At 38.7% G+C, this 54,094-nt stretch overlaps 1 protein-coding gene across 1 annotated transcript; it reads right to left on the reverse strand.

The window, feature by feature from the left end:
• Positions 1-2,364: 2,364 nt before the first annotated feature.
• Positions 2,365-34,943, reverse strand: KLHL15 (kelch like family member 15). The gene is made up of 3 exons (XM_027533236.1): positions 34,856-34,943; positions 21,991-22,702; positions 2,365-7,124 (listed from the first exon to the last, which is right to left on the reverse strand). Exons 2-3 carry the CDS (start codon positions 22,693-22,695, stop codon positions 6,015-6,017), a joined length of 1,815 nt encoding a protein of 604 aa, XP_027389037.1. The 5' UTR covers positions 22,696-22,702; positions 34,856-34,943; the 3' UTR covers positions 2,365-6,014.
• Between the last annotated feature and the right edge of the window lie 19,151 nt (positions 34,944-54,094).

Consider the following 54,094-nt stretch of genomic DNA (forward strand, 5'->3'; position numbering starts at 1 on the left):
ATGCTCGGGCTGGTTCTTGAAGGTCAAGAAAAGGGTTAGCCAGGAAAGGAAGATGGAAAGAGCATGTGTGAAGGAAGACTGGAGAAAACATGACATATTCAGGGAACTCCCAGCATCATGCATAGCTGGAGAACTGGGCACAAGAGAGACTGAACAGGTCCAATGGGCATGCTAAGGAGTCTGGATCTTATGGTGAAGAGGGATTATTAAATGCTGCTGAATCTCAGGACCAGATTAACCTTTTAAAAGCTCCCTCTGGCAGCAGAGTGGAAAATGGATTGTGGAGGTAGAAGATCGGAGAGAAAGCTCCAAGACGTTGGGGAGAAGTGGGAGAGGCAAGGGTAGACAATTCCAGATTTCTGACTTGTAACGATCTCAGGCAGTGATAGAGCCACATAATAATACAGGGAATACAGGACAAGGGGCAAGTTTGGGGGGAAGATAATGCATTCAAGTTTGTACTTGTTCAGTTTGAGATTCCTATAAAACATGTAAGACATGTTCATGAGATAGTTGGAGATATTTCTCGGTTGAGAAATACAGATTTACAAGATATTAGAATAGAAGTGGTAGGTGAAGCCATAGCTGTGGGTGAAACTGGACAGGCAGTAGACTTGAGAAAAAAGCAGAGACAAAAACCTTGGGGAACTATATTATCTCCCTCTTCTGAATGTCTACAGCATCTTTCTATAGCTCAGGTAGAATTAGTCACATGCTACGATAAACATGTAGCTCAGTGCCTATTATGTACAAAAAGTATCACACTAGGTATGAGGGTACAAAAAGGAATAAAAGATGGTCCCTTCATCCAAGGAGATTATGATCTAATTGTGGAAGGAATTATACCCAACTAGTATGCAAAATGAAATAAGAGCTATAAATGTGTTGAGTACAGAAGAGGCAATTAATTCAATGGAAGTAACACAGGTTTCAGGAGGAGAGAAGAGTATTTGAGTTGGGCTTTGCAAAATAAATGGATTTTGCAAGCAGGGAAGGGGAAAGAAGGCAAGTGATTTGAAGCTGGAAATTAACATACAAAGATCACAACAGAAAGGAGTGCAGGAAGTGATAACAAAATAGGCTAGAAAGGTGGCTTGAGGCCAAGATCCATGGAGGCACACACGTGCCTAAAAATACCCAAGTGCTTGTGTTGTAGCAGATTCATTTCTGCTGGGTTCCCTAATTTCAGAAATGCCTTTAAGAACAATGAGGCAAAAATGCTAAAGAAAATAAAAAATCACCAAACTAAAGCTTGAGGGCTTATAAATGCTATTTATTAGTTCTCTATTTCCATTCTGCAAAATTCTGCTAGTGGAACTTTAATTACTTGGCTTCATTGTAAAATTTCCATTGCATGTAAGTGTAAATAATTTCACTCAAATGCTCTCATTTCAATCTGTGGCTGAAAGCATCAGTAGAAATTACATTTTTGTGGCACTTCCTTGGCAGGTTGAAGGAATATAAAATGTATACTGTTAATCAAGTCATGAGTGACTTTGAAAGTGATAGATTATATCAAGATAGTAAATAATAAGAGATGGAAGTATATTTTAAAGATTGAAAATATTTTATTTAAACTTTTCTTCATAAACACTTTTAACATTTTTTTCAATTTAAAAACAGAATGGATAGCATAAACATGTTTTGAATAGATTATATTCACGGCATGGGAAAAATTACCTGACAGAAATGTAAAGGCTTTCAAAATAGGTATAAAAGGCAAACCTTAAATTAGTCTAAGATTTTTAAATCAGTCCTAGGATTACTTGACTACTGGCCCAAAATGTACCTAAAGGTCAAAATATTTCTTCTATAGACAAAGTATGCCCAAGAGGTACAGGGCATAAACAAGTTAGATAGAAAATAACCTCTCTGATCACCTCACTGGAACATTCTTTCGGAAAGCAAACACCTAATCCTTACTGATATACTGATTAATAAGGTTCTTAATGTAGTTGTTCCCAAAGATGTAAAACGAAAATCCAATATTAAGGGGGAACAAATCTAATGGCATTCTCTCAGTGTTACTCATGTAATATTGAAGTTATACTGGTATACTGAAAGGATACGACTTTCATGAGTTTACCTATTCCAGTCTATGTCTATGGAATATTTGACTTTATAAACTCTTGATAAACTAATTTTTCAGGACTTTCATTTTTAAGATAAATCTCTTTTTAGAAGATACTTATTCCCAAACCAACTCTAATCTGATAGATGATCCCTAAAAATGTTCAGAGTACAAAAAAAAATAAAATAAAAAATGTGTAATAGGCAAAGAGGAAAAATGGCACTAGCAGTTTTACTGCCATATAGCCCTCATTTATATCTAATTTTACTATTATCTATGTTGTGTTTTACTTCACTCTAAAACTTTAAATTATGTATTCTCAAAAGAGCTAGTCTTTTCTGAGAGATAGCTTATAAACTGAAATAACAATTTATATTATAAACTGAAATGTTATGACCTACAACCACATATACATATATAAAAATAGTCCCACTGAACGTTTGACATGTTTAGATTATGCAGCTCAAATAATTTGTTATAAAATATTTTAAAGCTTAGTTTCATGTAATTAAGACACAACTCTCCATTTTTTACCACTTCTCCCCACACAAATGTGTGTGTCCTTTACTATAACTCGAGCAGGCTTCCCAGAATGAGGTGTCCAAAGGTGCTGCTTCAGAAAAGATAAGTGAAGGGCTCAGTCAGTATTTCACAAATTATAGTAACACTCACACAGAGTAGTGAGGACACAGAAAGCTGTCTCAAGAAATGCTAATAATTCTATTAATTAAGCCTTGCTTTTTAAAAACCAGTAGTATTTCTTCCAATACAAAACCTTCAATGTGAGAATCTTGAATTTTATGAAAAGGTTGTAGTGCAAGGATTTTCTTTAAGCAGACTAAAATAAAAACTTAGAAGGTCAAAGACATGGAAGAGAACAAACGTTTCTAATTAAGATGCAATTAATAAAGATCAGCTATTTTTGTAAAGTCTGGCATTTAAAATGTAAAGTGAAAATACACAAAGATCACAACGTGTTACACTGTAGTTTTAAATCTTACTGAATTAAAAAAAAACTATTTTGAGCACATACAATGTATATAAACAAAAATGGTTCCAAATGAAGCACACAAAAAATAAACTTGAAAAAAATTCTATGAAAAAATTTTCCATAGTCTAGTATAACAAAAATAAATCTCTTTCAGCAATTAAACCATAATTTTAAAAGGGAATGTATGTTAATCATGGATTTAAAATAACCTAAGTCAGAACTACAAATAAACAGAAGAGTTTTCTCATACATTCAGAACCCAAGCAATAACAACTATTCTTAAAGCTCAAAACTGATTACAGCTAACATCAGGTCAGACATGACTCACGTGTGAAGCTGAACCCAAAATTAGTTCAAGTTAAGATTTCACAAATTTTCCAAAACATGAACTTTCATCTTGGCCTTGTGCTTTTACAATGAAGACCAAGAATATTCAATTGTTTGTTCCATCTTACTTTAACTAGGGCTGCTGCTACTGCTAAGTCGCTTCAGTCGTGTCCGACTCTGTGCGACCCCATAGACGGCAGCCCACCAGGCTCCCCCGTCCCTGGCATTTTCCAGGCAAGAACACTGGAGTGGGTTTTAACTAGGGCTACGAAGTCATATCTAAGCAATTAAAGAGAACCACCACGGGAGTGTAAAAGCCTGATAGGGGTACCCTGTCTCAGTCTTTTTCAGCAAAAGACAACAATGAGGAAAATAAGACATTGTTATTTTCTTTAAAGTAAGATAGCACACATATAAAACACTACACCAACTAATACATTAGAAAAAGAACCAAATGGCTCACCTAATTCCTAGTTTTCCATTATTAAAAATGATTTTTCAGATGTATAAAAAGACTTTTACCTATATAACCATGGGAAACAAGATATCAAATTTAATTTTTAGAAACTAAAATGACAGGTGAGGTGAAATTGCTTACTCGTGTCCGACTCTTTGCGACCCCATGGACTGTAGCCCACCAGTTTCCTCCATCCATGGAATTTTCCAGGCAAGAGTACTGGGGTGGGGTGCCATTGCCTTCTCCATAACAGGAGTCATATCTAAGCAATTAAAGAGAACCACCACGGGAGTGTAAAAGCCTGATAGGGGTACCCTGTCTCAGTGTTTTTCAGCAAAAGACAAGAATGAGGACCACTTATTTCTAAAGCCAATCCCAATGTTTTGCTTTAAAAAAAACAAAACTACTTCTGTACCTGACTGTTTCTTAAACTCAAATGCCTCAAGCCGTGGAGTTTTAAAATCAGGTCTTTTTCAGTTGTCTATTTTAATCGCAAAAATGAAACAAGTCTTCACATTTCCATGATTTCGCATTTCCATTTTATGTTCAGTGGTGGCAGCAGCAAAAAAAAAAAAAAAAAAAGGAAAGAAAAAAAAAAGGTGAAACTCGAAACTTTTTACAACAGCCGTATAGAAGGCATTGCAATATTGCACCAACATCTAAGATCTGGCAAGTTTTGCCAGTGTAGATCTAGTATCAGATATAGACTCTACTCAGGATAAAATGGCATCAATTTGAATGATCCACTCCCTGGTTATTCTTGCTTAATTTTGACAACTATATGTTTTTCCTTTGAGTTGAAAGAGTTGAAAGGTGCGGCTAATCCTAAAACACTTAAGAATGATTTTGAACAGTTATTCTTGATCCACTCTGAACTTGGAGGTTACTATCCTTCATGCTAGTAGCTCTCAGTAAATAAAACAAAAGCTGAGGGCTTACATCCCCAGCGCCACTAAATATTTTGTACTAAATAAACAAGAAGATATGACCAGTTAATATTATAGTTCTATTCCTTACCTCGAAGTCAAAACTGAGCTCAAATTTTCCACAAGTTGCTACTTTCCATTCAATAACAGATGCAGCAGCCTTATTGAATGCAAAGAATGGGAGTTGCACTTACTTTGAAGGGGCCTTTATTTAGGAGTCTGGTATTACCTAAGTTCTCTTTAAAAGTGCTTGCACGCTGCAGGACCAGGCCTTGTCACATACCACTCCAATTTTCACTAAAAACAGGGTAACATTAAACAGACTGCAAAGAAAAACATTTTCAAAAAGAAGACATACATCGATAAGGAACACTAATGTTTACTTTTGAAAGTAAAACATAAAATGTTAGCTTTCATAAAACCATACGTTTCAGGAATATAAGGAGTTTGAATATTACTGAATCAGTATGGACTGAAGATAGGCTACTCTGATACGAAACGAGGACTCCAGTTATTATCTTTCTAAAAATGTTAATACATGAAAAGACGTTACATCTAAAATACAACACGTATGGCAAACTGTGTGTGCAAGTGCACTAGCTTAAAAATATAGAATCCTAACCACGCATAAAAGGGGATGTGCCTTATATATTCATAAGATGTAAGCAAGTATGGATATGCTTTCACTAACACAATGCAGGTAAGAGAAGGCAGCTTAGAAATAGTGTTCTGAATATAAAAAAGTTAATCTTGTAGAAAATTTATACTTTTGCGTTTTCAGCAAAAAGCCATGCAAAAAGGTCAAGAGTTTTAAACTTAAATAATAAAATCAAAAAGTCTAACAGACTGAAATAAATGTTCAAAAAGATTTCAGCTAGAGATAGGAACTGAAATTACATCCAGTGACACTTATCAGGTCTTCTCTTAGAAGATGCATGACTCCTACACTGACATTTGAAAGAAATGTTTAAAGCATAACATCAACTTCCCAGATAAGTGAATTGTTCTATTAAACTGCTTCTGGAAGTAGTTTCAAGAGCTAGCACTTACAACTGACTTATTGCATGAGTTTGAGGCCACTAAAAAGAAAAAAAAGGATGCTAGCACAGAATGAAAACATTTTTACGATATTAGACCAATGGCTTTGATAGTAAAACTGGTGAGGTTTTTCTTATGTTTTTTAATTAACTACTTTGTCACAAATGGATTTTGTTTGGCTTTTTTGAAGGGAGAAAGATGTCATCAGTTGCAACGTCTGACCTCATCCAGAATATATTCTGGAAAATGCAGGTTGCATACTTGTAAACCATCCAGCTTGCAGGGCATCCGCGGGTACTCATCTTCCTTCCACTTGTTTTCATCCGGATCAAAGGTGAGAATAGAATCGCTGTAATGACCATTGTAGCAAAGGCCTCCAAGAACCATTATTTGTCTGTCCAGCACAGTCACACCATGGCCACTTCTACCAATTGGCATGGATGCCAAGATGGTCCACTGATCAGTCTCTGGGTTGTACACTTCTGTGGAAGGGCATCCCTGAGACTCAAAAGAGGCTCTCAAGATCACACAGACACCACCAAAGACATAAAGCTTGCCGTTGTATGAAATCATCTTGTGAAAGCATCTGGCATAATTCATTTTGCTCTTATTCTCCCAACAGTTGGTAACTACTTGCGTTCTCCTGGTCCGCTGTTCTATGGTCCCTTCTTTACTGGGGTCAAACACGCATACTTGCTTGGAAGTGGAAGATGAGGTGATTCCACCAGTGATAAACAACTTGTTATTGAGCACTGTCCCCTCATGTCCATATTTGTTAACTGGATAAGGATCCACAAATTCCCATTTATCATTGGTGATGTCATATCTCTCAGTTGAATAGAAAGTCTCATCTCTGGTTCTGCCTGCTACAGCATAAATAAACTTCCCAATAACACCAACTGCGAATTCTGAACGTGGCACAGACATGTCTGCCATTCGGAGCCAGGAGTTTTGTCTTGGGTCATATCTAAACACTTTGGAAGAAGCATGGAATTCGCCATCTGGACCCAGCTCTTCCCCACCCAACAAGAATACGAAGTTATTGACGATAGCAAGGCAGTCTGGACGCAGAGGTACTTGTGGGCCCTCTAGTTCCCACCAGACTCTTGGTTTCTTTAAGAGAAGTATTTTACTGTTAACCATGCTATGTCCAATCATGCCTCGGAATACTGTAGTTTGGGGTTTGGCAGAGCGGATGCGGCTTGATTTCATATCCAACAGAGGCTGCTGGTGAATGTTCTGAAAGTAATTCAATGCTTGGTCAACTTCATAGCGCAGCTGTCGAGAGTATCTGTAAAATTCTGATGTCTTAACCTAAGAATACAAGTAAAAGAATTTAACAAAAAAAAAAAAAAAAGAAAGAAAGAAAAGAAAAAAGAACATCAATGGCAAAATATCAAAGCCCACTAAGATTAGCTTACCATTCTAAGCTACTTTCCTAAAACTGATTTCCTGTTAAGATCATATAGTTTCTATTTTTAACAAATCTCTTATATTTGTTTTTATAATTTGTATTTGTAGTAATTAATGCACATTCCCAATCTTTTTCAAGTAAACAAGTTATTCTCTAGGCACAAGCTAAATTCCTCTAACAAAATGTTATTAGTCACCTATGTCAGGCCCTGGGCTACAAGTGGTGGCTATAGAAGGACAAGTAGAGGTTTCACAGCAGAGGAAACCTTGGCCATGGTTTTGTTAACCATAAGGAACACTGTAAGAACAATCATGACTGAATAATCTCAGGAATTAAGTTAGTTGAGTTGGTAAAAATTTAAAGACACAAAAAAATTCTCAGTTGGTTTTAGACATAAAATCTTGGTTTAGTATCATCAACTCCTACAGTAATAGTTCAGTTGACAACAAAAGGTCAAACTTTTTCCTTTGTTTTTAGAGTTGGAACTACCTAATTATGATTGCTAAGATCTTATGAAACTTTTAAATATTATGCTAACTACTGTGGGGAGATTTTTTTAAAAAGCAGAAGATGTGGTCCATTCACTCAAAGAACTTAGAATATACTTGGGGAAATAAAAAATATATACATCTACCAATTTTAAGTAAATGAGGCAATTGACAGCTAAGTATGAAGCTGTATAGCACATCTGAGTGCTATAGAACTTTAGATAAAGAAAATATCAAACTGGTCCAAAACATTCAGGGGATATTTTGTGAAAGAAGTAGGAAGTTGGAAACCAAGCAGAAAGAGTCTGTATCGTAATGACAAGGATGAGGTAAGAGGGTTAGGATTTGGATGGTTACCATTTGGATGGTAGAATTAGACACTGTGGAGATAAAATTGACAGAAGTGTGTGGCTGATTTGAAGTAGCGATAAGATGAAGAAATGAGGACTCAAATGTGATTTGAGGATTTAGAACTAGGTGATAGGGAGAGTGGTACTGATAAGGGAAACAAGGATGCTGAGGTGGAAATGTCTAGGAGCCTGTTGGAAATCTGGGATGACAGCTTGGGAGGGAGTCAAAACCAGGCATATGTATTTATGAACTTGCTTTCCTTCTTTGCATCTCTCCTTTCTCTTCCCTTCTATCTTTCTCATTCACTTCCCACTGTAGTCCAAAAAAACGTATCTGAAACAGAAAGCACTACAGATGTTTACTTGAAGTATTTTGATAACTGTATTTCAGTACAGTTGGTTTCCTCTGTAATCCTAAGCATTTTATGTACTTAAAATCACTATTCTGGGTGGGTGGGGAGGGTCCTTCCATGGATCTTGCCAGACTAGCCAAGGGGTAAATGGCACAAAAAAGATTGAGAACTCCATGTCTTTGTAAAACAGAGAAAACTGACATTACTGCTGCAACGGGTGCTTTATGTGTGCATCTCATGTTAAATTATTCCTCCTCTGAGAGAGTGATAACTAGTCTCCTAGTGAGAGAACTGAGGCTTGGAATGTTAAGTGACTTGCCCAAATTATTTACATGACTAAAACTAGTAGAGCTGCGAGCTGAACCTTCAACCAGGACAGTCTTATTCCAAGGCTCAATTTCTAGTATGTTGTAACACTGCTTCCATCACTCTTTAGAAAACTCTTTAAATGACACGCTTATTAACAACAACAAAAAAACACTTAACATGTTTCAATGAATTAGTCTAATGATTCCTCTAAGAGAAAAGAGTAAATAATAACGGTAAACAATTTCAGTAAAGAGAAAAGTGATTAAGCTCTGAGGTCTTATCCTCTACTACTTTTACTTCACATACAAACAGTTAAAACAGACTATTTGTTACCATGGAACGATCACAATATATTTTCTAAAAGGCAATAGTACTCTGGTATCCCAATTAAATAAAATTTTGTGTATGTTTGCTTGTGTTAATAGTGATTATTTCTGGTATTCCAGATTTTTGCATTCTTTTTCATGTGTCACATTTACAGAGTCTTGTCATTCAAACAGTGGGGCTCCTAACCATCATAAATGTCTGATTAGTTAAAAAAAGACATCTTTTCCAATCTTCATTTTCCATTTGTTTCTTCTATGAACTAATAGTGTGCCTCACCCATTTTTCTCATCTTTTTCTTATTGATTTCTAAGAGCTAAAAGGCAATATCCTGGAAATCAACAAGAAACATAAACCTCAAATTAAATATTTAAGTGCCTACTGTGCACAGCCAGTAGACTGACAGTTACACAGGTTTTAAAGTAATAGAATCAGCATAGTAATTCAGAACTGCATCAAACAGCCCAGTACAGTGATTAAGAATTTGATTTAGGAAATATCTGACTTTCCCGCTCACAAGCTGTGTGATTTTGGGCAAGTGACTAAACATTCTTAAGCCTATTTTCTCATCTGTATTATTGGGACAACAGTATCACCTAAACCTCATAACCCTAAGGTAGGAGATGGGCAAGATGATCCTATATGGAAAGTACTTAGTATGGTGCCTGTCATGTGGCTGTGTAGAAAACATTACAGCTGCTATTAGCTATTATTACTGACCAGGGGACATCTGTTTGAGTATCACTCAGTTTACATTAGTGCATCTGATGATGTGCTTTTGGTTTGTGTACAAATTCAGTCTTCCAGAAACTGGAGGAGAAATTAGAAAAACTGGTACTTTGTACCTAATCTTCACCAGGAAAGCATGACTGGTGACATGCAAGTAGGAGGAAGCTTTAAAGGAAGCAGCCATATTGTCTGGAGATCAAAAAAGAAAAGGAAGGGGAATGCTGCCCATATTGGATAGTCAGATTTCAAGATTTTCAAAGGAAAATTAGGATCAATTCCAAGATCAGGAACTGTAAAGAAGCTTGAAAAAGCTTGGAAGCTCTCAAAAGTATAATGCTGACTGCATAACTGCAAAACACACTGATGAGGGGAAGAAAAGGGGAAAGCATCTAAAAAATCTGATGTGCTGCACAGAGAGCTTTCTGGAATTCAGATGTTAAAAAAACATTTACAACAGATGGTAAAAAAAAAAAAAACAGGCATATAAACCAAGTATTATGAAGAATGAAATGGAGCTTTAAGAATATTGTGAACAAAGCTAAAGCCTAAGGATGAATTGTGACTTTACAAAGTGCCAGATAGTGAATAAATGGCATTTTAGAGGCTAAAGTTAAAAAAAAAAGTAGAGGAAAAAGTGAATTCCCCCCTGGGTGACATGGTTAATGTAATATTTACAAAGATAAAGAGAAACACCCTCCTATCTTATTTCCATTCTCAGCTAAGAATATTATATTCTTTCCAATCTGAAGATCAAACATAATGACTAAGAAGAAACTTAAATCCAAGATGGCTGAGAAAAAAAGAAAAACCAGCTAGATATTCTCACCAAGTTCAAGTCATTTGATCTCGCAAATCACGTCCTGAGATCCTAGGAGGCTTCACAGATAAGGCTGCTTAATTGCTTTCTGTAATCTGTGTGGAATCATGAAAATGGGAGAGGACTAGAAACCAGACAGATTTCTGAACTACAAACCAGTTAGCTAGAGACTGATCCTGAACTGTGAAAAACTGTTAGCACTTGCATGTAAGAAAGCACTACAAACCAGGAGGCAACAGACTCACCAAGTAATGCCAAGACTGACCATTTCTGGTTTAATTTTTGATGCTGTAACAACACTGATAGAGAATGAGAGAACTTATGACTTTGGCAAAGTAATCAACAAAGCCTAATCATAAACAAAACAGAAACACTAGGGACCCATGAAACACGTGAAGTTCCAAGTTCCAACAATGACTGTGTTAATTCATTTGGGGTGGGAGGTGGGAAGTCCACAGCTTTTATCAAATGCTCCAGGGATCCACAAACTTCAAATGTAAAGCTTTTAACTGACTACCCTCACTACGAACCAAAAATGTGATATGACAGTCTTCAGAACTAATAAAACTGTGGACCAAGTTAAAAGAACAGACAACCCCACCCTCTCTGTTCAGGTGAAACCACAACTAAGACAGTGCTCAATTCCACCACTGTACTTTAGATGAAAAAGTGGATCATGTCCAGAAGACAGCAAAGGGATCCAAATCATAGGAAGAGTGGTCAGACTACGGATGTTTCAATTCAACAGAAGACGCAGGAGAAAGATGGCACCTGTTTTCAAGACCAGTAAGTAGAAGCTAAAAGAAAGATTTTAGGCCAATATAAGGAAAAGCTTTGTAATCAGGACTGACAACTTAATGGATATTCACTGCCTTATTATTTGTAAGAGCACAAAAACTGAGCATAACTCACATATCAATATGAAACTGGTTGAACAAACTCTCTTATATAACATATGCAATCAAAAAGAATGAGATTAATCCATATGCAGTAACACAGACATTTAAAATGTCAAATGACAAAACCTGCAGAGCTGTATACATAATATTCTCAAAAAATAAAAATGGACTCACAGTCGGTAGTCTATGCAGGGGGAAAATGCACTTAATATGTGTACAACATATAGTTACTAATGAGCTCGTGAGGGACTTGGCTTTTCACAAATACTCTAGTAAAAAGGGTACAGGTCCATGTTCCCAAAGTCAAGAGCAGTATACCGCTAAGCATACTGCCACTGAAGGAACTTCAGGTATGACCACCTATCCAGTGTCTCACGAGGACTAGGCACCATGGCCTGTAATGGCATTCCACCTTCCAACCCCAGGTTCTTGCAGATCACATCGAACGGGACCAGCTTAATGGCTTCCTACAGTCTATTTCCTAGTCTTTCTTTGTGTATACCCAATCTTCTGGCCCCTCTGTCCTCTCCCTATTCATTCTACATTGCTCCTTTGATATCTGGGTTCCAATGGGTTCACAAACGTCACTTCAGCACTATGTTGAAGTCCCAAAGTTACACCTTTACCCAGTTTGTTCTACCTCTAAGTCCACCATAATGGAAGTTGTGCCTTTTGAGATAGCTGTTATACCATAAGAGATCTTCTAACCAAAGAAGTTTAGCTCATACTTCTCTCTGCCAAGGATAGAAGTTCTAGATCTACCTTGCCCTTTTCTCCGGGCTACTTATTGCTGCAATTTTACTCTAAAACCACACAAAATTCATAAGCATAACTAGCTTCTCCTTTCATGGCAGAAACAGGAAATTAATGTCTCTCTGAAAATCCTAGACAAAGTAATTACAGACACTCTGCTTTAGAACAGAAAGCATAGGGCCGAAACCTTAAAACCTTCTCCGTGAATGCAATCACTTAAAACGCATTAATGAAGGGGACTATCCAAAAAGAAATGTGTGGCTCACCTTTTAACAGAGAAAGCATTTCTCTCATCATTGGCTCCTCATATAACAGTTTACCTATCTGTATATCAGGTGCTCTCAAAAGAAATAATATGGGAAGGACAACACTTCTTTCATGTTCTGAACTACTTTCCTTATCCTTTCTAGGATTTAAAAAGCTGTCTTATTTTGAAACTTGGAAAGAATATATTATCACTTTTCATGCTTTGATACTTTAAAAATTGTATTATGAAAAGCATTTTGAAGTGAAAGTATTTTCAATTCAGTTCAGTCGCTCAGTTGTGTCTGACTCTTTGAGACCCCATGAATCGCAGCATGCCAGGCCTCCCTGTCCATCACCAACTCCTGGAGTTCACTCAAACTCATGTCCATTGAGTCAGTGATGCCATCCAGCCATCCCATCCTCTGTCGTCCCCTTCTCCTCCTGCCCCCAATCCCTCCCAGCATCTGGGTCTTTTCCAATGAGTCAACTCCTCGCATGAGGTGGCCAAAGTACTGGAGTTTCACCTCAGCATCAGTCCTTCCAATGAACATCCAGGACTGATCTCCTTTAGGATGGACTGGTTGGATCTCCTTGCAGTCCAAGGGCCTCTCAAGAGTCTTTTCCAACACCACAGTTCAAAAGCATCAATTCTTCGGCTCTCAGCTTTCTTCACAGTCCAACTCTCACATCCATACATAACTACTAGAAAAACCATAGCCTTGACCAGACGGACCTTTGTTGGCAAAGTAATGTCTCTGCTTTTTAATATGCGATCTAGGTTGGTCATAACTTTCCTTCCAAGGAGTAAGCGTCTTTTAATTTCATGGCTGCAATCACCATCTACAGTGATTTTTGGATTGGCCATTTCCTCCTCTAATAATCTTTTAGTTTAATGTAATTGTGTGCATGCACATAGAGAAAATGTGAGAAATTAATAATTTTAAATGTGGTTCCTAGAAATATATTTATTAAGTCAAAGAATTATTAGCTAGCCATTACCACTGGGTAAAAATTCCATGATTCTCCCCTCACTGTCAAAATGTTGTATAATCCACTTATTAAATTTTTAACTTTTAAAGGTAATTTGTTTACACTATTCTTAATTTTGAAAGAATTAAAATATAACAGGCAATACAATTAAAACAGGCATTTCCATAGAGCTTACTACTTTTTTTGATTAAAAATCTACAATTTAAAAATATCTACTAAAAAGGGGTACAGTCTAAAAAATTATTTTACGTTTTCAGCCAACTAATTTAAGGTATTATCAGCTGTTTCACCTTCTGAAAGGATTTTTAAAATGCCCAATACACTTATACTAAACCAAAACAAAATGTCTTTTATTAGTTTATCCAGTTGTGGGGAGGTAGAAGGGGTGGGGACTGAGGGTTAGAATAATCTCTGAACTCAAGATCCCAGGTCTAAGACTTGATACTGTGCACAGGCCACTGTGTGACCATGGATAAGCCTCCAGTTTAGGTATTTTCCCATTATAAAAAGGAATATGCTGCATGAATAGACATGTCTCTGGCCTTCCCACATTCACAACTACTAACCTAATATTTGGAATGATGAGTATAAGGTGTCCTGTGGAAGGAAGATTGAGTCCTGGTTGTCAGTTTTATCATCCTTTCTACATGATCCAATATTCTCAAATACCCAGAAATAAAGCAGTGACTGTCATGGAACTTTAGTGGGAAAACAAATTATGTCTTTGGGGACCACAGCTACATTTGATACTGATTTTTATATTCAGTAAAATGTGGAAATCTTTATATGTTATACTGCAAAAGCATCTATCCTGGTATCAGAAGTCTATTTATAAAATCATGCTCAGAAATGAAGTTGATCCCGATTTATGTGAAACAAAATCATCACAAAAAAGCTAGCTGCAAAAGGCCTTTAATTAATCCCTTTGTCCTGAAAAACTGAATAATGACCAGGGATAAGGCTATTTTAAAAATATCAGTTCCTGCTAAGCACAAATCCTCTTAGTAATACTGTAATTGCAGTCAAATGCCAAACGGTAAAGGCAAACTTTAAAAAGGATTTACCCATCCTGTCTTCTCCAAGCAGGCAAGTCTAAAATATTGACAGAGCTTCAGAAGGCAAGCGACCAGGGCAAATGGGAGCAAGGGAGAGGACTCCCTGAGGACAATATTCTAATAAGAGTTTCAGCACACTCTGGTGAGCCCTCTTATCTGCTCAACTTTTCTATACAGTGAAAAATGTTTAACTCAAAAATAAATGTTTCAGACGTATAAAACAAATTATGGTTACCAAGAGGGTAGATGGGCAATAAACTGGGACATTGGGATTGACATATACATACTATAGCACAGGAACTCTACTCAATACTCTATAATGACCTATATGGGAAAAGAATCTAAAAAGGAGTGGATACATGAATATATATAACTGATTCATTTTGCTGTACAGCAGAAACTAATACAACACTGTAAATCAACTATACTCCAAAAAATTAATTATAAATAAATGTGCTTACGGAACTCCCTGGTGGTCCAGTTGTGAGGACTTGGAGCTTTTGCTGCCAAGGGCCTAGGATCAATCCCTATTCAGGGAACTAAGATCCCACAAGCCCCGCTGTGCAGCCAAATAAATAAATGTGCTTAGAAAGCTTAATTTCCTTCCAATTTTGATGCAATAGTAATAGAGCACCACTAGAAATTAGAGTACACAAGCCTAAAGGTAGAAAATTCTGAAAGACTTAAGACCATCTTATCATTTACTTATACTACTATTTAGAGAATACAACTAAGTTCTAGAATTCACAACATTTTTTTACACACTTTTTTCCTATTTATGGAAATACTCTCAACTATGTAAATATCTTATTTATAAATATGGAAGAGTAGAAAAAAGTCAAAAGTTTAATCCTAAAACTAACTTCTGAATGAGCAAGGCTTATCTATGACACAGAACATTTTCTGGGCAAATATTACATTTGAGAATTAAAACTTTAAAGCCTAAAATCTTAATATGTCCCTGTGTTTCCTTTCCTGCTCCTAACTTTTTCTCCAGTCACTTTCTGACTTCTCTGATCCTTTTCGATTTCTGTTTATCATGGTTTTTTTTCCCCTTAATTTTTCCCGATTCATTAAAAAATTTTTTCTCCTTTTACAGGTAAACATGCTATCCCCATTCCATGTCTTCCTTTCCTTTTACTACAGTTAATTTCCAATTCTGTGCTTTTGTTTTCATCTCCCTTTTATTTAAAAGGAAAATTAGCACATAAGGTTGAATTTTTTTAACTCCAATTTTAGTAGGTTCCTGTCAGCTTAAGATAGTCTCTTTCAGGGGATGAACACCAGTCAACACCTAGACTACCAGCACTCTCCAGGAACCTGAACCTGGAGTGAATGCAAATCAAAGGTGGAAAATAAGAACATTCCTATCTATACACAAAGGGCAGAAGACTTGAGAAAAATACCCTGGGTAATTTTTAAAAACTGTACGCGTATTAATTACAATCATCCAAGTCCAAGGGGCTGGAAGGGAGAGGTCGGCAAAAAGGAAACACGTAGAAAAAGATTTTAAATTAACTAAGAAAGTATGCTTAACCCATTGACCTCGTTTCAAACAAAAACCTGCTAATCTCTTGCTTTCACTCCAAGGGGCAAGTGAGATGATAGTTGACTTAAGTAATTTCAAGTTTATAGCTATATAAGTCCTGTTAATATACAAAGGGGATTTTAAACTTTTTCAAAAACAACTCAAGCTTATTAGAAATTCTAATCAAAGTTCACATTTGAAATCCAGGTTATTATCTTTTTAAAATATTTTTACTGTCAAATACAGCACTGCTTGTTTCTTTTAAAACTGTGAGGGTTAGAAGGAAATTTATTTTTCCTCCAGATTTGTCTGATTGTAGCTTAACTCATTAGAAGTAATTACTTTTTTTGAATTTTGGGGCAAACTGTGGTAACACTAGAGTTATTGGTTTGGTTTCTGGACAGAAATTTTGGATTGGTCAAGTGCGAGAGTAGTCAAAACATGTTACAGTGCCTAAATGAAAGAATTCTGAAGGGTGCATACCACCTACACTTTTTATAGATGTGTCCTTGCTAAAAGCAAATGGAATAAAGTAGAATTAATCTGTATCATCTATCAAGCGTGTTGTGCCTCAATTAACCAGAATATCATACCACCCAAGCATGACACATTAATAAGTTTCCTTATGTGTCACAGTCCATTGTTAATGCTATATAAACCAACTACACTGATAGGGAAATATTTGGAAGATTATCAGTGCTTTGTGAAGACCAGTTCTGAGAGCTACCATGTTCTTAGGAAGGTATTATAAGGGTCTTAGTAAGGTAAACTTGTAATACTTAAATTCTTTCTATCAGTTTCAAGGTGAGTCCAGGACACCTACCTTATCCCCATTTTACAGTGTAGCTTTTAAAGTCACACATTCTGCTCCTTAAGTAAAAGACATTTTTAAAAAAGTGTTAGCCTTTCTAAGCCAGAGAAGGCAATGGCACCCCACTCCAGTACTCTTGCCTGGAAAATCCCATGGGCGGAGGAGCCTGGTAGGCTGCAGTCCTACCAGTTCAGTCCGTGTCTCGAAGAGTCGGACACGACTGAACGACTTCACTTTCATGCATTGGAGAAGGAAATGGCAACCCACTCCAATGTCCTTACCTGGAGAATCCCAGGGACAGCAGAGCCTGGTGGGCTGCCGTCTATGGGGTCGCCCAGAGTCGGACACGACTGAAGTGACTTAGCAGCAGCAGCAGCAGCCTTTCTAAGCATAAAATTTCACTCTGATCCTAGGATTAATATTCACTAGTAATGAATTTATCTTTTAATGGACTATCAAAATTATCTCAAGGCTGTAAATATCCTTATAACAACAAATTTTATCAAACGTAGATATGATTTGTTAAATCCAAATATAGTCTCAGTGAAGAATTAACATCTTTTCTCATTAAAACATTAGTTTTGCTCTTCAAAAGTTTATATAAACTCAGTTTGGGGGGATATGGTGAATTACATTTAACAGATCAGAGGGAAAAAGCACATTAGGTATCTGAATATCATAAACTAATTTATAAAATGAAATATTTGAAATAAAGCAGAATTCATCTATATAACCTAATTCCTTCAAAAATATTTTCTTCTGATAAATTTTAAGATTTTATGATTATGATTAATACAATTTCTAGGGACATCATTGGTATGCTAAATCTTTATGCATATTTATGATATGGAAGATAAACCAATATATGAGTATTTTAATGACTAACGTAACAAATTTGCTAAAAAGATCTCTTCTGTACAAAAAAGTACATGTGCCTTTTGCCAAATATATGTTCATGTTTTTGATAAACCAATAATTGTTTCTTAAAAACTAAAAGACCAAAGAGAACAAAGTTTAAAACTATTTAAATCTTCACATCAGTGAAATTCAGAATGACAAATGTCAGGCCTAATCTCTGTCAACAGATGCACAGACCATTAGAGTTGCAAAAATATATGCCACAGACACTTACATTATGTAAAAACTGAAATTGATGTCTAGTATTAAAACTCGGAATCCACTATAGATAAAACGAATCATAAGAACTCCTTAACAACTATATCAAAAGGACAAGATCCTTAAATTTATTTTCAGCTTTCCTTGATTACGCAGTAAGAACTCCAGAATTGTGCTTTCATATCTTATTTCCATATCTTATACCTTTTTCAGTGCCATTAAAATTTTTAGGCTATGTTTCATTCATGCAAACATGTTAGGATTTTCACATCTCTGTACCAACTTTTAAGCCACCCAGGCAGGGCCACAGGGTTAATTACATGCTTCCTGCACCACAGAATCTTTTCCTCTCCCTACTCCAGTAGCTCGAACTGAGAAGCAAGCAGACCTGGGTTCCAGTCTGGACAGTGCCACCTACTCTGGGATAAGAGTCCCAGACCATTCTGAGCCTGTTTCCCTAGCTACAAAACAGAGAGAACCTATTGACTTTGCCTATGTGTAGAGCATGGCCTGGCATGTTATGTGTAAGGTGTTCAGATTAGGAGAATCACTGCCTCGAAGGAACTTGGTGTGGAAATCTGGGAGTCTTGGTCTCTTGGGTGAAGATCCTATCCCAGAGTATACAGTACAGAAGTTTAAGACAGTCTGTTTTCAGCTGGGGGGAAATTCTAGTAGAGGACTAGGGGAAAAGAATAAACCCAAAGACTCTGGCAGATCTAGAGGGCATGATCCAGGTCCCTGGAATCAGTGGGGGCTCTTCCTTGGGGAGAGGCAGAATGACCCCTTACAAAGCCACTGCTCAGATCTGATTGAGCGTTAACTACCCAAGAAGAATTAAAATCTCTCAAGATTCCTTCACCAAGTTCTGTTCAATCACTTTTGAATTGTCCTGGGCCAGGGGAAGGATTCAGACAAAGAAATGCTATTCTCAAGTTATCTGCATCAGCCACTCCATAGAATAATTAGATAAAGTATCTGTTAATTGAACACTAAACCTAACAGAACATTTCTAAAGGCTAAAACTCCAGGAGAGGGGTTAAATATGTGAAAAAGGCTGTTTAACGTATGCACCTTTAGAGTTTCTAAAGCACAACTTAACTCCTTGAACTTCTAGAGCAGCTTGGTGCAACAGAAAGATGATCTGAGCCACAAATGTGAGCCAGAGATATAATTTTTATACTTTCTATCAGCCATATTTTAAGAAGTAAAAAGGTAAAATTGACCTTAATAATGTATTTTGTTTAATCCAATATATCCAAAATATCATTTCAACATATAATCAATATAAAAGTTAGTAATGAGGTAATTTATATCCTTTTTGTCATCTTTTAATCTTTGAAATCTCAAATCAGATGTGTCACATTTCAAGTATTCAAAAGCCACAAGCGGTGACTGTACTGAACAGAGCAGTTCTAGAGTTATAAATATACAATTTTTTTTAAGTAAGAAAGAATAATCTTTTAATTTTGACACTTTAGCTAGTTTCAGTTTCTATAAATTGAATGGAAGAGTTCCAAATTTTTTAAAGGGAGGGGAACTTTATGAATGTAAAAGAAACCTAACACAGAATAGTGTGAATGAAGTCCTTGATGATTTGGGGCTACTTAGCCTCCTAATACAAAAAAGAATGGTAAATTCTAAGTTTGATCAGAGCTGCTAAGCGGTTTTCCAAGACTTTCTCTGGCATTACAACAATATTTTCCTGTAACTGTTCCTGAAAATACAGGATGCTAGATGTTAGATGTGTTAATAGGAAATATAAGGAAGAGAGCAACTAAGTTAACATCAACACAAGGAAATCTGATAAATCCAGAATGTGGGGACACACTAAGATAATTGCTAATTTGATTTTTCTCAAAAAAAAAAAAAAAGTGGTGGACTGTTTTATATTAAGAAAGATTAAAAAGACATGATAACTAAAAGCAATGCATAAACCATGACTGGATTGTAGGGCATTTGGGGGACAACTTTGAATATTAACTAGCTATTAGTTGATACTAGGGTCTTACTGTTAATTTTCCTGGGTGAAATGTATTGAACTTGAGTAGGAAAACATCGTTATTCTTAGAAGAGTTATGTTAATAAGTATTAAGAGACAAGATGTTGTATTTTCAACTTATTCTCTAAGATTCAGCAAAGGAAAATCTATATAGAGAAAATATGGTAAAATGTTAACAGTTCTTGAATCTAGGTGATAGTTACATAGCTATTCATTATACTATTCTTTCAACTTTTTATATGTTTGAGTATCCTCAGCATAAACAAGAAAAAGAAAGGACCATTCCAGATTAAAAGAGAGACATCATAACTAATGTGCTATATGAACCTTGATTAAATCTTCAAAAAACAGCTTAAAAAAGACATCTTGGAGATAACTGAGAATATCAGAAAATAAACTGGGATATTACATGATATTAAGGAAAGACTGTTAATTTCAATAATGGTATTATGGTTGTGTAGAATTACCTCTCTCTTGCAACTCAGCACTAAAAAATCACTTACTGCTATCAATTACCCATCATAATGTCTTACAAGAGGGAAAATTTTATTTTATTTTCTATTTCATGAGCACCTCCATCTAAACTGAAGTTGGGGAGGGCAAGGTTGTTTGCTTTAGTAGTGGGAAAGCATCTGCATCTAACATGTAAAGACAAAACAGGGTTCCCCAGGAAAAGAAGGCAATAAAAACAATAAGAAAAAAATCAAAACAGCAGAGAAAAATGATTTGCACTGCTGACATGGGGCTGATTATCACTGAACAAAAAGTAATTAAGAAGTGTATTCTTTAGTTTCAATTATGTCTGCCGTATCAGTACATTCTGAGAATAAAGATAAAATCCCACAAAATTGAGTTATCTATTTAAAGTATAATTTAATGATATTTCACACCATTTCAGAGGGGGAAAAAACACATCCCAGGCTGCCGAGTGTTATTTAAGGCACAAATTTGCTTATTTTTCAAATGGTATAAACAACCCTTCTTTGCAAATATTGTATTTTTATCACCAGGTCTGGTAACTAAAACTGAGGAACTACCCAACATGAAGGGTGTCAACCAAAGATTTAAGTATGCTTTCTAGAAAGAAGAAAAGATGCAAGAGGTAAACAGAGCCTCAGAGGTAACCATGTGATTAGAAACCAATTAAGTTAAGCAATTACCGAAAATGCTTTCTCTCCTTTGGGCAAGAAAGGATCACAACTGAGACTGGTAAAAAACGAAAAATGCTTACATGCAAAAAGGCCAAGGCTGTTTTGGAGAAAGACAATTTTAAGATAGCAGAACTATTACATGGGAAAAGGTACACAGGAATGTTTGATCAATGTGGATAGAAGATTTATTTATAGTCTTATTTGCTTTGAAATGCCAAAAACAACGGTTTTGGACAAATATATGTTTTCATGGTTAAATGTAGTTAGTATTCACAGTGCGGGGCAGCGGGGTGAGGCGGGGAATGGACAAAGAGGGGGATGCAGAACTAGGTAAAAGGGAAGAAAATCACCACCAAGGCCTACTGCTTTTCAACATCTATTTTATGTTCCTCCTTACTACATTGTAGAGGAATAAAAGGTTGTGTTAATGTTTAACATTCAGAACTATAAAACTCCTCTCGACTCTAATTTCAGTATGGATCACTTAAATTAATTTTTAAAAACAGAGCTAGACTGACCCAGTTCAGATTTAATTACTCTGTGAAAAGAATGAGAAGCTAAAGCAAACTTACAATCTTTTAGATTAAATAATTATACTTCAACTTTAAAAGTACCTTCTAAGTGAAACTACTTTACCACCTACCTGGTCCATCTTTTAACCACAAAATGTGTTTTTAAAAAACCTAAATACACAAGCTACAACAAATTAGACTTCTTATATGTAACTATTCTTAAAAACTATTCATTCCCTTTTTGGCTCAAACCAAGCCTGGGAATCTTATCTCTAAAGACATGCTGCCTTATTAACTAAATGATGAGTCTTGTCTATTTCTTTCAAATGCACCAACCTTTTCAAAAACACTGGATGGGGTCATCAGACAAAATCTGATGTTCTGAATGATGGTATCGGTATGTCTCCAGCGTCTTCTATCATGCCGCAGCCAAGACTGCACAGCCTCGTACAGCTCTATCTCTGGGAATCTGCTCAGATGATCATTATCCAAGTAAGACATGAGCTTCTCAAAGCTCAGGTAAGACAGGAAGTCAGGCCTGGACATGAGTGGTACAAAGTTGTCTAGCAGAAAAGTATCCAACTTCTCCCTGACTCCTTCGATGTTTACACCGAAATCATCTAAGAGTCTCATAATTTCTGCACAATTTTCTAAGCAGATTTTCGCTAACAGGAAAGAGCAGCAGAACTTCACCACCTCTATAAGTTGAACATACATGGCAGCCTGAAGAATCTCGTGAACTGTACTCATACTCAGTTCTATAGTTCCATAGTACATAAACTGAAGGACGTGGCTGAAGCCTGTAGCAGTTAGACCTTTTAAGTGAATTTTGTTCTGATCCCGCTCCCTCATGTCTGCAGTAAACATAATTCTGAAGTAATCACTCTGGGTAGCCAAGAGTGCTTTATGGGCCTGGAACTGATGGTCTTCAATAACCAGAGTGACATCAAGAAGCAATCCCTCCTCATACAGTGCTCTGAACCCAGCAGAGACACTGGTGTCATGGATGGAGGAACAGAATCCTTCCATGTCCCCTGCCATGGATCACCTGGAAAAAAAGTAATCAAAGAAAACTGTGTTAATCATTTCCATGCATTCTAAAGACATTATTAACTTAGAACTTAAACAATTTTTAAAATTATCTCAATTCTACTGTGTTAAGTCTCACATATACAAACCCTTTGGAAGAAGACAACTTAAAGATTTGCAGGTTAATATTTTTGGCTCCCCTACCTGGTGAAAAAAATCTATTAAATATCTATTCAACAACAGTAAATTATTAACTTACAAATATATGCCTATCACAGTGACTTTACACTGTTTACCAAATATATTTAAACATGTCCCCAAATCATCAACCAAAAAGAATTTCTTAGCCAAATGCTAAATCGTGAGAAAGAGAGACAAAAAAGAAATTAAACCAAAAAGTATACTGTTGACCTTGAAACTTACCCAAACTTAAACTGACCTTGAAACTTACCCAAAGAAAATAATCAGATAGATATGCCAACTTGTACACACAAAGGTTTTTCTTTCTAGCCTCATTTATGATTTAAAAAACTGGAAAGTATTCAAAAGCCCAACAACAGAAACAAGTATGGTACAGTCCTATAATGGATTACTGTAGTAACTAAAAATGATGGCAGCAATATACCTAATTCTGACAAATAACATTTACTATGCATTGTTATGTGAAAAAAAGGCAGGTAACTACAGTATGCTCAGTATATTTTCAAATATTAAATACACACACACATATATATATGTTTAGATGAGAAAAAGTCTGGAGGAATATATACCAAAATTATGTCCCTGGGGTAGTGGGATTTCAGGAAATTTTGAGTATACTTACTTACCTCATTAACCTTGTTTTAAAACAGTGAGCTTATATTGCTTATATATTTAAAACATAAATATACAATTTTAAAGGAAATTAAACTGCATTTTTGCATATCAGAGAAATGAAGCCAAAATAGTGGAATTATAATTAGATCTCTTAAGCAGAATAATTCAGTCTATCAGACGTCTTATGAAGCTAAGTAATTTTCTTCTTTTCACACAACCCCCCCCAGGCCAACTATCTGTCCTCTCCTCAACTCTCACCCTCACATAACCTCTGAGCTTCCTCCCCTATGACACATCCTCATCCACGAATTCCCTCCCAACCCTTTCCACTGTGCCCTGTAGAACCTTGCTTCAGTGTAAACAAACTCCCCTACAGCGTCATGGTGGTCACACAAAGTTTTCTCTGCAGTCTGATTTAAAAACAAAACAAAACAAAATGAAACGAAACACCCTCTTCTATGTTCTTAGAACAAAATGCTCTTCTATAGCTTACAATCTACCTCCTGAGCCTTCTCTTGGCTTTCTACTGTCCTTTTTCTAAAATATGGCTTTTCTCTTAGTTAAAATCCACCTTCTATTGCTCCCTGTTATTTATCACATACACATATCCTGATCTCTCTTCCCTCCACATTTGCTGATGACTGTGTTACTTGGCTAAGAGTCATTTTCTCCACCTCTTCAATGTTCACCTAAGATCGCTCACCCAAAAACTGAGAGGTGAAGTTCTCTGATCACCTAAACTCGTGTCACCTCCCTTCTTACTCCATTTTAAAATCTTATGCTCAAATCTGCTGGGCCTCACCAGAGTCAGGAACTGATCCACACCTGAAATCTTGTCAACTGCCCACTCTCTGGCTTAATATTCTCCTCCCCTTTCATTTGGTCTGTCACCTCCAAACTTTACCTGGCCTTCTCCAGCTTAGATCTTCTGGTATCAGACCCCCAACTCCCAACCTCTTTCCTTACCCTGGTTGGGTGTTTGGGTGGGCCACGAGCCCTCCAGCGAAGCAGCTGGAACCAGTCACTGCTGGCACCTGCTCCATCCTCTTCTTCATGTAGACCATCGCTGCCAGCCTCACCACTCTTATCACAGATGCCTTCCCCTTTGTTAACTAAAAGAGCACCTCTGTGTGCCAGGCACTATTAGACATAAAGGTGTGTACCATTCAGGAATCCCCTCTGCACCCTGGGTTTGGCAGAGCCTTCAGCTGCCGAGAGTAAAAACGGCGCTTTCACAGACTAGTGTACTAACAGGCACTGTCTCTCCAATCTTTGGGCAAGCTATCACTCGATTTGACTACTTTGTTTGACACTCTATTTTAACTCCCTGACATATTAACCCATTTATTCAGTAGTTATCCCAGTCTGGGGTTATCTCCAAGAAAATAAAAACCCTTTGTTAATAAATAAGAAAAAAGTCTGAAAGGATAATAAACTAAAATGCTAAAAAAAAAAAAAAAAAGTTATTTTGGACGGGAGACTATCTGGCAAGTCTTTTTTTTTCTTTTGGCTGATCTGTGTTTGCTAATCTATCTTCAATAAAAGCATATTACTGCTTTCAAAAAGCTCATTTTTAAAGATCTACAAAATCCTCTGTCAAATCCAATGGTTACATCATAGTCCCTTGTTTCTCAGGATCTTTCTGCAGCATGACTTACTCCCTTGGCTCATCACTCTCTCAGCCTCAGGCCTCTATTTTCCTAGTTCTCTTCCTATTTTGGGGCTGCTTATTTCTCAGTCTCCTTCCTGGACTTACTTTTCTTGAGCTATCCCTTAAACATGGGTGTTCCCCAGGATTCTATTCTTGCACCTTTTATCTTTTCATCTAAACACTGTATTTCCCTCAAAGAGCTCATCTAAACCCATGGTTTCTACTAACATTTACCTTTACCAATGCCTTGACCATCACTGTCCCAATCACTATCCTTACACTAGTACTACATAGCACATCTCCTGTTAGATATCTCTGGGTACACCACAGGGATCTCAAAATCATGTCTAGGCAGAATCCTAATTCTCTCCTCTCCCCAATCAGTTCTTTCTTTTGTATTCCCTTCTTATCAAGAGGATTCTAGGTACCTCTTTCTCCCCATTTGTCCCTAACTTACCTGTAAGTCTTATTAATTATACTACATGCTCACTTACGTTAACCTACTTAAGACAGTAAAGTATGCACAAGATACTTTACATCAAAATTTTTATTAGTAATCCATTAATCCAAAAGCTTTATACTTTCATTTTGGAAAGGGAGAACACAAGAGAGCTGTCTATAATTCGGAAAATCGATACAAAATATTTTAGACACTGTAATCAATGCTTGGCAGAACTACTTTACTAACACATTCAAGATTAAAGCAAGCTATCAGATTTTATTTCTTGAACTACTTTTAAAGGCAGGATGGGGAACACGTGTATACCTGCGGCGGATTCATGTTGATGTATGGCAAAACCAATACAATATTGTAAAGTAATTAGCCTCCAATTAAAATAAATTAATTTATATTTTAGAAAAAGGCAAATTTAATAAACTTAGAATTTTCCAACTGATATAAAGTACATATACACAAATGCATACTGTGAACAAAAGGAACATCACCCACCATGGTATCCGAATAATTAAACATTCCGGTTAGTAGAGTGCTATGAACATCACACGAATTAGCAGTTTTCAAAATAATTTGAATAAAAAATATAACAAATTAAACTGGATGAAAATTTCAGTATTTCACTATCTTTCTCAGGATCATTAAGGACACCAACTATCACTCTGACTCATCAAGATTTATTGGTCATTTTTAATGCAGATTTAATAATGGAAGGCTGAACACCAGCATTCACATACTTGAGATGAAACTGCTTTGTGTCATTATCTGTTATTTGACAGTGCCTAAAATACCATGTATTTCACTTCTTGTCAAAGTAACCCTCTCTATTCAACAGGTATCACTATGTGATAAAGTCTCAAACAGCTAATATTCACCTTTCTGACAAAGATTCCATCTAAAGGAAAGTTTTTCAAGGAGACACTATGCTTTCTCAAAAAAAAAGTAACCTAGCTTCCAGATACTTAATATGGTGTAAACATCATAGCACAAAGGAGGTGGGAGGGAATTGGTAAGCTGTGAGGCAAAAGATCCTTTCGGTCTTTAGATGTAAGGGCAGCACCTGCTGTCCTCTAGGCACCCAGCCCACAGAGCGGGGGTTCCTAGCAGACAGGCTTCCATGGACACACTAACAGTATGTCAGATTCGGTCAGATGGGCTGGGAAATATGAATTAAGATGAGTGTTCCTGTGTCGAGAATCTAGAAAGAAGAGAGAAAGAAAAAGAAATAGACGTGCACTGTGTATGACTGGAACTAGAACATGTCAAAGAGTAGCTTCTGCTCAGTTGTGGGCACCAACTTTTGCCTGTCATGTGGGCTGAGTATCAGAGAATGCCAGTCAACTGAGAAAAAAGAGGAAAGCCAAGACAGAAGAAAGAGAGTGCTCCTTAACGCCTTCATTTTCCCAGTTCCTAGGCCCAGCTCCATTCCTGCCAGTGGGTGCTGAGAGAAATCCTTACATGCTCAGGATAAATCCCACCCCCCACCCCCCCGCACTGGCCTTTACTACCTCAGGTGGGTTTTTCCTACCTATAACCAAGGTTCCTAATTAAGAGAGTTTTAAAATAGAAATACTTTGAGTAAGTTACTCAAACTTTCTTGGCCTTATCTCCATATCTACAAAGGCATTAAACATGATGATTTCTAAATATTTTTAGTCATAAAACTTTCATTTATTTTACTTTTATATGATTTTACAGATGTGTAAAGCACTTTAGCTTGGAAATTTGCAGTCACTCTTTCTACATGAAAAAGCTTTGTGCATCTATCAGTGTGACAGCTTTAGGGAAGTAGCAATATCTTACACTTTTATGGGAAGCATGTATATCGATAGTATCAATGTTAACTGCCCAACATGATACAGTCTCTAAACAGTAGTGAGTACAGGTCTGGAGTCAGATGCCCCTGTTTGAATCCTGGTTGTATCTCTTATTAGCTCTGTGACCTTGGGGCAAGCTACTTAGCCTCTCTGTGTTCTAATGTCCTCCTCTGTAAAAAGGGGATACTAATATTAATAGAGCCTATTTCATAGGCTGCTGTGAGAAATAAACGAGTTAATACACATGACAATGTAGAACAGCATATGGTCCTCAAGTATACTATAGCCTTAGGGCCTATTATTACGCCCCTTCACTTACTGTTACTGGAACGAATAAAATAACCCTGACCCTTTAACAGTCCAGTTAATGTGGAGAAACCCTTCTTAGCAACACCACTTCAAACCTAGCTTATTTTCTTAGTAGTCTCCCAGGACTCAAGCCACCTCTGACTTGATAGATGAAGATACTAATATCCATAGGTGATATTTTTCTTCAAGGTCATACAACTAGTTAGAAACAGAATTAAGGCTAGAACCTGATTTGCAAAACATACAAAATAGTGTGGCTAGAAAAGAGCAAAATCTTTGAAATCAGAGCACTTATTAGTACTTACCATCAGTGTGTCTGGGAGAAATCTAACTTCCTGACCTCAGTTTCCATCCATATATTAGGAACAATCATCATCTATTATTATTGAGTTGGGGTGATGATCAAATAAATTAAGGTAAGTTAAATGTCTAGCCCAGAGGGAAGCACCCCACCAGAGGTCAATCAATGCTGCCTTCCCTATCTAACTCTTACCTAATGTCCTTATCACCCACACAACCACAGGAACTTAACACCCTTCAAACTCCCCTCTATAGACCCCACACCACCCTAAGGTTTACCACAATGCAAATTTATAAGAGATCAGGAAATGTATTGGTAGTCAAAACACTGGACCTTGTTTGCAATGGCATTGTTTTCCATTTTTTCTCTTCACACAAGCACAATTTTCTAGCTTTTCTGCCCCAACAAGAGTAACTACTCTTTGTATTTGTGCTGTTCAAAAACCTATGGGGTTTTTGAACACTGGAAATATGGTTAGATCAAATTGAGATGTGCTTTAAGTGTAAAATGAACACCAGATTTTGAAGACTTAGTACAAAAAAAAGGAAAATATCTCATTATACAAATTTTTAATAGTGATTACACGTTGGAATAATATTTTGGATATACTGAGTTAAACAAAACATTACAATTAATCTCACCTGTTTTCTACTTTTTAAAACTGTGGCTATGAGAAAATTGTAAATTACATATGTGGCTTGCATTATATTCTGTTGTACAGCATGGATCTGTAACATAAATGTTTAAGGCATCAAACAACCAAACTTACAAATGAACATGTGAAACAAAACCACCTTGTTCACAATCCATACCCTGGAAGCTATAAAGAAAAAAAAAAAAGGCTTAAATTAAAATAAAACAAAAATAACACACAAAAAACACATATAAACAAATAACAAGAAAAAGTGTAAGAAAAATACAAAAAAGGAAAACATAAAATTTATATAATTATAGAAATTTAAGGAATAAATTAATAATTGTAAGAACTAATCACTAAAAGTAAACAAAATCAAGTAATTCTACAAAATCAATGAGGTTTGGAAAAAAAAATCTGTTAAGGAGCTTTGAGAAAAGTTATTTACTAACAAACAAAATGCTCAGTGTACAAAATCATGTATCCTCACTCTTGAAAACAGGTAAGTCAGATTAAGAGAAATCATGGGTTTATAAACCTGCATACCCTTGGCCTTCTACACTTCTGTATTCTACATTTGGCCTTCAGAATTTCAAACAGTAGGTTTTTTTCAAAAGGGGAACCAACTTAAACTAAATGACAAGGCATACTTATATTATCAGGAAAGAAACACTGGAGTTTGTCCTATTCCATAAACTTGGCACTGACTAAAGAAAAACGAAAGCCTCACATTCTCTATGCATGAGAATGAGTGGTATAGTATTTCTCAAAGTGTGGTCCAGGGGCTTCAGTCTCCACAGAGGACTTTGTGAGATCAAAACAATTTTCATAATAACTTTAAAAGTGATTTTTCTTGTTTACTTTCATTCTCTCAGTGTTTTCCAGAGACTACATGTGATAAGAAATGATAAGAAGCCATTGTTTTTTATTAAGCCAGACATTAAAGAGACTTTCAAAAATGTAATAAAACTATGCCATTCTTCTAAGTATTTTGTTGTTTGGGAAAGTAGTTATTTTTCATTTAAAAAATGCTATTTAGGAACTTCCCTGGTGGTCCAGTGGTTAAAACTCTGAGCTCCCAATGCAGCGGGCTCAGGAACTAAGATCCCACAGGCCCTGGTGAGGCCAGAAAAAAAAACTTAGAATTAACAAGTAATGGGACTTTAAATTCATTTTAAGTATTTTTTCAAACTTCCCAGTTTTAATTTCTAAAATGCTCAATATAGATACAACCCACATAAACAAAAGCTCTTTGAGATTCCAATAAATTTTAAGAATATAATGACGTTCTAAGACCAAAAAGTAAGTGCCACTTACTGTACAAGAGATAAATGACAATACACACACACATACACAAAGCAACCTCTTCCCACCTCTGCTCTGAAAGACCATTATTGCTATTTATACCACAGAAATTTCTAACAGTTCAAACTCTCTAGTGACGAGTAAACAAAGTCTGATGAGGGTAAAACTAGACAGGAACGCAAAGGCAAAGAAATTAAATGCTTCCTTTTCAGCTAGAAGGCTGTCACTCTGATTGGAAGGCAAAATTCTAGGCAAGTAGAGATGTTTCAAAATTAACTAACCTCCATATTTATGCCATAAGCAAAAATTTAATGCTTTCACACTATCCCCACAGCTGCTTGAAAATTCATACAAATCCCTAATTTATTCAGTACCAAAGCTAAATTCTCAGAGGTTGATACGCACATCTTCAGTGAAAATTTGAAATTATTTCATATTACCTTTATCCTCAAACTGTTAGCCTACCAATGTTAAACCCTATGTAGAAAATGCCATAGTTGCATACTAAAAAAAAAAAAAACGCAAGGCTTACTATAGATAAAAATAGAATTAATTTCTGAGTCATAAAATTCCTCACAATTTCTTTAATCTATAAAGTAAAAATCTTTTATTTAACAATCTCAAAGTGACCAACTTAATCTAAAAGGAAAGAAAAATTCAAAAACAGACCAACTTTATTAGCTCTATTCATAGCCCTTTTACCCTGAGATATACTGCTCAAATTGAGAAACAATTAAGTCTAATATTAGAGAAAAGGCTGCCTAAGTTAACTAATTTGTTTAGTACTGGAAATTCTTTCTTGTCCATCAGAATGTTTTTATAACTCAGTACCAAACTGCCAATGACTATTTAACTAAGCTTTTAGGAAGGCTCTGGGTCCTCCAGCCTCCCAGTTGGCATCTGTTATCTAAATTACTTCATTTTTCAGGTATGTTTAGCATTTAGTCATCCTATAATAAAAAGAACCCTTATGAGAAAAAAACCCCACTCCTGTTTCAATGCTATTTTTTCATCAGAAGATTTTAATTTAATGCTCCTCTGCTTATTCCTCACAAGTAAAAGTAGTCCAAGAGTGATGTCATGGAAAACAGCTTCCCTAGCCTTTAGAGATTGGATCCAGTGAGAATTCTAGGAAAAGCCTCTACTGGGGAATAAAACCCCAAATCTTCTAAGTTACTTTCTAACATGAAATCATCAATACTATAATGTTAACATCTTAGTTTTACACAAGAAGTAAACAACTAAACTGAACCTTCTGGAAGGTCTTAATGTTATGATACGGATTTCCTGTAAATCTTTTAAGTGATGCAGAATCATTAACTAAATTCAATGATCTTATCAGAGACAAAGAATAAATCTTCTATTCGTTTCTATCTGCTTCAGTGATTCAGCCAGATGAATTTTAAAGGGCTTATATTAAAAACAGAAAGCCTGAGGAAATATCTTGCCTTTTCTAGTTTCTTTATTCCAAAGTTAAAATTTTTAATTCTGAAAAGGCCTCCCACTTTCGGACCAGCAGTATATATATGTATATGTGTGTATATATATACACACAAACACACACCCATGGCAAAGATGAACTATGAGTTTCTCCAGTGACTCCTAGAACAGCAGTAATAAATAATAATTATCTCCTAATTCCTGCCCCTTGTTCACCCTGTCCCAGACACACTAGCCTCTTTGCTGCTTCTTGAAAACCAGTCAACACACCCACCTTAAAGCCCCTAAACTTGCCGTTCCCTCTGACTGGATCACTAATCCCAACATACATGGCTCCCTTTAGATCTTTACTCCAGTGTTTTATCTTGGTGAGGCACCCCCCACCCCGCAACCCCTCTTTAAAAGAGAAAACCACCCACCCACCATATTCAACAGAAAATCTTCCTTTTCCCTTTCTGTTTTTTCTCCACAGTATACTAAATGAGATACAGGCTATATTCCTTACTCAGTTTATTTTTCTGTTGTTTTTCTTTTTTTGTTTTGTATTCACTGTTGTATTCCCAGAACCTTGCTAGGAACGCTGCTTGGCACATAATAAGTGCTTAATAAATACTTACAGGATGAATAGATAAGTTTAACTCTCAGAACCCTCCATGTTCTGTAACCATCCCTGATTTAGAGATAAATCAAAACTCGAGGGGGTTAAGTAACTTGCCCAAGGCTGTGATTCCTAATAAGATGGGGCCAGTTTGACTTCAGAGCCTTGGAGTTTAACCACTATCCTGCAATCTTTCACCAATAACTGCCTTTCATGTCTCTTCAGTTAAAAAAAACAACACATCAGGACTTCCCTGGAGGCGCACTGGTTAAGACTCCCCTTCCAATGCAGGGGGTGCAGGTTCGATCCCTGGTCTGAGAACTAGGATTCCACATGCAGTGTGGCACGGCCAATATTTTTTTTAAATTAGGGGGAAAAAAAGTCCACACGGACTGAAAATGAAAGTCTCTCAGTAGCATCCGACTCTTTGCAACCCCATGGACTGAATTCTCCAGGCCAGAATACTGGAGTGGGTAGCCTTTCCCTTCTCCAGGAGATCTTCCAAACCCAGGGATCATACCCAAGTCTTCCGCATTGCAGGCGGATTCTTTACCAGCTGAGCCACAATGGAAGCCCAAGAATACTGGAATGGGTAGCCTATTCCTTCTCCAGCGGATCTTCCCCACCCAGGAATCGAACCGGGGTCTCCAGCATTGCAGGCGGATTCTTTACCAACTGAGCTATCAGGGAAGCCCACATGGACTACAGCATACCAATTCAAAAGAAGTATATTCTAATAATTTAATCCAACGTCTCCTAAACTACAGATCCATTCTCCTCACAGTTAATGTTTTTCACTCTCAAAACATTTAAAATAGGAAAAGGCAAATTTGACAACTGACGTGCTACATAATTTGGGGAACCCAGGGCAAAATGAAAATGCGGGACCCCTCGTTCAAAAGCTGGAAAAAAGTGTCATTAAAGGTACTAAAGTATTAAAAAAAAAAAAAAGTTACTGAAGTATAAAGCTTTCTCCTTTCTTTTGAGGTCTCTCTCTACATATCATGGTGTTCTTTTAATTTGCTATTTAATGCATTCTAAGTAAAGATAAATCAGAAATTTACATTATTATCATGAATTTTACTGTTCACCTTTATACTGTACAATACCAGTTTTACGCGCTGATTATTAAACCAAGTTTGGGGTTCTTCTGGACACCCATGAAGCCACACCAGTCCCGGTTCCAAAATTTTACCCCCAGGTAACCCAGATCAAGGCAAAAAGATGGCCAAACTTTGAAATTCCCAATAAAGCAATGATTTGCCAAAATTTTATCTTCAGGACAAGCAGTAAGTCCAACGTATAAAAGCTAGCACATTAAAGTAGGCTCTTCCTTTTGCTAATTTAATCCTGCCGCCTTATATTATTCTGCCTTTTTTTAAAAAACAAAAGCATATTCATAAAGACAGTCGGCACTGGATTATAAATTTAATAAAACATTTCAGGAAAAAAACTCAGAAAACCCATTTATTAGCTAAAACTAACTATATATTTTAAAAAGCTTCTCTTTCACTTTTTATGACCCATTTTTAAAAGCCAGACCATATATTTTTAATGTGCCGAATAAGAATGATCCCATACTGTTTGTTACACATATATATTATAAATTGATAAAAAAATCCGATTTTCAACCCACAAGTATTTAAGGCTTACGTATTTCATTATCCCCCCCCCAAGCTAATCAGCAATAAAAAGTGCAAATTAACATCCCTTACCATAGAAAAACTGGTTCCAAGCACCAACTAAGTGTGGTGATGAATAAAAAGAGAATTAAATTACATAAACACTATATTAAGTGTCAAAAAGCTGAGATTTTCTATACATTTCTATATCTATTAGTTACAGAAATCCGAATGCATGTATAAGCTCTCCAAAAACAATTTTCAAATTAGTAGAGATATTCAGGCATCTTGTTTCCTAGATATGAAAAACAAGCAATAAAAATTAAGGTATATATCTTGACACCATTTTCCAAATGACAATTTTATCAAGATATTAATCTTGAAAAGAAAAATGTAAATCCGAAAAACAGAAAAGACTCAACAAATGCAAGGTGTTTAATATTCCGAGTAAGCAAAAGGGCATAAGCGGCCTAGAAAAATGAAAAGCAAAGCACCTCAGAAACGTTAAATTTGAATTAAAGAATACCGTTATTTAAATAAGCAGTTAGCATTTCGGAGGAAGAAGGCCAAGCAATGTGACTATATCTAATCGATTCAGAGCAGTGCTTTACTAATTTCCGTCCTTATCGCTTATACTTATAATATAGGGAAAAAAGAGGCAGCAACAGTTAGCCACTACAACATTCACCACTCTGGCAAAGGTTACTTTAAAAATTGCCTTGCATTTTTACAACACTTTACAGCTACGGATTATTTTCACATATATGACCTCATACAGTCCTCACTACCCTGTGATGTGGCTATTACCGACTCGATTTCATAGATAAGAAACCGAGGTTCGGTAAGCGATTTTCTCAGAGTCACCTAGTCGAACCCAGACCTTCTGATTCCGCGTTTTACGCCTCGCATTTCGCATAGTTCTATTTCAGGCAAAAATAGCATTTTTAAAGGGAAGGAGCGGGATAGGGAGAAAATAATCATGGTACCTGCAGCTGTGTGCTGCAAAAAATGGCTGAATTATGCTTCTTCCTTTTTTTTTTTTTCTCCTTGGGAAAAAAATTAGATTTCAAACAATCTAAGTAAACTCAAAGACAAATTAGATTTCGGCGTCAACCAAATGTGCGACTGGGGTCAGTGCTGAGGGGCTACCGAATCCGAACCTAGCGCGGAGCCGCGGACGAAGCCCGGGCTCCCGCAGGCCGGAGGGCCAGGGGCGGCTACGCACCTCGGGGGTCTGTCCAGCCTCTAGTGGACGGCAGTCTGCATCAGGAAGAAGCGGGCCAATGGGCCGGACGGTGGGCGGTCGGGCGCCGGGACGGCACTCGGCAGGCTCCTCGAACGTCTACAAGAAGCCGCTCCCGGGCCGAGCCAGGGCGCTCTGGCGGGGGGCGAGAGTGCGCGCCTGCGGCCCCCACGAAACCAGTCCTGGGAAAGAAGACAGCTCTGAGGAGAGATTCGAGACAGTCGGGCGAGGCGGAGCGGCGTCGGGGCCGGGGTCGGCCTTGCCAACGCCAGGGGCTTCGCAGCGCCCGGCGGGGTTCGGCGGGAGGGCCGACGCGGGGCCTCGGGCGGAGAGAGGGGCTGGGGGGCCGCGGGTAGCAGGAGAAGCACCGGCGGTGAAGACGTCGACGACGGCGTCTCCGGGCTTCTGCCCCAGAGCGCGCGGAGCCTCAGGATCACCCACGCCGGGGGTGGAGGAAGGCGGGAAAGGGGCGGGAAAGGGGCGGAGCTTGCGGGGCCACGAGCCAGGGGCCGCTCCGGGCCGCGCGCCCCCTGCGGGCCGCGGGAGCCGCCCGGGGCCCGCCCAGGGAGGCGGGGCCCGCCGGCAGGGGGCCCAGTGCGCCGTCGTACAACGCGGAAGCCTGCCACGCGGGTAGGGCGGTCGAAGGGTGGGAAGCCGAGAGTTGGAACGCAGGCCCGGGAGGCACCCTCGGCCCCCGCCGGCGCCTCGAGGGGGCCCGCGCGCGGGCAGCGGCCTGGAGGGTGTTTACCTTCCCCCTGGTCGAGCGCCAATGCCGCCATCTTTCAGCCAGCGCGCGTCACTTCCGGCGCCGCGGGAGCGGGAGCGGGTGTGGGAGCGGGATGGGGGCAGGGCTGTCCCACGCCCGCGGGGCCCCACGTTCTGCCCGCCACGCCAGCGGGCCGCAAGGAGGGAGTAAAGCGGTCGGCGCTGCGGCCGTGGGCCCGGCCCAACGCGGCTTCCCGTGCGGCTTCGCCGTCGGGGCTGGGAACTCTCGGCAGTGCTGGTCCCCTCGCCGCGGTCCCACTTCACTTGCACGAGCGGTGGGCTCGAGCCACTGTGGTGCGCCCACCCTCCACAAGTTGAGGGTTAGGAAACCCGGAAAATGTCTTTTTGCATCTGGCACACGGTGGGGGTGGGGGACTCGGGGACGATATGGAAGGTGCTTTGCGGTATCTACCTGTGTTATAAACGTGACTACATCTGCGCCAAATGACATCATTGTTTTAAAGGCAACTTGCAGCGGACTGTTGCGTCATAGTTCCACTTGGCTAGTTGCACAACAGTTACACGGTTTAGAAGTACATTTCCCAGAGGTGAGAAAATTCATAGAAGCCGGCATGTCTGCACCACACAGAAATGCCGGATCTAAAAACGCTGTTCTGTTTTCTATTTGCGTCAAAATAGATGGCAAGAACGAACATTCAGAGAGCAGTGATTTTAAGGGTTGTTGTTCGTTTCTGACAAATCGGCTCTAGAGGTGTAGCTCATGCTTTTTACATACCGCCTTCTCTCGATTTAATAATTTAAAACTGCGTTACAGGACTGTTTTGTAAATTTATTGTTGTGAAATCTCTATGTGGGAAAAGTGTAGATGACAGAAAAACACAGTTGGAAGCCAGTGGTTCTACAGTTAACTGTAAGTCATCCATTGCCCATTTCTGATCCTAAACACAAATTTCTCTTACTCCCACCCCCCGCCGCCATTTTCTCTTCAGACCAATAAATATCCCGAAGAAGTCACAGTGAGATGTATGGCTGAAAGCTATCATTAATCTCTTTCTAGCAAACTTGACTATGTCATGTTTCCCAAGAGGCCAGAATAGCACACGGTGTACCATTTTGCTGAAGTAGTCTACTTCGTGGGAAAAAATAAGAGAATCACTCTCATCTTTTTAAAATAGGGAAATACGCGTCCCTTTTCCAATTTAAAGTATAAAACCAGCTTTTAAAAACTGTATGTCATAAAATAACTTTAAAACGGCATAGATTCAACTTTGCACATCCAAAAGCACTGATTTTGATTTTTCCACATTAGCTAACAGACATACATTTTAAACTATGCATTACGGAGTGGCACTGACCTCTTGGAGAGAGACTTCTGTTCCTTATTCAAGCGGGAACTGAAATGTATCTGTATTCTGAGTAGCAGGTGTACATACAACTGTAGTGGGTGACATGAGCTGTTGTCTTCCACACACTCCTTTTTTTTTTTTTAAGATTTATTTATTTATTTTTGACTGTGCTGGGTCGTCTTTGCTGCGTGGGCTTTCTCTAGTTTCGGCAAGCGGGGGCTACTCTTCCTTGCATGTGCAGGCTTTTCATTGCAATGGCCTCTCTTGTTGTGGAGCATCCACCCTAGGGCGCAGGGGCTTCAGTAGCCGCTGCGCTCTCGGGCTCTAGAGCACAGGCTCTGTAGTTGTGGCATATGGGCTTAGTTGCTCTGAGGTATGTGGGATCTTCAGGGACCAGGGACCGAACCTGTATCTCTTGCACTGCAAGGCAGAGTCTTAACCACTGGATCAGCAAGGAAGCCCCATCAGTACACTCCTTATTATGATATTTCATGGTTTCATTTGTGAAATTTCATCAAGTCCAAAATGTGTGTGTATAATAGATGGGGAAACAGTGGAAACAGTGTCAGACTTTATTTTTCTGGGCTCCAAAATCACTGCGGATGGTGACTGCAGCCATGAAATTAAAAAACGCTTACTCCTTGGAAGAAAAGTTATGACCAACCTAGATAGCATATTGAAAAGCAGAGACATTACTTTGCCAACAAAGGTTCGTCTAGTCAAGGCTATGGTTTTTCCAGTGGTCATGTATGGATGTGAGAGTTGGACTGTGAAGAAAGCTGAGCACCAAAGAATTGATGCTTTTGAACTGTGGTGTTGGAGAAGACTCTTGAGAGTCCCTTGGACTGCAAGGAGATCCAACCAGTCCATTCTGAAGGAGATCAGCCCTAGGATTTCTTTGGAGGGAATGATGCTGAAGCTGAAACTCCAGTACTTTGGCCACCTCATGGGAAGAGTTGACTCATTAGTATATAATAAGAAGCATTCCGCTTCTAAGAGACCAACCAAAGTAAAACCACATCTTTTAAATTAACTCCTCCAGGTAATTCCTGTCTTCAGTTCTTTTCCTCACTGGAAAGTAATAGGAGCTCCTTAATGCCTTGAGGGCATCCTTTCACTCTGATAGAGCCCCATGGGGGAAGTGAAAGCTGCTTTTCCTAGCAGGCTGGCTTACTTTTTAAGAATACAGTCCTTAAACCAGGTATCTAGCTGTCCCGAAGCATGCTAGAGGCTTGGGATTGGGAGTGGTAGTGGAGTTGGAAGGAAGTTCCCAGCCAGGGATTCTGAGGATTTAGGATACTGTATATCCACTATAACCCCTCCTCTCCATCAGTTTTTTAAGGGTCTTTTAATTTTTATTTACTTATCTGGCTATGCCGGGTCTTAGTTGCAGCTTGAGGGATCTCCGTTGTGGCATGCGGGATCTTTAGCTGTGGCATGTGAACTCTTAGTCACCACATGTGAGATCTAGTTCCCTGTTGTTCAGTTGCTCAGTTGTGTTTGACTGTTTGCAGCCCATGGACTGCAGCACTCCAGGTCTCCCTGTCCTTCACCATATCCCGTAGTTTGCTCAAACTCATGTCCATTGAGTTAGTGATGCCATCCAACCATCTTGTTCTCTGTCACCCACTTTTCCTCTTGCCCTCAATCTTTGCCAGCATCAGAGTATTTTCTAAAGAGTCAGCTCTTCACATCTGGTGGCCCAAGTGTTGGAGTTTCAACTTCAGCATCATTCCTTCCAGTGAATATTCAGAATTGATTTCCTTTATGATTGACTAGTTTAATCAAAGGGACTCTCAAGAGTCTTCTCCAACACAGTTTGAAAGCATCAGTTTTTCAGTGCTCAGCCTTCTTTAAGGTCCAACTCTCACAAGCATACATGACTACTGGCAAATCCATAGCTTTGACTATATGGACCTTTATTGGCAAAGTAATGTCTCTGATTTTTAATAATGCTGTCTAGGTTGGTCATAGCTTTCCTTCCAAGGTGCAATTGTCTTTTAATTTCATGGCTGCAGTCACCATCCACAGTGATTTTGGAGCCCCCCAAAATAAAATCTGTCACTGTTGCCATTGTTTCCCCATCTATTTGCCGTGAAGTGATGGGACCGGATGCCATGATCTTAGTTTTTTGAATGTTGAGTTTTAAACCAGCTTTTTCACTCTCCTCTTTCACCTTCATCAAGAGGTTCTTTAGTTCCTCTTTGCTTTCTGCCATAAGGGTAGTGTCATCTGCATATCTGAGGTTATTGATATTTCTCCTGGCAATCTTGATTCCAGTTTGAGCTTCATCCAACCCAGCATTTCCCATGATGTACTCTGCATGTAAGTTAAATAATCAGGGTGACAATATACAGCCTTCAGGTACTTCTTTCCCAATTTGGAACCAGTCCATTGTTCCATGTCCAGTTCTGACTGTTACTTCTTGACCTGCGTACAGATTTCTTAGGAGAGAGGTAAGATGGTCTGGTATTCCTGTCTCTTTAAGAATTTTTCATAGTTTGTTGTGATCCACATAATTGAAGGCTTTAGCATAGTCAATGAAGCAGAAGTAGATGTTTTTCTGAAATCTTGCTTTTTCTATGATCCAAGAGGTGTTGACCAAGAGGTGATCTCTGGTTCCTCTGCCTCTTCTAAATCCAGCTTGTACATCTGGAAGTTCTCAGTTCACATACTGTTGAAGCCTAGCCCTTGAAGGATTTTGAGCATTACCTTGCTAGCATGGGAAATGAGTGCAATTGTATGGTAGTATGGACATTATCTGGCATTGCCTTTCTTTGGGATTGGAATAAAAACTGACCTTTTCCAGTTCTGTGGCCACTGCCGAGTTTTCCAAATTTGCTGGCATATTGAGTGCAGCACTTTTACAGCATCATCTTTTAGGATTTGAAATAGCTCAGCTGGAATTCTGTCACCTCCACTAGCTTTGTTCATAGTGATGCTTCCTAAGGCCCACTTGACTTCCCAGTCCAAGGTGTTTGGCTCTAGGTGACAGATCACACCACTATGGTTATCCAGGTCATTAAGATCTTTTTGTATAGTTCTTCTGTGTATTCTTGCCACCTCTTTTTAATATCTTCTGCTTCTGTTAGGTCCTTTATTGTGCCCATCTTTGCATGAAAAGTTCCCTTGGTATCTCTAATTTTCTTGAAGAGATCTCTAGTCTTTCCCGTTCTATTGTTTTCCTCTATTTCTTTGCATTGATCACTGAGGAAGGCTTTCTCATCTCTCCTTGCTATTCTTTGGAACTCTGCATTCAAATGGGTATATCTCTCCTTTGTCTTTCAGTTCTCTTCTTTTCTCAGCTGTTTGTAAGGCCTCCTCAGACAACCATTTTGCATTTCTTTTTCTTGAGGATGGTTTTGATCATTGCCTCCTGTACAGTGTTAGGAGCCTCCGTCCATAGTTCTTCAGGCACTCTGTCTATCAGATCTAATACCTTGAATCTATTTGTCACTTCCACTGTATAATCATAAGGGATTTGGTGGCTCAGACTGTAAAGAGTCTGCCTACAAGGCGGAAGACCTGGGTTCAATCCCTGTCGGGAAGATCTCCTGGAGAAAGAAATGGCAACCCACTCCAGTATTCTTGCCTGGAAAATCCCATGGATGGAGGAGCCTAGTGGTCCAAGGGGTCGCAAAGAGTTGGACACAACTGAGCGACTTCACTTTCACTTTCATACCTGAATGCTGTAGTGGTTTTCCCTACTTTCTTCAATTTCAGTCTGAATTTGGCAGTAAGGAGTTCATGAAATGAGCCACAGTCAGCTCCTGGTCTTGTTTTTGTTGACTTTATAGAGCTCCATCTCCGGCTGCAAAGAATGTAATCAGTCTGATTTTGGTGTTGACCATCTGGTGATGGCCATGTGTAAAGTCATCTCTTGTGTTGTTAGAAGAGGGTATTTGCTATGACCAGTGCGTTCTCTTGGCAAAACTCTGTTAACCTTTGCCTTACTTCATTTTGTACTCCCAGGCAAACTTGCCTGTTACTCCAGGTATCTCTTGACTTCCTACTTTTGAGTTCCAGTCCCCTATGATGAAAAGGACATCTTTTTTTGGTATTAGTTCTAGAAGGTCTTGTAGGTCCTCACAGAACTGTTCAGCTTCAACTTCTTCAGCATTAGTGGTTGGGGCATAGACTTGGATTACTGTGTAATTGAATGGGTTGCCTTGGAAACAAACAGAGATCATTCTGTCAATTTTGAGATTGCACCCAAGTACTGCATTTAGACTCTTGTTGACTATAAAGTCTACTCCATTTCTTCTAAGGGATTCCTTGCCCACAGGAGTAAATATATAGTCATCTGAATTAAAGAAGCCCATTCCCATCCATTTTAGTTCACTGATTCCTAGCTGCTGTTGTTCACTCTTGCCATCTCCTGTTTGACCACTTCCAATTTACCTTGATTCATGGATCTAACATTCCAGGTTCCTATGGAATATTTTTCTTTAGAGCATTAGACTTTACTTTCACCACCAGATACATCTGCAACTGGGCGTTGTTTCCACTCTGGCTCAGCCTCTTTGTTCCTTTTGGAGCTATTTCTCTGCTCTTCTCTAGTAGCATATTGAGCACCTACCAACCTGCAGAGTTCATCTTTCAGTGTCATATCTTTTTGCCTTTTCATACTGTTCATGGGGATCTCAAGGCAAGAATGCTGAAGTGGTTTGCCGTTCTCCCTGACCAGGGATCAAACCTAGGACTTCTGCATTGGTAGCTCAGAGTTTTAGCCACTGGACCACCAGGGAAGTCTCTCTCTCTCTCTTTAAGTAAATTGAGGCTTTTCAGAAATCCAGAGTCTGCAGTAATTATCTTGGTAATCACTTTTCATGTAACTAACCTCCACTCCAGTCTCAGGGAATCAGAGTTACATCCTCAGGAAAACCTAATAAAGCTGCACATGCATTTTCTTTCCTCTTGAAAACTTTTGCCAAGCACTCCCCTGAAGAGGTAACTTGTGGGATCCAGTCTCTCTCAGTCCTTCAGGGCCCACCAGTATCCCCCAAATCCATACAAACTTCTTCTGTGGATCCACTCCAAGACCTGTACACTGACCCATTCAACAAGTTGATGGCTCTTGCCCTAAGCATTATTTCCTGGTCACTGTCCCAGATGAGTGCTAAGTTGCTCATTTGTGTCCTCTTTATGACCCTATGGACTGTAGCCCACCAGGCTTCTCTGTCCATGGGATTCTCCAGGCAAGAATACTGGAGTTGCCATGCCCTTCTCCAGGGGATCTTCCCAATCCCAGGATTGAACCCGCCTCTCTTTTGTCCCTGCATTGGCAGGTGGGTTCTTTACCACTAGGTACCCCTGGGAGGCCCTAACCCAGATGGAGCCTTCAACATGCAGTCTGAGGGTTCCCAGATTTTCCAGCCTTGACAGTTTGTTGTTTTAACAGCCAAATAGAATAACTTGAATCTTTATGTTGCGTGACTAATAGGAAATTGGTGTTTTCATGAATGTTGGAGGACTCCTGGTTAATGTTTCCCCATCTCGGTTATCACTGGTCACGTGTCACTTGGAATGGCTCTTCTTAGCTTCTCTCCAATTACTTCTGGCCTTCTGATCTGTCACCACCTCTCCACATTTCTCCAGCTCTCTCCTTGCACTTCATGACACACAAACTTAATTTTCCCTGCACTTCCCTAGGAAAGCAAAAGCCTAAAGCCTTCACAAAGAAACTTCAATCTCTTTAAAAACAGGTCACAGGTTCTAGAGATCCTTGCACAGGGATGTTCTCTTTGATCATCTCAAAGTCAGACCTGGACTATTTGGTGTGAACCCATTGTTAAACATATCAGTTGTTTCTCCCATCTCTCTTCCCAAATCTCATGAGCCCCCAGACCCATCCCCTGGGCCCAGCTAGGAGAATACGAAATCCAAAAGGGTTGTGGACGCGAAAAGAAGCAAAGGCCCTTCCAAGGGCCCTCCCCTCATGAAACTGTTCGAAGTATGTATACATGTGTCATTTCACCAACATAGGGAGCCACCGCACCACCGAAAGGAAAATTGAAGTGATAATTTGTATCTTTAATGTCAAGAAGACTCAACACTGTGATTCTTCCAGAAACCCAATGCTTCTTCATATTTCACTTCCATCCTTAAAGCCCTAGCAAACAATTCTCTGCTAGAAGTGGTTAGAGGAACTGCTTTGCACCTGTGGTCAGCCAAAAGGGGTTCAAAACTATTCAGGTTTGGTTTCAGAGTCCCTAACACACGGTGACAGGTTTAGACAGCATGGGGTGCTATGTGTGCAATCACAGATGAGAAAGTGCAGTCTAGGGTTCAGTGGGTCAAGCAAGGCTACTCAGAGGCAATGATTGCTAAGTACAGTCCAAAGGAAAGGAGGAAAGGGGAAAAGGAAATGGGTAAAGGACACCCATAGGGCAGTGCCTTCCAGGCCTGAAAGAGTCAGCCAGGCACATTTATTTAGAGAACCGCCAAAAATTTAGTAGAGTCACAGTAGGACATGAAGGGGAGAGGGAAAAGAAGCAAAACTCAGGACGGCTGGCATGTGTAGACCTTGGCAGTCAGGGCTTCTGCCCTCCTGTGTCACCACTTACCTCATGCTCTTTCCACTGTATTATGTTATTATGTGTCCTCAGTTACTCAGTCCTGTTCAACTCTTTGCGACCACATGGACTGTAGCCCACCAAGCTCCTCTGTCCATGGAATTTTCCAGGCAAGAATGCTGGAGTGGGTTGCCGTTTCCTTCTCCAGAGGATCTTCCTGATCCAGGGAACAAACCCATGTCTCTTGGGTCTCCTGCATTGGCAGGCAGATTCTTTACCAACTGAGCCACCTGGGAAGACCATTATGTTATTATACTAATTAGCATATTAAATGATCTTCACACTGTTGCCTTTTTTTTACTCCTAGTTAATTAAATAAATTGTTCATTATAATCTACTAATTTACTTATTCATGCCATAAATATTTATGAGTGCCTTTGTTGTTGTTCACTCTCGATAAGTTTCATCCGACTCTTTATGACCTCATGGACTGCAGCTCGCCGGGCTTCCCTGTCCTTCACTATCTCCCAGAGTTTGCTCAGACTCATGTCCATTGAGTTAGTGATACCATCCAACCATCTCCCTGGTGGCTCAGACGGTAAAGAGGCTGCCTGCAATGCAGGAGATCCGAGTTCGATCCCTGGGTCGGGAAGATCCCCTGGAGAAGGATATGGCAACCCACTCCAGTATTCTTGCCTAGAAAATTCCATGGACAGAGGAGTCTGGACAGAGGAGTCTGGCAGGCTACAGTCCATGGGGTTACAAAGAGTTGGACACAACTGAGTGACTTGACTTTCTTTCCAACCGTCTTATCCTCTGTCACCCACTTCTCTCGCCCTCAATCTTTCCCAACATCAGATCTTCCTGTGAGTCAGCTCTTCACATCAGGTGTGCAAAAGTAGTGGAGCTTCAGCTTCAGCATCAGTCCTTCCAACAAATATTCAGGGTTGATTTCCTCTAAGGTTGACTGGTTTGATCTCCTTTCTATCCAAGGGACTCTCAAGAGTCTTCTTCAAGATCACAATTCAAAAGTATCAGTTCTTCAGCACTCAGCCTTCTTTATGGTTCAACTTGGACATCTGTATGTGACTGCTAGAAAAAACCATAGCTTTGACTATATGTACCTTTGTTGGCAAAGTGATATCTATGCTTTTTAATACAGTAAGTTTGTTATAGCTTTTCTTCCAAGGAGCAATTGACTTTTAGTTTCATGGAGGCAGTCACTGTCCACAGTGATTTTGGAGCCCAAGAAAATAAAATCTGTCACTGTTCCCACTTTTTCCCCTTCTATTTGCCCTGAAGTGATGGTACTGGATGCCATGATCTTCATTTTTTGAATGTTGAGTTTTAAACCAGCTTTTTCACTCTCCTCTTTCACCCTCAAGAGGCTCCTTTTTGCTTTCTGCCATTAAAGTGGTATCATCTGCCTATCTGAGGTTATTGATACTTCTCCTGTTGACAGTCTTGATTCCAGCTTGTGAGTCATCCAGCCTAGCATTTCACATGATGTAATATATAATATATTATATATAATATATATATTTATATATATAAATTAAATAAGCAGGTTGACAAAATACAGCCTTGAGGTACTTCTTTCCCAATTTTGAACCAGTTGGTTGTTCCATGTCCAGTTCTAACTGTTGCTTCTTGTTCTGCATACAGGTTTCTCAGGAGACAGGTAAGATGGTCTGGTATTCCCATCTCTTTAAAAGCTTTCCACAGTTTGTTGTGATCCACACAGTCAGAGGCTTTAGTATAGTCAATAAAGCAGAAATAGATTTTTTTTTTAATTCCCTTGCTTTTTCTATGATCCAGCAGATGTTGGCAGTTTGATCTCTGGTTCCTCTGCCTTTTCTAAATCCAGCTTGTACATCTAGAAGTTCTCAGTTCACGTACTGTTGAAGCCTAGCCCTTGAAGGATTTTGAGCATTACCTTGCTAGCATGGGAAATGAGTGCAATTGTATGGTAGTATGGACATTGTTTGGCATTGCTTTTCTTTGGGATTGGAATAAAAATGGATCTTTTCCAGTTCTGTGGCCACTGCTAAATTTTTCAAATTTGCTGGCATATTGAATGCAGCACTTTTACAGCATCATCTTTTAGGATTTGAAATAGCTCAGCTGGAATTCCATTACCTCCACTAGCTTTGTTCGTAGTAATGCTTCCTAAGGCCCACTTGACTTCACACTCCACAATGTCTGGCTCTAGGTGAGTAACCACACCATCGTGGTTATCTGAGTCATTAAGACCTTTTTTGTACAGTTCTTCTGTGTATGAGTGCCTACTATGTGCAAAGTCTTGTTATAAGCACTGCATTTCTATCAGTGACACATGCATGAAAATCCTTACCCTCTAATAGACTACATAAGTCAGGCAATAAACAAATGAGCAAATTGTAATTATACGGTCTCTTAGAATGTGGCCATACAGGAAATAACAGAGCAGGATAAAGAGATGAGGGGTGTCAAGGAGGAGAGGTGTTTCCTTTTTAACTAAGATGATTGGGTAGTCATTTTAGCCTTGACTTGAAGGAGATAAGGGGCCAGACTGTGTAAAGCCTTGTTGGTCATTATAAGGTCTTTGGTCTTTGGCCTTTTGAGAAATTACGAACCACTGGAAGGTTTTGAGAAGAGGAGTAATATGATTAACACTCAGGCTGTTGTGTAAGAAATAGAACTTAGGCATAATGTAATATTCAATGTGACAACTATAGTTAACACTGTTGTATGGTATATTTGAAAGTTACTTAAAGAGTAGATTCTAAAAGTTCTTATCACAAGGAAAAATGTATTTTTTTCTCTTTTTTCCCCCTTATATCTGTATGAAGTGATAGATGATAACTAGACTTACTGTGGTAATCATTTCACAATATATGTAAGTCAAGTCATTATCCTGTATACTTTAAACTTACATAGTGCTGTAGGTCAGTTACATCTCAATAAAACGGAAAGAGGGAAAAAACTCTGGAAGATAACACACACACAAACAAAATGGTCAGTTAAAGAAAGAATTAGGCAAACAAGTGTGGAAGCAGGGAGATGGGTAAGGAGAGTATTCTAACAATGGAATGAAGTGGGAGGCAGAGTAGAGACATGAGAACTGGCCAGACTCTGTAAACGTTCTTGAAGGTAGCGCCAACAGAATTTCCTGGATGTAGGGACAGACGAAAAGGAGGTTGCAAAGAAGGGTGGAATTTTCATTTCCTGAGATCTGGAAGACTTCAAGAAGGAGCAGGTTTGAAGGGAATGGGGGAGAAAAGAGAAGGTGCGAGGAGTAGAACCTGGGGCATGCAGGGTAGGGAGCTGTCCAGGAGAACTTTGGGATCTGGTCTAGGAGACTAGAGGGTGGCACACTACAAGCTGTAGAGACAGGTACCGTAAATTGCTAAGCATCCACCATCAATAAATGGTATAGTGAATGTCGCCATTCTTTAAATTAATTTTTGTTGCAGTAGTTGATTTACAATGTGTTCATTTCTGCTGTACAGCAAAATGAATCAGTTATACATATATTCACTCTTTTTTAGATTCTTTTCCCATACACGTCATCACAGAGTATTGACCAGAGCTCCCTGTGCTATACAGTAGGTTCTTTGAGTTATCTATTATATATATAGTAGTGTGTATATCGGAGAAGGCAGTGGCACCCCACTCCAGTACTCTTGCCTGGAAAATCCCATGGACGGATGAGCCTGGTGGGCTGCAATCCATGGGGTCGTTATGAGTCGGACACGACTGAGTGACTTCACTTCCATGCATTGGAGAAGGAAATGGCAACCCACTCCACTGTTCTTGCCTGGAGAATCCCAGGGACGGCAGAGCCTGGTGGGCTGCCATCTATGGGGTCGCACAGAGTCGGACATGACTGAAGCGACTTAGCAACAACAGCAGTGTGTATATATCAATCCCAATCTCCCAGTTTATCCCTGTCCTTCCTTCGAACCCCCTTGGTAACTGTAAGTTTGTTTTCTACATTTGTGACTCTATTTCTGTTTTGTAAATAAGTTCATTTGTACCATTCCACATATAAGTGATTGATCTCATGATATTTGTCTTTTTCTGTCTGACCTACTTCACTCATTATGGCAATCTCTAGGTCCATTTTAACTGAACATATTTACCTTGAAATACAGTGTTGCCAAGGCCCTCTTGAAAACATGAAAAAGAATAAACTTTTTAAAGAAATTAATCACATTTGTGTTGCTTACAAACCAGTGAAAAATAACACTGTGTTTCAGAAGCCTCAGCATGGAAGCCAAATATTCATGACATGTTTGGGAGATTACCAAGGGACTGAGGGGAAATAGAGCAAGGTCTGGGGTCTGGAGCACCAGGAGTCATCCAGACAAAAGTAGAGAACTGTCACAGAGAAGGAATAGCCAGGGAGATGAGTAAAACAAAGAGTGTGATATGCTAGTCTAGCTAGAAAAGTACTGTAACTTGTTAAACATCCACTATCAAGCAAAGATAAAATTAATGTCATCATTTTAATGAAATATATTTACTTTGAAACACAGTACAGACAATGCCTCTTTGTAAATGAAAATGTTAAAAAGAATGAACCCTTTTCCTAAAGTTAATCTTTTTTATCTTCTTTATAAATCAGTGAAAAGCAGCACTATACTTCAGAAGCCTCACGATACAAGCCACATATTCACCAGTTCTGCATTTCAGTGGATGTGCATACACACATACACACACACTGACGTCCCAAGTGTGAGTGGCCGAGTTGAGTGAGTGGGAGCAATGAAAAGCTGCTATATGGTGTTTGCTTGATGGAAGAAGTGAAGAAAAGCCGCCAGTAATGACTGTTGCCAGGAGCACAGCTTTAGGGTTTGGAGACTGTGGTTAAGGATAGAGACGAGATTGAATCTAGGCTCTGAGGTTATTTATTGGTTCTAAGTTCTTTGGAAAAAGAAAAAAAAACAGCGATTGCATAGCTGTCTCAGGACAAAATATCTTTGTCCATACAGGGCATGTAGGGACTTGGGTAAGTTAGTTTGGCCTCTTCTGCTTGGGGCGGGGTTAGCTAGAGTGCAAGCTGGTGAGAGGGTGCACACTTGAACAGCCAGGACCTAGGCCTGGCTGAGAGTCCCACTGTCCTGGAAGCATGACTGGGGAGGGCCGTATAGGTGGGGCTAGATGGCCCTCTGGGAATGGAAGTCTCAAGGTCAAGAAGATGGTGATTCTCTTCAAACTTACCTACAGATTTAAAACAGTCCCCTGAAGTAAGAAATGGCAACCCACTCCAGTATTCTTGCCTGGAGAATTCCATGGATGAAGGAGCCTGACAGGCTACACAGTCTGTGGGGTCGCAGAGTCAGACACAACTGAGCACACACCCACACAAAGCAATCCCTATCAGAAGTATTCTCCTTATACAAGCAAACAACATGTGCTTGTGGCATTTGGGTCAGCTTCACCAAAGAGCCATGCAGGATACTTGCAGCATGATGCTTCAACATGTGGGTTCTGGGTCTGACTGCATGGATTCAAATCCTAGATCCCCCACTGCTTTACTTTATGCCTTAGGGCAATTAATTAAAAAATTTTTTATTTTATGTTGGAGTATAGTTGATTAACAATCTTGCGTTAGTTTCAGATGTACAGAAAAGTGATTGGTTATACATAGACATGTATATATTTCAAATTCTTTTCCCATTTAGGTTATTACAGAATGCTGGGCAGAGTTCCCTATGCTATACAGTAGATCCTTGTTGATTATCTATTTTAAATATAGCAGTACATGCCGATTGTACCTTTCTATATGACAGCACAAAGATGGAAGTGAAGATAAACAAGCAGATATTTAGAAGAAAGATATTTATAATTAGTAAGACTACGCTCAATTTGTACTGAGATTTCATTTCCTTTAACTGTTGCTCCAGTCAGTTACTCCAGGGTTCCTGACAAAGAAGGTCATGAATAAAATCTGGTATACATGACTTCTTAACGCCTACCAGGTATTAACTTGCTTACTTTTGTCAAATGTTGGATGTATATTATCTCATTTACTCCTTTTTGAGGTCAATACTATTTCTAGCCCTTTGTTACAGATAAAGTTGCTGAGACACAGAATAGCTAGTGCCTGGTGCATGCGTGCTCAGTTGTGTTTGACTTTTGCAACCCCATGGGCTGTAGCCCACCAGGCTCCTCCGTCTGTAGGATATCCCAGGCAAGAATACTGGAATGGTTTGCCATTTCCTTCTCCAGGGGATCTTCCCAACCTAGGGATCAAACTGACCTGTCTTACATTGGCAGGTGGATTCTTTACCACCTGCGCCATGTGGGAAGCCCAGAGTAGCTAGTACATGATTTAAATTTACATATATGGAAAATGAAGAAGTTAAGATTTGAACTGTTCTGATTCCAGAACCTGCTTGCCTACTACTGTCCATGCTGCCAGAAAGGCCAGAAAATGTTTGTGGAAAAATAAATGTCATTGTACACATCAAAAAAATTTTTTCACCTTTGTAAGGATATAGAAAATTTCCGAGGGTAATTGTAAGGAAGAAATGCAGAAATGACTGCAAACCACTCAGCACCATGCCCAGTACACAGTAATTATTACTAGGAAATGTACGCTGAGAGTTTGGGGGATATTTAGGAAGACGAGAGTTTCCAAAGGAATAAAAGGATATAATCCACCCCCAAAATAAAACAATCCCTATCAAAAACCCAGCAAACTTTATTGCAGGAACTGACGAGCTGATCCTGAAATTTACATGGGAATTCAAAGGCTCGAGGAGAGCCAAACCAGTTGTGAAAAAGAACATAGTTAAAAATGTATTATATGACTACAGAAGTCAAGGCATTGTAGTACTGGCATAAGAATACACTTGTACATCAATGGAACAGAAGTGAGAGTCCAAAAATAAGCATTTTTATGGTCAGATTTATTTTTGACAAACATGCCAAGACAATTCCATAGGGAAAGGATTGTCTTTTCAGTATATAGTGCTGGTACAATTGGATATATACATGCAAAAATATGGAGTTAAACTCTTACCTCACACTGTACACAAAAATTAACTCAAAATAGATCACATATCTGGAAGGTAATAACTGAAACCATAAACCTTTAAGAAGAAAACATAGGAATAAGTATTCATTACCTTGGGTTAGGCAAAGTGTTATTAAATTTGACAACCAAAGCAAGATTCATAAAAGAAATTGGATTTCATCAAAGGTAGAAATTTTTGTTCTTCAAAGATACCATTAAGAAAACGAAAAGACAAGCTACAAACTGGGAGAAAACGTTTGCAAATCACGCATTTGATGAAGATTTGTATCCAGAATATATGAAGAACTCTTGCAACTCAGTAAGATAAACAACCCAATTTTAAAATGAGTTTAAATAAAGACTTTACCAAAGAAGACATTTGAGTGGCTATTAAGTACATGAAAGGATGCTCAATATATTCATTAGAGAAATGCAAATTAAAACCACATCTACAAGAATGTCTATAATAAAAAGAAGAGACAATATCAGGCATTGGTAAGGAGAAACTGGAGCCTCATATATTGGTGGTGGGAATGTAAAATGGTTCAGCCATTTGGGAAAAATTTGGCTATTCCTCAGAATGTTTAACATAGGTTTACCATAGGACTCAGCAATAGCACAAGTAGATATTTACCAAGATAAATAAAAATGTTTTCATAAAAACTTGTACAAAAATGTTTGTGGAAATATTATTCACAACACCCAAAAAGTGGAAAAAATCAAGATCTGTCCATGAAATGGAATTATATTGAGCAATAGAAAGTAATGAACTACTATTCATAGATGCTGCAGTGTAGATGAACCTCAGAATCCTTATGCTGAGTGAAAAAAGACCATATATTGTATGATATGTACAAAATGTCCAGAAAAGGCATATCAGTATAGAGAGATAGACTACTTGTGATTGCCTGGGGCCAGAAATGCATATGGGGATTGACTGCAAAGGGGATTGACATGAAGGATCTCTTTGGGGTGATGGAAATCTGGATTGGCGTGATGGTTGCACAATTCTTTGTGTGTTAGTCGCTCTGTGGTGTCTGACTCTTTGCAATTCGATGGACTACATGTCACCCACTAGGCTCCTCTGTCCGTGGAATTGTCTGTACTAAAATGTCACTGAATTGTATACCTTTTTTTTTTTTTTTTGGTCACTCCTCACAGCTTGTGGGATCTTAGTTCCCTGACCAGGGACTGAACTTGAGCTCTGGCACTGAAAGCACCAAATCCTAACCACTGAACTGCCAGAGAATTCCCAAGGTTGGAGCCAATATTAATACTATTATTATTAATAGCATTATTTTCAGCGACATTTCTACTTCCAATAAAAGTTTCTGATAGTGAAGCATATTATATATTATTACCAACAAGTTTTATATTTTTATTGAAAAATAATTCACATGCCATAAGTTTCATCCTTTTAAGAAGTACAATTCACTGTTTAGTATATTTGTAATTGTGTAACCATCACCACTAATTCCACATCTTTATTACCTCAGTGGGTTTTCTGAATTGGCTGGTACAGTGTAACTATTTAGAATATAATATAAAAATTCTAAATTTAGGAACCTATAAATTTATAAGTTATATTTTGTTGGAGACATTTGGTTCCTAGTATAAATTTAGGAAACAAATGCCTCCGCCCAAATACAATATATGGTACAGTATCTACCATCAACCAATGAATACATTTATTGAAATGTAACTTCCTATTTTAGGTAAACTCTTGTATCCAAAACTTGTGTGATAGAAAAAAAAAATGACAACCTAGAGGGGTGGGATGGGGTGGGAGGTGCGAGGGAGGTTCAAAAAGGAAGGGAACATGTATACCTTTGATTCACGTTGATGTATGACAGAAGCCAACAATATTGTAAAGCAATTATCCTTCAATTAAAAATAAATTTAAAAAGAAAAATATATGGATTTTATTGAAGTATAGTTGATTTACAATGTATTAATTTCTGCTGTACAGCAGTGATTCAGTTTTATATATATGTATATAGGTAGGTCGGAGAAGGCAATGGCACCCCACTCCAGCACTCCTGCCTGGAAAATCCCGTGGACGGAGGAGCCTGGTAGGCTGCAGTCCATGGGGTCGCTAGGAGTCGGACACGACTGAGCGACTTCACTTTACCTTTTCACTTTCATGCATTGAAGAAGGAAATGGCAACCCACTCCAGTGTTCTTGCCTGGAGAATCCCAGGGATGGGGGAGCCTGGTGGGCTGCCGTCTATGGGGTCACACAGAATCGGACATGACTGAAGCGACTTAGCAGCAGCAGCAGCATATAGGTAGGTAGGTTTAATCGCTCAGTTGTGTCCGACTCTTGTGATCCCATGGACTGTAGCCTGCCAGGTTCCTCTGTTCATGGATTCTCCAGGCAAGAATACTGGAGTGGGTTGCCATTTCCTTCTCCAAGGGATCTTCCCCACCCAGGGATCGAACCCGGGTCTCCTGCATTGCAAGCGGACTCTACAACTGAGCCACTTTTTTCGTATTTTTTTTCATCATGGTTTACCATAGGATATTGAACATAGTTTCCTGTGCTACACAGGACCTTGTTGTTCATCCACTCTCTATATAATAGTGCACATTTAATCCCAAACTCCCAAACCATCCCTCCCCCACACCCTGTTCCCTTTTGACAACCAGAAGTCTGTTCTTTATGTCTGTGATTCTGTTTCATAGCTAAGTTCATTTGAGTCTTATTTTAGATTCCATATATAAGTGGTATCATGAGGTATTTGTCTTTCTCTGATAGAACACATATATTCATTGTAATCTTGCTTACATAGTCAATGACCACAGATAACCTAAATACATACTCATTTCTCCTTACACTATTTTTCTGGCTAGAAATGAAGACCTGTACATGATAGAAAATTTACAAAGTGTAGAAATGCTTAAACAGAAATGAACCTTATTGAAAAAGGGGTTAAGAAAGTCTCAAAAATCTTTAAATTTTAAAATACCGATTTATTGGTAATAGGTCCAGTGAAAAAATGGGCTTTCTCAGATCTTTTTTTTCACACAGAATAGTTTATTGTTATTATATGCACATTTTACTGAAAATCAGGAAGTCACACAAAAAAGCAATAGCTTTTAACAGAAAAAATTTCAAGTACATTAAGAGATTTTAAGTAGCTTTTAGTACATTCACTACACTTTGCTTTTCACTGTTTTTTTTTTTAAACAAATCCCCAAAGAATAATTTTACTTTTGATTTTAGAGTGACTTTTAATTATATTTTCTTATATTTAAGGTTTCCAAAAAATATGTGTGTACAGACTGTTATGTTCTTGGGATTAAAAAAAAATCGATTCCAAATTTCCGCTGAATACGGTCTGTATTCGCAAAATGACATTTGAAAACCTTCAGTTTTCATTAGCTGCAGGAAAAGAACAATGAATATTTAGAAAGGAGAAAGAGTAAAGAAAATAGAGATTCGGATCGACTAAAAAACCAAAACACCTTTGGGCGCTCTCACGACACCTAGCTTCTATCCTGTGCTAACTCCATTAGCATGGAGTCCAACACCATGGACCACCTCCCAGGCTCTAGAAACCTCTCGCTGAGAACAAGTTAGAGACTTTGCTTTTGCCATTTCTGGGTCGCAAAACATCCGCTTGAG

The sequence above is a fragment of the Bos indicus x Bos taurus genome, chromosome X (genome assembly GCF_003369695.1).
Source record: "Bos indicus x Bos taurus breed Angus x Brahman F1 hybrid chromosome X, Bos_hybrid_MaternalHap_v2.0, whole genome shotgun sequence".
In the NCBI taxonomy this organism is placed as follows: Eukaryota; Metazoa; Chordata; class Mammalia; order Artiodactyla; family Bovidae; genus Bos; species Bos indicus x Bos taurus.

Bases quoted from the DNA above. Each gene is read 5' to 3' on its own strand.
- KLHL15 (XM_027533236.1), bottom strand. From the start codon at position 22,695: ATGGCAGGGGACATGGAAGGATTCTGTTCCTCCATCCATGACACCAGT. The intron at 7,125-21,990 runs GTTGGTGCATTT...TTGTATTCTTAG, and splicing joins CATCCAGTGTTTTTGAAAAG to GTTAAGACATCAGAATTTTA.